General features: G+C 50.5%; 1 protein-coding gene and 2 long non-coding RNA genes across 4 annotated transcripts; 1 reads left to right on the top strand and 2 right to left on the bottom strand.

Moving 5' to 3' along the window:
• The first annotated feature begins 12,911 nt into the window (after nucleotides 1–12,911).
• LOC140844487 (uncharacterized) lies at nucleotides 12,912–40,654 on the top strand. 2 transcript variants are annotated; one of them, XR_012122891.1, is made up of 4 exons: nucleotides 12,912–13,067; nucleotides 13,535–13,854; nucleotides 14,101–34,250; nucleotides 37,339–40,654. It is a non-coding gene; the product is annotated as an uncharacterized lncRNA (long non-coding RNA). The 2 variants fall into 2 exon arrangements; XR_012122890.1 differs by lacking the exon at nucleotides 37,339–40,654 and having other exon boundaries at nucleotides 14,101–14,356; nucleotides 22,234–22,367.
• Nucleotides 34,486–41,142, bottom strand: LOC118971823 (uncharacterized). The gene is made up of 4 exons (XM_073217019.1): nucleotides 40,648–41,142; nucleotides 36,537–36,712; nucleotides 34,702–34,843; nucleotides 34,486–34,613 (listed from the first exon to the last, which is right to left on the bottom strand). Exons 1-4 carry the CDS (start codon nucleotides 41,140–41,142, stop codon nucleotides 34,500–34,502), a joined length of 927 nt encoding a protein of 308 aa, XP_073073120.1. The 3' UTR covers nucleotides 34,486–34,499.
• A 7,137-nt stretch (nucleotides 41,143–48,279) lies between these two features.
• On the bottom strand, nucleotides 48,280–52,662 carry LOC118971843 (uncharacterized). The gene is made up of 2 exons (XR_005060536.2): nucleotides 51,210–52,662; nucleotides 48,280–51,099 (listed from the first exon to the last, which is right to left on the bottom strand). It is a non-coding gene; the product is annotated as an uncharacterized lncRNA (long non-coding RNA).
• Between the last annotated feature and the right edge of the window lie 17,434 nt (nucleotides 52,663–70,096).

The raw sequence follows: 70,096 nt of genomic DNA on the forward strand, positions 1-70,096 counted from the left end.
CCAAGGGGGACTTCTGCTCTAGAGACCCGGCTGCCTGCTTGAGGAGGGGGTGGATTCCACCCTCAGCATTAAGAAAGCAGCCCAACTGCAAAAACGTCTGTAAGTGCAATCCCCGCCCCTCCCCCCCGCCCCAGTTCCCAGACACCCCCCAGACCATAGGAAGTGGGGGAGGGAGGGCTGCCAGACACTCTTGAGTAGCTTCAGGAAACATTCCCAAGTGTGTCAGTGGCAGAAGCAGTTGCGGGCAAACAAAGGACCCCTCCATTCTTATCTGGCCAAAGCCAGACCTTCCTTGTAGCATTCCCCTCGAACCCCATTTCCCCCTTGCTTTTCTCTAACTGCTCTAACCAAAGGTTCTTCCCCAGGACTAGGGAGGTGAAGGGATGAGATCTAGAGCTTTCGCTAGAAACCGATGGCTGATTGGGGGTGGGGGTGGGGGGGCATTTGGAGAAGGGAGGACCATAACCCAGCAAGAGAAGCCAGGTTGGGCCCCCACTAGTCACATGCTGCCATGAGAGTGGCCAAATGAAGATCTAGCTAGTCAGGGGTGGTGGGGAGAAGCAGTGGGTACAGCCTACAGACTCCCAGAAAATGTGAGAGGAGAAAAGGCAACCGGAGCTTTGAAACGCCTCCAGCTGCTCAGAAACCTATAGCCTTTTATGGAGTTTGTCGAAGGGAAAGGGGCACGTGCGTGCGTGCGTGCATATGTGCTGTGTGTGTATCTGGCGGGCTGCGTGGCGACTGGTTCTCTATGACGGCTGGACAGCTTGCCCTGGAGGACTCAATACTTTCTAGAAAAACTTTCCCCGCTTTGGCCTGAGCTCCCTGGTGCAGCAACGGCTCCACCTTCTGGCCATGCTGGGCACCTACCGCTCAGCTTCCGTTCAGTAGTCCTCCATTCGGTTTCTCTCGCCGGCTGCCTCTCCACCTTTACCAGCCTGGTCCCGCTGATCTCACACACGAAACTCATGCCACTATAGAGAGGCACTGCTAGGGAGGACTTTAAGGATACAGCAACTCAACTCCCTGGAGGAGAAATTAAAGACAAACTGAGGCCCAGAGAGGGGATGAGGCTTACCCAAATCACCTGAATGCACGTGACCTGGATGCAAAGCTCTCCCCTTCATCATATCGCCCTATTCGTCGGCTGGGGCCTCAGGGTTCTTGCAGCTGGATGTCATAGGCTGGTGAGCGCAGCGTCAGGACGGGTCTGGGCCCCACCTCTGGAGCTTTTCATCAATGTGTGTACCTCCAGACCTGGCCAGCCCAGCAGGTCCTTGGGCCTTGGGACAAAGGTCCAGGGAGGCTGTAAGGCTCAGTTCTCTCTGCTGTGCCTGCACTCAGCCCCAAAGGAGTAACTCTGGAATATTACAGAGTTCATTATGGGAGGCATACCTGGACATATCTTCTGACAGATTTTCTTCAAAATGGACAAACAGGAGTATCCACAAAGTCTGGATGAGTAGGCTATCTTCCTCCCCTGCCCTCTAGGTAGATCGGTCCCACACTTCCTCTTCGCACAAATCTAGCAATTTTATGTGATGGGGTGCTGCTTGTGCCCCTAACACCCCCACCCGAGGAGTCCACAGCCAGCATTCAGTCACAGAGCAAGTCGCAGGGAACACGCACCATGTACTGGTGGCTGGGGATGGAGCAGAGAACAAATCCTCACACAGCTTACAATTCTAGAGGAAGAGAAAGTCAATAAACACATTTCTCTAAGTAAATATATACATATGTTTCCAGGTTGTATTAAGAGCTACGAAGAATATAAAACAGATTGAGAGTAATGGTTGGTATCGAGGTAAGCACTGAAAGCACAATTCATTCGAAGTGCGGTGGAATCAGGCCTTGCAGAGCAAAGCTCAGCAAGCGCAAAGCTCTGTGATGCAAACCTTGGCAACTGCAAGAAGCTATAGGTCAAAGAGGTCAAGAAGGCTACTGAGGCTGCATTACAATATGTGAGGGGGACAGAGACAGCAGGCTAGATGGTGTTAGGCCTTCAAGGCCTCAGTAAAGGGTCTGGGTTTTATTAGTAGATCTGGAAACCATTGGAGGGCTTTGAGCAGGGAAGTGATGTGATCTGATTTATGTTTTAAAAGGCTCACCCTGGCTGCTGAGTACAGAACAGGTAGAGAGAGGACTGGGGAAGGAAGGACAGCAGGCAGGCTACTGTAATATCACCAGGGCCTGGCTGGGAGCAGGGCCATCACAGCGGAAGCAGGGAGATGAAGTAGAATTCCAGCGATGTTCTAAAGGTAGAGCTAACAGGGCTGCCCTGTCCATTTACTCCTTCAAATCATCATCCTCATCATCGTGATAACAGCTAACATTTACTGAGCCCTTACTGTATCACAGCTGAGATGCTATACTACAATTCAAATAACATACCTTATTTAATATTCACAGAAACCTTCCGATCTCAGGAAAAGAAACTGAAATTCACGGAGTATGAAGGAGAACCATACTAGAGGCTCAGTGTCAGAGGCCATTGAATTTGTTTGAGCCCACAGATTTTTAACCTTGGGGAGAATACTAAAGTGTATTAAGACCAACAAAACAAACGCAAGCCTGGAAATGAGAAATAACACAAGAAAAGACGATGTGAAGTGCTGTGTCCCCAAGAGGGGTGGGGCAGGACTCTTACAGCTGGGGAGCCCAGGGTGGGGTCATGGAGAGGTGGCATCTGAGGGGGGCTGTAAAGGTGGGTAAGACTGGGACAGCAAAAATGGGTGAGTAAGTTTGAGGCTGATAGAAGAGCATATGTAAGTACATGTAGAGATAGGGATATAGGGGAACAAAAGGTCCTTTTAAAGCAATGTGCTTTCCACTGTGGCGGAGCAGTAGAGTGTATGAAGGCAAGCCGGTACCACAAAGGTGTGTGTCACAGTTTGTGCAGAGCATTTAAAGCCAGACCGCAGAGTTTAACTGCATTCAGTAGTAAAGAGCCACTGAAGAGTTTCCATGTAGTCACTCATTTCTTCATTTGTTCAACAGATACTTTTGAGTGCTTATTTATAATAGGGAATCCTTGCTGGAATAGGGAGTGTGTCTGCTCCATCTTATCTGAAACTGGAAGTTCCTGCAAAAAAATCTGAGGGAGAAGAGGGAATTACCAGCCCCTAGGCTTGGAGACTGAGGCAGGCTATAGACCAGCACTTCTCAAAGCCCTAGGACACCACTAAAAGTGATGGAGGACTTCACATAGCTTTTGATTTTGAGAGTTATTATCTATCAATAATTACTGCTTCCGAAATTAAAACAGAGAAAATTTAAACATAGTCATTAATTCACTTGAAAAGAATAATCATGTCATTACATGAGTTGTTAAGTAACACATATTGAAATGAAAAATGCTATTTTCCAAAGCAAAACCAAGGAGATGAGTGGCATTGTTTTACCTTTTGGCAAATCTCGTCACGATCTGACTTCATAGGAGACTGCTGATTCCCTTCTGTTCTGTGTCCAGTCGGTTGTGATATTACATGTCATACAGCTTCTGGAATACTGCAGTGCACACGTGTGAGAGAATGAAAGTGAAAAAAGGCGAATGACATTTTAGTATTATTGTGAGAATATTTTTGCCCTTAGAGATGCCTTGAAAATTTTGGAGGGACCCCCCAGGATACCCGGGATCACACTTTCAGAGCTGCTGCTTTAGAACTGCACTTTTTCAGTAGCTACCATCTGCATGTGGTTACCGAGCACATGAAGTGCTGCATGAATAAGGGACGGAGATCTCTATTGTATTTCATTTTAATTCATTTAAATCTTATAACCAAAACAGTATATAATGTTTCCTGTTGTTATTGTTAAATATAACCTTGTTATTTTGGTACGAATACATTTCATGTTAACTCTTGCAAATATAGCATCTAAATTGAGATGTACCATTCACACTGACTACACACCAGATTTTGAGGACTTCAGAAAAGACCATGAGCCATCTCATTAATAATTTATTTTGGGTTTGTGTTGCTATGATAATATTTTGAATATACTGGGTAAAATAAAACGCACTTTTAAAATTAACCTCACCTGTAGTTTTGTTAACTTTTTAAAATGTAGCTACTATAAATTGAAATCTACATGGATAGCTCCTTTATATTTCTTCCAGGCAGTGCTATTATAGACGATCTAGATGCTGAAGGCTTTGTATGCCTTGTGAACTTTATTCTTTGTTTTGAAGGTACTGTGGAGCCATTAGAAGGTTCAAAGTAGGGATGTGATGTAATCAAATTTGCATTTTTAGGGAAGCTCACTTGGGCAGCAGTGCGGAGCATGGATTGAGCAAGAACCAGTTAGGTGATGATTATGCTATTGAAGATAAGGGAAACGTGTGGCCTGAAGAAAAGTGGCTAAATTGGGGACATAGTGGGAAGATAAAATCAACTGGCTTTGGTTCTTAGGTGTAATGATCGCGTTGTGGTCATATAAGAGCATGTCCTTATTCTTAGCAGATGCACACAGAAATCTTTAAGGATGAAGCGTCACATTCACATAGAAGCTTTATGCACACGCACACACTGTATCAGACAGAAGTAAAGTGAAATAGGAAATAGCATCTTAGTATTACGAAAAAAACATACATGGAGGAAAGAGGAGGGAAAGAAAGCCAATGTGACGTAAAATATTAGTAATCGTGAATCTCACTGAAGTAATCTGGGAGATCGGAGGTCATTTCATTCTTCTTTTGACCTTCCTGTATGCTTGGAATTTTTCAGAATAAAAATGGGGAAAAATGGAAAAACAAAAAGCTGTAACTGATTGATTGGGTATGAGCTAAAGGGCAGTCACGAATGATTTTCTGGTTTTGCTCTTGACAACTCAGAGTCGTCATTCTCGAGATGGAAACGCAGGAGGAGAAACAGGATCACGGGCTGACGATGAGTTTAGTATGGAGAGTGTGCGCTTCCAGGTGCCTCTGGGATCGATGTGAAGGCGGTGTTTCTGAAGTTTCTTAGAAGCAGCTATTGTAGAGATGCAGACTGTAGATGTCAGGTACGACCTAGATTAGAATCCAGGCAGTAGCTGAAGGTATTGGAGAACATAGTAGCATCAAGGGTGTGTGTGGAGAATGAGAAGACAGGAGGCGTGAGGATAGAACCCTGGGGAACGCGGACTTCGAAGGGTCAGCAAAGAAGGATGCCTTGGTAGACAGCCTCCAGGATGGCCCCCAGGACTTCCTGCTCATATTCCTGCCTTTGTGTGGTCCTTTCCCTCACTGACATGTGTTGTTCTATGTGACAAGGGCAGAAGTGATGGTATGCCACTTCTGAGATCAGCTCATAAAAGACACTGAGGTTTTCATCGACACACACTCATTCTCCTTGGGTCACATGCTCGGAGGGAAGTGATCTGTCATGTCATGAGCAGCCCCATGGAAGATCCATGGGGTGAAGAACTGAGACTTCCTGCCAGCAGGCATGTAAGGGAGCTTGGAAGAGCTTGGAAGAGAATCTTCTTCATGAAAGAATGAACAAATGAATGCGACTGCTGGCTCATAAGAGATCCTGGGCCGGAACAACCCAGTTCACCTGTTCCCAAATTTCTGACACTAAGAAACTATGGGGGAAAATTAAGGCTGTTCTAAACTGCTAAACTTGGGAGTCATTTGTTACACAGCAACAAGTAACTGCTACAGATGCCTCAATGGAGACTTAGAAGGGTGATCAAGGAGATAAGAAAACTTTGTGTCATAGGGCAACAGGGAAGAGAATATTTCATGGAGGAAGGTATAAAGTGTGAAATGCTACCAAGTGGTAGAGAAATGGAATTTTCAACAAAGGGGTGTTGGCAACCTTAGCCAAAACAATCAATAGAATATGAGAGAGCAGAAATCAGATTATAGAAGACTGAAACTAAGTAATAATAAAAGCTATAATTTTTCAATTATCACACTTAATTGGGGAAAAAGTATCAATAATCCCCATTTTAGGGATGAGGAAGTCAAGGTCACATTCTATGTGCTATTATCATCTGTGCACCAGCCCCTGCTGCCCCGCTCCAAAAGGCTTATTAAAGAATTCTTTCTAACTATGCTCATTACTCCTTCTGGGAAGAGTTCTGATAAATTCCATTTTGGTAACCTCATTTCATTTCCAATGATGTCTTTTGCATCCCTTATAATTTTGTGCCCTGGGTACCTGCCCAGCTAAGACGGACATTCCTTTGTCTGAATCTGCCAAACTCAGCCTTCTTGCCTTAGGTAAGTCCAGGGGAAGAGACCTGACTAATCAAAGTGACTTAGGAGCCATTCTTTCATTCATTCCATTGCTGTTTTCTGAGCTCTTTACAAGAGGCTCGGCTACCTGACCAGCCTTCTTAGACATGGTTGGGCTACCAATGTACAATATTTTGTACATGAAGTCAGCACTCTACAAGAAAAAGAAAATCTGCCGTATCTTTCTAGGGAGGAGGCCCTAGTTATTCAGACCCAAGGCTGAATAAACCACAGCAAAATTCAGCAATGGCAGCTTCAACAAATGAAGCAATCAGAGTAATCATTTGGTGGTGATTAATGGCAACAACGCCTCTTGGTTTTCATATGTGAAAGCTACAGATACGTAGCTATTTCTAGCTCTAACTGCTTTAATGTCTTTGACCTTCAGTCAGTCAATTCACCTTCCCATGACCCACACTGGCTCCACTAGGTTTTCCCTGTGAAATCTTTGCCCCATGAATAGAACCCACCTCAGACCCGCTTGAGATTTCAGTGACCACATGATGTGGTGGACAATCTCCTTGACTTTGGAATCAGACAGGCCTGTATGGGGAGCCTGGCTCTGGGATTATCTGTATGATTTCGAGTGGGTTACATTTCTAACCTTTTTTCTTTGCAGGCTAGTCATCTGGAAAAAATGGAAATGGTAACATCGACCTCACAGCATACACACAAGTATAACAGGAAGAGAAAAATTGTATACAGCAACATATGGCTGCCATAGTTTCTCATTCTAGTATGGGTTGGAATTTATGTCAGAGGTGCTAAGCTCACTTGTTGAGGAACACACTTGGGCAAACTTTTGTGGCTAAAAAAGCGAGCTGAATATCCTCACACTCATCCATCCCCTTATCTCCTTTTCTGACATCAGCTTGAGAATAGCCCAGAATGGAGACATTTGTTAAAAAAAGATACATGTATTTGTGCAATAAAGTAATAGGAATCTGTTGTTTTCAGGGAGAGGCGGTGTGGGGAAGTTGGGGTTCCCATGGCCAGGATCCTCACTGAACTTAAACCACCTGATGATGTAACTGGCCTGTTGCTAGGCTGCCGCTTCCACACCTTTAGGCAATAAGCTATTATTGCGCTATATAGAGAGCTCGGCCCAGTGCTCGTTCTCTGGGGGGAGGCAGAGACGCTAGTGCTCGACCTACCGCCGAGAGAACGAGCCCGGTAAGAAACCCTTTTACCCCAAAGAACGTTTTGCTGTCAATTTCTTTGGTCACACTGAATCCATAGCGAACTTCTCCAGGGCTGAAACTCATTGGCTGTCAGGTGGGGAGCAGGTGAGAGAGCAAGGGGTAGGATCATGGGAGGGAAAAGCCCATGCAGGCAGGGCCCTGGGGGGCAGGACAGCCAGGAGGGTGGTGTGGTGATTTCCAGCTCTTACTTGCTCAAAGTGGTGCTAAAACTACTATCCTCTCAAGTCTTGCACACAGAATGGCTTTCTGTTCTGGGAACTCTGGGGATAGAAGGAAGGGGGAAAGGGGCTCAGCCTGTAATGAGTGTGCAAGTGAGGGGACAAGGGGATGACATTGCCAGTAGGCAGGAAAAAGAGCTTGAATTCAGCCAGAGCAGGAATCCATAAGGTAAGGAGATCAGCCCATCTCCCAAGAAAACTTGGAAATCTTGGGGAGAACAGTGACAAAATTTGGTATGGGGACTAGGCTATTTAAGGAAAACATGATCCAAGAAGGTTAGTAAAAATCAGGTTACATAAGAATTGAATGAGAGCAGATACGTAAAGCAATTCCTAGCTCGGAGCCCAGCCTGTGAGAAGCACTCAACCAAAGGTAGCCTCTCGTTACGATTTAGTGTGCAATTTCCTCTTTTCTTTACCTTTTGAACTTTAAGAGCTCACAATCTACTTGAAAATTATGATATAGTCATTCATTTCTTCTACAGACATTTATTAAGTTCCTATGTATCAGGTAAATTCAATAATTTCAGGCAGTAGCGACGACCATCGCTAATGTTATTGAGGGCTGGGTATGTACTGGGCTGTGCTAATTTGCTTCATTTCATGTCATCCTCACAGCAGTCGTAGGGAGGAACAATTATATTCCCACTTTACACATGAGGAGGCTGAGGCACAGTCAGAGTAGGTGACTTGCCCAGACCACATAGCCGGCCAGTGGGGTGGCCCGGGCTTGAACCTGGGCATTCAGATTTCAGGGTAGCCTCTTCAGCTCCACACCACACTGCTTTGGAACACAGCAGACATGTGTGTGAGCTATGGCCTGCAGAGGGGAAGGAATCACAAGGGCAGGAAGGGTCACAGGAAGATAAATCTGAAAGTATGGGTGGGATTTTCTTGCCTTCTTTTTCCTGCTCCCTGACATTCCCTTACAAGCTGTGGGCTCTCAAGATGGGGGTGGCATCAGGATCCCGGCACTTATGTCCCTTCAGAGCTGCTCATTAGCTGGTTTGAGTTCTCCCATTCTACCTGCCCACCATTATCAAGGGGAGGAGGGAAAGGAGAGAAGGAAAAGACCAACTGAACCAACCAACAGGCAATTAGATGGTGACGATTTTGCCATAATGCAGTACATCAGCAATCAATCAATCAATCACTTGGGGGGCAGGGAAATGACTTTCCTGTAATCAGCTATTAAGCGCTTGTACCACTAATTAGTCTATTAATTAGAACTGTTCTAGTCCTTCCACATGTTATCAGCCTGCCAAGGCAGAGAAAACTCAGCCCCGGGGGCAGGAGATAAGGGAAGTAAAAAAAGACGGAAGTAGCAGATTCCAGCAGCTGGGCATGTGTGTGTTTTAAAAGCACAGCTCTCAGAGCCTGGGGCAAATCCACCTGCTAGTAGGAAAGGAACGTTTATCAAAAACCAAAGGGCTGTTGTCTTTGTTGAGCAGAAAGGGAAAAAAAAAAGCAATTTAATCTTTAAAGAGAAAAACCACTGTAACCACACACGGTGATCTGTGAAGGGCAGTTCCACTGGGTGTCCCCTGGGGCCATGGACACAGTGAGAAACAAACATGCTTCCTGTAAAGGCAGCGTTATCAGAAGGCTCAGGAGCCCAGGGACTCTCCACCTTGATGCTCAAGCGTGAATATCTTAGGGAATAAACATACACGGAATTCCTACTATGTGCCAGGCGCCCCCTCCATACTTTACATCTTTTTTGATGATTCCATCAATCTTCTCAGAGTGACCTGGAGTTGTTTCTGGGGGTTCCCCAAAAGGCACGCATATGAACCTTCACAGGTGTGGTCAGCAAAAGCGGAAGATGGTGGTTCTGCTCTGGCTCTCAGTAGTCCGTGTCCCCTGTCCACCACAAGCTTGGAAAAGCCTCTCATCACTGCGGCTGACCAGGTCAAACAAATTCAAAAGGCCCCCAAACTCACAAGTCATTCTTGAACAGTTCAAATCGGCCCTGAGCCCCACAGCATTCTTCATGTCCCTGGGAGGAGCACGGTGGCTTTCCTATTCCTTTCCTCTCTTTTTCCTACCCCTCTGTGTCCCTCCTCCTCTCCTAGTTACCAGACATTCCCATTCAAATGACAAATAGCAGGCGAGGGGGATGGGAAGCGGGCGGCAGGAGGGGGTGCTGAGGCCGGTGTCTCCGCCAGCAATAGCCTACCAGCAGTTGTTATGTTACCTTGTTTAATCCTCACAACAGCCACGTGAGCGGCTTTTATCAATCCCATTTTGCAGAATAGGGAAATCATGGCTCAGAGAGTTTAAGTCCTTTGGCAGGCTTCACACAGGCAGTAAACAAAGCATTTAGCAAAAGCTCTGCACATATTTGCTGACAGACAGAATGGGAAATATGGAGGCAACCAAAGATGTCCAGTTTCTGGGAACCTCAAAGCCTGTAGCGGTCCAAGGTGGGCTTAAAAGGTGTTGTCAATCCAGGTAACCCTTCAAGGGTGGAAGAAGGGGCAGAGACGGAGCATATAGGGTCAGCCCGACTGACTCCAAAGTCAATTGCTCCCAACCCCACTTCTTCCTGTCTGATACCTGTTGTTACATGGTTCACTTTCTACCAACAACCCTCTACCACCTCCCCCCACAAAGAAAAAAACCCTTCAGAAATGGTAAGTGGTGACATTTCTGAGCTGCATGATCCTCCGGATGTCAACATGTCTGTGTCCCAGCATTGTTTCCTATTTTGGGGACGAGAGGGAGGAGCAATGGTGCTGTGTGGAGTCAGCCTGGCTCAGAATCCAGTGACAAGCCTCTGTTCCCTGGCAACGAGCTAGTGACCTTAGGCAAATTGCTTGAAATTGTCCACCTTCAGTTTCCTCATATGCAAAATGGGAAATGTCAGCTGCCTACCTCGAAATGTTATTGTGAGGAGCAAGGGAAGAAATCCAATACTACCTGTATATACAGAGAGAGAGAACTTCAAAACTACACAGCGCTCACACGTATACCTCTGGCAACCTTCAGAGCAGCCCTGAGTATTATTATCCCCGTTTTTCAGTCAAGGAAATCAAAGATTGAAATTTTACTTGAGAACGGTGAGTGGTGCCATTATTCAGAAGCGGTGGGCCCGGCCCCACCATGCCTGACTCTCAGCTCAGGCAGCACCATGACATTTGCCTCAGTCTCTCATCAGGGGTGTGTGTTGGGGTCAAAGCCTTCATTCATTCAATAAATATTTGTCTTGTTCCCACCTGTACCAGGTATGGTGCTAGGCACTGAGGATACTGTTTCAGGGTTGCCTGTGTGGCTGGGAGAGCAGACATCACATAAGAGAACGGCAATCCTGAGCAAGGGAACGACAGGACAAGGAGACTTGGGAGGAGACAATGGGGAAACCTAGAGAAAGAGTAGGACATGGCCTTGTGCGAAGTCAGGGAAGGAGGGCATTCTCGCTTCACAGTGGGAAAGAGCGTGATGTTTAGGATGAGTGACGCACAGAGGGTAGGAGGGAAAGTAGCGAGAGAGGAGGGTGGAGGGTTCGCTGAGGGTCAGATCTTGGAGACCTAGTGAGCTGGGTGAAGGCATTTAGGCCTCATCCTTAGTACAATTGGAGCTACGTAAGGGTTTTATGTGGGGACACAATTGATATTCTTGGGAGATCCTTCTGGCTGGGATATGGTGACTGGATCTGAGTCTGGGGAGACAGGAGGTAGGTGAACCAGTTAGGATGGAGAAAGATATCCAGGCAAGAAATAATGGTGGGCTGAGCTCGGGATGGGACATGTAGAGAAAGGCAATCTTTGAAATAGATTTAGGAAGTAACCAGGACATGGTGATTGATGGAGAATATGCATAGAGGGAGGGAAGTGAGAGGCAGGAGTCACAGATGATGTGGGCTCATTTCAGGATTGGGCTACTGGTGGGTGACAGTGTCTCTTACTGGAGAAGGGGACACTGGGAGTACAATATCTGCTACCAGTCAAGTGTTTCCTGCATGAATTTCTATACAACTTTGCCCAGGGACCTCTAGATTATTACTATCTTGGCCAGAGGAGGAGGAATGGATGAAAAATTCTGCCAACTCAAGATCTGTTTGTCAGGCACCCAGGTGTGCACGTGTGTATATATGTTTGTGGTGGAGCATCCGGAAAGACAAGGGGCATCAGGTTCCTCCGGAGCAAAAACATTCATCTCCCTGAGCCTCCCATGGGTCTCTGGAGGGCTTCCTGTTCCCTCGATTTCTCTTTGATTATTTAAGAGCTATTTGTTAAGGGCATACCATGTAAGGCACTTTAGTAGTTGCAGAGGGGGAAACTGATCTTAAAAGAGTTTATAATTTAGGAACAGTAAGACCGCCAACCATAAAAATAGCCATAGGTCCGTGTGTAGGTATCAACAGTCATATATGGCATAAAAAACACTGTCCTAGAAAGCCCAGGTCATAGATACCACTCTGGAATGGGAAATCAGGGAAGAAGAGGCATTCGAGCTGGTCTAAAAGAAGAGGTGTAATTTCTGTAGAAAGAAATGGGGACTGAAGTGAAGAGAAGATATTCCTGAAGGATTAAACAGCATGAGCAAAGATGGCAGTGGGTGCGGTGATCGGTCTCCTGCTGTCTTAGGGTGTCTGCAGAGAGGGAGTTCTCATGCTGAGGTCCACGGGGCTTTGCCAAGTCTGAGAACGGCCTAACTACGCAAAGCTGTATTGTATGCACGTATCACTGGAGAGAAGGCCCACAGCTCTCCTCCAATTCTCAAAAGGGTCTAGACCTAAGAAAAGGCTAAAAACAGAACTCCAAATCTCCCAAATTAGAATTTACAGGTGGGCTGGAGGATCTGCGCTTTCTTTTTAAACAAGCTCAGTCGGAAATGGACCTGTGCACACCTCGGATCTCCAAACAGGCCCCAGGAGGTCTTGGAATGCTCACCTCATGAGCTTCTGCCCTTGCCCACCCCTGACCCCCCACCCCCCTTTAACAAGAGTAGTCACCACCCTCACCACGGTCTCCATTGCCTTGAGAGAAATTAGGGAGGCAAGGTCAGAGGAGCAGGGGGAGTCGGGAATCATGCAAAGAGTCTAGAATAGCCGTCAGAGACAGGATGGGTGGGAGCCGTTCTGCCCTAAGGTTGGAGACGGTCCGAAAGGCCTGTCAGGTCCCTCGCCCCACAACAAACCCCTGGTCAAATTCTGGGAATTTCCAAATCTGTCGGCAGGCCTGCGGCAGATTTTCCCGGACGCGAGCGTGCCGTGCCCACCGCGGCCGCTGGGTGGCGCGGCGCCGGGCGGCGAGCGTGGGAAGCGCGGGCGCGCGGGCCCGGCTGAGCTCACGCGCCCGGGAAGCGGCCGCGGCGGAGCAACACTCCGCAGCTGCTGCGCATCTTCTGCCTCCCGCGGGGCGCTCGGGGGGCGGCGAGGCCGGTGGCTCAGTCCCCCCGGAAGGAGACGGCCGCGGGAAGGTAAGAGCAGGGCCCAGCCGGGTGGGAGGGGGCGCCGCGGGCCAGGCCTACTGGCGGGCCCCGAGAGCCCCAGGGCTGGGGGTGGCCCCCACCTCCCCGGGGGCGATGCCGGGGGCGCCCCACCCTCGCTGCGGCGTGGCCTCCCGGCGCAGCTGCCCGCGCCGCGTGGGTGGGAGCGGATCACGGCCGGAGCAGCCCCGGGCTGTCCCCGTGCGCCGGGGCCAGGGCCAGCGGGGAGGGGCAGGCGGGAGCGCCGCCCTGGGTCCGGCCCGGAGCCCCTGCCCGCCCCCCACCACGCTTTTCTGCGCTCCGCAGTGGGCGTGGTGCCCCTTTGCTGCAGAGGGGGCGCCCGGAGTTGAGGCAGGCTGTGGGGGAGGGAGAGCGCAGAGACAGGTGGTTGAGGGGGCGAGGGATGGTGCGCGAGGCTCGTGATTTTAATGCGTATTTCTTTCTCCCCCCTTCCTCAGGGGGCGCGGAGGTGCGTGTGGAGGAGGAGGCGGGCAGGCCAGAGGCTTATAGCTCGGGAGAGGCCAGGAGCCACTGGAGATGCCCCTGAGATCTCTAGGCAGCCCCCCCACCCCCCAAAATTAACAAAGTGGATGTGGTGGTGAGCGTGGAGGAGTTTGATGAAGACCTGGCCCAGAACAGCCCTGAAATGCCCCGAGGCCGCCTGGCTCCCACGTGCATACCCAGGAGCCGCATACCCTGAGCCCTCTGCGGAGGCTGGGGTTGTGGGGTGGGAATGCCCGCGGTTGAAGAAGCTCCAGCAACAGAGGCAGCTCCACAGGTAGGGGTTGGGGGTAGCAAGGTGGAGCTGGAGGTGAGGGGGTGTCTCCAGGCCTACAGGCCAAATTCATAGGTGGTGGGTTGGCGGGGAAATGGTGGGAGGTGAGGGCTGTAGGGAAATAGGGTCATGTCCCTAGGACGCCCTCCTTCCAGCTCTTTGCAGCCACAAACCAAAATTTGAGATTCGGCGGTGGTCAAATGTGCTTAATTGTTTTTTCTTTCCCTTTCGGTTTGGTTTGTTTTTTAGAGGACCGGCAAATGACAACAGAGCAGAGGGAAGGCCGGCCCCGCCAATCCCGGAGCGGCTGCAGCACTTGTTCCCCAAACAGACACATTCTGGTGCAAGAACAGAGAGGAGGGGGCCGCTGGCTCACACCCACTCCCCTGCCCGCAGCCCTGGCTGCCCTGTGCAAGGGCCTAGACAGAGGCTGCTGTGGGCCAGGGTGGTGATGGCGCTGCAGCCCCTCCCTGTGCCCAGCGTGGGAAGAAGAATGCAGAGCCAGGCAAGTCTCTCTCTGTGTCCTCTGGGGTGGAAGAAGCAGGTATAGACAGGGCTGGGGCAGCCAGGGCCTGGTGTTGCTTTGGCATGGGTGGTGAGAGGGCTGTACCTCCAGCCCCCAGGGTCTGGTTCCACCCCTGGCCTGTCCCTGGCACTCAACAGCTGCGTCTATGTGCTTATTGGTGCCACCATGTTATATAACGCTTATATAATCTCCAAGGCGAGCACTGTGTCTCCGCTCTCAGGTCACGCAAACACTGTGTCCGTGTAGGAGGCAGGATCTGTGGAAGCCTGTGGGTGGACCTGCTCCCCCGTCCTCAGCCCAGCTCCGTCTCCTGATCCCAGGCATAGGAGGGGGACTGGAGAACAGCGGCCCACTCCACGCCAGCTGTCCGGGGCTGAGAAAGAGGGGTTGGCAGGCAGCCCTCGTCACCTTCTTGTCCCTGTGGTCCCTCTGGCCCAATGGGCTGTCTGGTGGAGTGAAGGCCCTTCTTGCACTTTGAGGCCAGTTTTTTTGTGCTTGGGGCCCCTGGCATGGCAGGTGGGTGTGGTGAGATGACCCCCAGCATGGTGCAGTGGAAGAATACGTGGCACATAGGGTTGGATCAAGAGAGGGAGAGGTTAACACCGCCTTTGAGGTTTTGTGCAAGAGTAACTAGAAGGGTGGTAGTGGCATTATAAATTTGGAGCAGGCTTGGGGACTAGAGGATGGTCAGGGAAGGGTGTACCGGGAAGTGGATCAGACAGCAAAGATAAACATGGTGTTCTTTTACTGTACTCTCCACTGGGCTGTCCCTGGTTACCAGGGCAACAGAGGCAGTGATGAAAATCATGCCTTTCCTTCAGTGGAAAAATCTGGCTCCTCCTCCCGCCTCTTCCTTCTCTCATCGCTTGTGACCCATTGGGAGGGTGATGGCTCCAGGGATCAGAGACCCCAACGTATCCCTGTCAGGTCCCCTTTCTCCAATTTTTTTTTTTTTTTTATCATCTCACCTTCCTGCGTCACCTGTCTCCCCCAGAGCTCGGCAATTGCGTAGGATTTGCAATGGATGAAGGGGGAAGGGTGTGGACGTCACTGCAGGGCAAGATGAGCAGCGCGTGGGCAGAGATGTGCGTGCAGGAATGACTGGCACACAGGGAGGGTCATGCATTGATCAGCTCGATGGAGCTTGCTGCTTGGGATTGTAGTCGCCGGGGGTGGCTAGGGCAGGTGAAATGGTGGAGGGCCTGCAGGGCCTGGCAGAATGGGCTTGTGGTGGTAGGATATACGGAGGCCCGGAGGTTTCTTGAGTTGCCCCTGATGAAAGCTGGGACTCATTTATTTGTTCATTCAGCATTTTTCGGATGCCTACCATATTAGTAAGGTTTTGGTGGCTGGGAAGACAGAGGTAGGTGGGACTGGGCCTTGACCTTGAAGAGATGGTAGTGGATGGGAGCAGGATGATTATATTGAGGAACATCAGCCTGGCATTGTTACAAGCCTAGATGCTGGAGCCCCTGGCAGAAGGCTGGCAGTATTCCAGAAGGGAAGGTGCTGACATTCTGAGCCTTGGTGATGGACAGAAATAGAAAAATCAGTATTCAAGCTTGTTTGGAGGTATCATGTCTGATTGGCTTTTAAACATAATGCTTCAAGATATGGCAGGGTGAGTGGATGGAAAGATTATGGTCAGGCAAACAAAGTTTGCAATGGAAGTCAGTTCTGGGAAGAGATTTAGTGGAATGGTATTGTGAAGCCTTGAAGGTACGAGGTTGCTGAGAAGGTATGTAGAGCAAACCCAGGGCCTGGGGCATTGGCCTAGAATTAGGTAAGACTGTATGTCTTGCCCTTGTTTATTATCCCAGGGTCTGCCCAGACTGCTGGACCAGTTTCTGCTAATGAATACCCATGTCTTCTACCAAACCACACCCCTTTTTGAAGTTCATGTTTCTGTTTAACTTTCTTCTCCCTGGTAACTATGTCCAGGAGTTATGTTCTGGAAAGACAGATATATACACTTACCTCTCCAAGCTCCTTTCCTGACCTTTGCTATACTATTCACTTATAAATGACTGAGAGGCCCTAAGATGTGCTGTAAAGACAGGCCATGGGTTCTTAGCCTCCCCCAGCAAGGCTGTTTGTTCTGGTTCCTTCGTAGTCATCACTCCAGAAGAATAAGAGCACCGGACAGAGAGCCAGGAGGCCTTTGCTAGCTACATGGTCATAGGCAAGTCACCTCCTTTTCCAGGCCTTAGAGCCTAGTTGAATAGGTCTAATTTCTTCTAGCTCAAAGGCCTTTGAATTTGATGTCCAAAGCTTTTCACACCTTTGCCTAGGTTTCTGACGCTGGCCAGGCTTTTTGCACAAGCAGCCCAGATTTCTTTGGTGTCTTGTGGGAGGGATTAGCAGGAATGGAGGTCTGGTCCCCAGAGTAGGGTCCTGTCTCCAGAGCTCTCTGGGTGGAAGGTGGCCTCTGCTCCTCTTGGGAGCATGGAAGTGCCAGGAGAGGAGGTTTTCCCAGTGCTCAGAAGTTGGCAAACTAAAGCCCATGGGCCAGATGCCTGCTATTGTAAATAAAGTTTTATTGGAACACAGATATGCCCATTGTTTATGTATTGTATATGGCTGCTATCAGGCTACACTGATGTAGTTGAGTAGTTGCAGCAGACCATATGACCTGCAAGCCTAAAATATATACTGTCTTGCCCTTTAAGAAATTTGCCAACCCATCATAAAAGTGCTTGAATCTCTATTGGAGATGCTTCCTGTGGCCATTTGAGATGCGTAGGGTTCTTGAAGATTCTGTATTGGGATGCCACGAAAGGACGTTGAAACAGTTGAGGTAGTAGATTATTAGAGTCAGCTCAAGGACAGTAGTCCTTACCTGGGATACCCCTTTCATTTTCAGCCTTTTCCCTAGAGCCTGGAGGGTGACTTTGAACTGGGAAGCCTGGATTCCTTAATAGGAATGGGTGTGGCCTTGGTGGGACAAGCTACCCTTGTCTCCTTCTGATTTTCCAGGCCTGTAGAGAGGAGAATGGACCAACCCAAAGTCGGTCTCTGGTGAGCAGTAAAGGCTCACTGGTTCTGCCAAGGCCTGTGGCCTGTTTCTCGTATATCTTTGCTTTATCACCTCCGGCCTCACTGACCCCTTCAGCACCAAGGCCCTTGGACATGTATCTGCAGAGAGAGCCTGCAGCCCAGCCTACTTTGTCAGCCTGAACCTGGCCTGTAGCTGCTGTGTCAGAACAAGACCCTGTGCCCTGGAGTCTCAGGGTGTGTGTTGTGTATGGGCGTGGGACCGGAATGAGTACTCAGTGTTCTTGCAGCCAACCTTTACGGGGGTCCTCTCCTGTCCAGGTTTCCACCTTTGTGACCTGGCTCTGAAACTGGATGCTGGTGAATCTCCTGGGCAGGAACAGGACAGGCCACCCTCCCTCCTTGCTACGGAACAGCAGCAGTGCAGCCGTTGGGTCACTTCTGCTCAGAGCTGAGATAGGAAGTGAGACACTTCAGTCGCAGGAGGAAACTGCGTGTTGGGAGCAGTGGGGTCGGGGGAGGGGGTGTGACTGAGGTTCATTCCCATTGCAGCTGGAAGGGAGGAGGCAGGCAGTGGGAGGGGGGAGCAGACAACCCAGAATAGCAAAGAAGACAGAGCTAAGCATACTCAGGGCTGCTTTTAGCTGATAATGGTAAGCTTGGCTCTGGGATCTGACTTCACACCTCCCCTACACACATTTTCCCCAGAGGCCGGGTCTGACTATTCCCATCAAAAAAAAAAAGAAAGAAAGAAAAAAGGTTCTCATCATAATTCTTCTGTGAATACCTTACATTTGTAGAGCTTAAGTGACCCATACTACCTGGGCTTAAAGTGACGGTGAGACAAGTGCACTGACTTGGAGAAACATCCGTTTCCCAGATATTTATTAAGGATCTATTATGTGTCGGGCACTGTGTGAAGTTCGGAAGATGCAGAGGAAAATAAAAGGTTGGTAGTCTGGTCTGGAAGGTGTATGGATAGTTCAACTAATTTTAAGACAATCTGCACTGGATCCTGAGCTTCAGGAGAGCATGTCTGTGTCTGTCTTGGTCATTGCTGCCACCCTGGCATGGGTATTGTGCTTGGCACACGGTCAGCATGCACATGTTTACTTGTAGAGCCCGTCCTTATTTGGTCTGTCCTGGAAATGTGCAGGAGCTGTGTGAGTAGGTAAGTAGAGGAGAAGAGAGTCATGGCAGCAAGTGTGGCAAACTGGGAGGAAGGTGGGCACACCAGTGGTGTGTCTGCTATTACAGAAGGAGGATATTACATTGGGAATGAGCGAGTCCTTGGCATTAAGACCGTGAGAAAGGAGGGGAAGGGCCAGGTATGAAGAAGCAAGCGGTGACAGCCCCACACCACCCTACTGGGTGAAACAGCAGGCTAAAAAATGAAAAGAAAGAACCAGCCAGGGGCAGGGAGGGTGACACTGGGGAGGGAGAGTAGAAACCCATGTGACAGGAAATGGGAGGTGTCTGTAGGCCCACAGAGAAAGGAGAGCCAAAGCAGGTGAGTCCTGATGAAGAGGGTGGTGGTAATGATGACGGGAGGGCGCTCAGCTCTGTTCTGCAGGTGTCCTCAGAAGTGACCGTGTCCAGGTATCACCCAAAGACCACATCCCTGCAGTGGGGCAGATGCAAGGAGACTGACTGCATTTGAGATCACAGTCACTCCTTTTTAAAATCCTTGCCATGGAAGTGGTCCCATACATGTGAACGTAGAAAGTTGGTCTGCACAAACTCGGCGTTGCCATCATCCAGCTTCAGCGTCGTGAGCACGTGGCCCCTTACATTTCCCTTGGATCCCCACCCACCTTATTCCTTATTCCTTTCTTGTATTATTTTACAGCAAATCCCAGACATCGTTATTTCATCCTTAAATACCCTATTATGTGTCCCTAAAAGATAATACCTTTGAAAAACCTAACTGCTTGCAGGATCGCCCCTTGCAGAGGCAGTCATTCCTAAATGTCTCCAGTCTTCCAGTGTTTAAAGTGCCTGCTTGTCTCAGTTTTTTTTTTAATGGTTTTGTTTGAATCAGGTTCCAAACAAGGTCTACATGTTTCATTTTATTGATGACTAATCTCAAGTTCTCTTGTTAAAATAAAGATTATGATCATTCTTTAAGGAATTTATGTTTCAGAGTTCTACCATTTAGATTTCCTTAGCTGCTCCCCACCCCCGAACCCCCAACTCCAGTCGTCATCGGCCATCAATAGCTTTTGTGAGTTTTGTTGAGAGCCCTTTTGTGATTCTTGAGCTTTCCTCCTCGGCCCTTTATCTTTGTGGTTTAATGTGACTCGTCATTTATTCCTTCCTTCACTGAATATTTCTTGAGAGCCTGCTCTGGGCCAGACATTGTACTGGGCACTGGGCATACAGCTGTGAAAAGACAGCCCTGCTCATGTGGAGCTTACAGTCTAATCACCTGAGCACTGTTGTGGGTCTGCTTGTTGTCTTCCCCACCGTGTTCACCCTGCTGACCTTGGACAATGACTGCCCCTTCTGTGCTGAGAGATCTGCCATGTTCTTGGACTGGTTATTCATGGGCTTGTGCTGTTGTTTTATGTGGCTGATAAGAGGGGTCCCTTACGCAGAGATTTGCACTTCTCTATAAATAAATAATCAGACTTAGCTTTGGTCCCCTAACCTTGATTTTGAGAATGGTCTATGATTTTTGTAATTTTTCCATCTGCGGGGCAAATGCAGCTATATTGCGGTTCCTAGATTATAGTGTCTGAGCCTTTAAAAAAATCTTAGTTAATAATATTAAACGTATTCTCGAACTGTTCAAGAAGCCAGGTGTAGCTTCTGTGGCAGGCCTCTGTGTCCATCAGTGTCACCAACTGACTTTGCAAATATCCATTGAGGACGTTTGGGCTTGAGTCTATAGCTAAAAGCAGGTTAAAATGGAGGGCGAGCTTCCTTGGTTGATTGTAGAAAGACTGCATGCAAACACCTGAAAGATGCTGTGAACTGTGAAAGGGCTCAGCAAACACCCAGTGGTGCTGGTATGTTCTTTGAGCAGCTTGGAGGTTTTTATGAGTTTGTGGACTTCAGGTTGGTTTGGGGCTTTCGCCTGTTTGGACTAGGCCACCTGCCTAATTAGACCCCTTTTCTCAATTTGCTGTGGTTCTTTGCCAAACAGTCTGGTGATAGGTAGCCATGCTGCCTCAGTACCAGAATCTGGTGGTCCAATTTTGGTCTGTCTTGCTAATAAAACTACTGATTTGCATTTCTTTATGTAAATAATCAGACTCAGGTTTGGTCCCTGTGACACTCTGATTTCGAGAATGGTCTATGAGTCTCATATTTTTTCCATTTGCTGTGTGAACCCTCTATTGCAATTCCTGGATGTCTGGGCCTTTTAAAAAATCTTCATTAATAAAAATAAATGACAAGTATTTAAACCAAAGATGAGTATTCTTCCAACCTTCCTAGGTCTTTTATTATATGCTTAAGATAACAAAAAATATATTAGATACACCATGACATAGATCTCCTGTCTCTGAAGGCTACATGGTTAGAGTTTGATGATATGTTTTCTATTCTTTCACTTACATGGTCTTTAATTATTCTGTGCATGTATCCAGGTTGGCTAAAATTTTTGAGCAAATCCCTGTATATTTATAATTTATATACAGCATTGCTGTACTAATACATTATATATAAAATGCAAAATAAATTAAAAGTGGGTGCTATATAATGTATTTTCTACTTCCTTCTAGCATGAATTGTTTTCCGTCCTGAGGGCAGCGCCTTTGTGCGCTGAAGTCCTCCTCCCCTGCATATTAAGGATGTTGCTCCAGCCATTTCCTCTCTTGCCCCACCAGCTTTCCCCTCTCTGCTCGACTGGACCATTTTCATATGCTGCTGCTTTTCTCATCCTCTCCTTTGACCCCACCTCTTCCCACTACTGCCCATTTCTCTGCCCCCAGGTTTCAGGCCTTGCTGTCTTCACTTCCTGTCTTGAATCCCTCCAGTCAGCCTTGTCCCCAGCACTCTAGGCAAAATGCTTTTGGAAAGGCCACCAGTGGTCTCCAGGTTACTAAAGGTAGCGGCCTCTTCTCGGTCTTCATCTTAGTAGCGTCAGCACGATTCGGCGCTGCTCGTCATACCCTTTTCCTTGAAGCTGTCTTCGCTTGGCTTCCAAGCCATGCATTTCTGGTTTTCCGCCTGTCTCGTTGGCTGTCGCTTCTCAGCATCTCATCTCCCTAACCTCAAACATTGAAGGCCCTTCTCTCCATCATCTCTTTTTACTTTTGTGATCCTCTCCTGGCTCATGGCTTTAAATACCATCTACATGAATGAGGTCTAGAATTTACTTCCAAGTGATCCTGAAGGATGAGCAAGACTGGCGATGAGTTGATAATGGTTGAAGCTGGGTGATGGGTGTCTAGGGGGTTATTAGACTCTTCTCCCTAGCTTTATTTATGTTTGACGTTCTCCATAATGAAAAGCTTTTAAAAAACTATATGTTGGTGACCCCCAAGTATTTGTCTCAAACCCAATCTCTCTCTCGAAGTACAGACCCGTGTATCCATCTGCCTACTTAACGTTTCAACTTGGATGTTCGTAGACCTTTCACCCTTGATGTGCCCAAAACTGACCTCCTGGTTTTCCAGGTATTCTTCCTTCTTGATTGTGGGAACGCCATCCTTCCAGTGGCTCATCCAGATACCTATAGTCATGCTTGACTTCTCTCGTGCTCTTATATTCTTCACCCAATTCATCAGCGAATCTTGTTGACTCTGCCTGCAAAAAAAACATCTAGAGAGCAACCAGTCAGAATTATTCCCACTACCACCACCTTGGTCCAAGCCACCGTCATCTCGCAGCTGCTTCTCCTTTGCCCCTTCCAGGCTGGAGTCCTCACAGCAGCCAGAAGGATCCCATGAGACGTTGGTTGCATCATGCCCCACCGTGCCCCGAACCTTGCAGTGGCTTCTCTCCTTGCTCTGGGAAAGCCGTGGTCCTGAGAGCAGTCCACAAACACTGCCAGCAGAAATCTAACATGAGCTCCACAGAGAGCCACATCTGTCGTTTAAGAATTTAAAAGAAGGAAAGGATACAGGTGAAATTTGTTTTAGTGACTTATTTTATCTGGTATGTCAAGCATATTTTCATTTCTGATATATATTAAATTGTTTTTTCCATACTGAGTCACACTCATAGCACATCTCAGTTTGGACTAGTTACAGTTCAGGTGTTCAGTAGTGTCCTGTGCCTAGTGGCTACCATATTGCAAATGTGGACCCAACTGATCTGGCCCTGCTTTACTTCTGTGTCCTTTATCTCCTCCTGTTTTCCTTCTGTCACTTTGCTTCAGCCACGCTGGCCTCCTTGTGGCTCCTTAAATAAACCAGGCATTTCCTGTTTTGAGGTCTTTACCTCTAAATGGTTTTCTCCAGAGAGCCCCATAGCTGACTCTTAACTTCCTTTGGGTCTGACTGTGTTCAGCTACTACCTTTCCAGTGCCCACCCCACACCGCACGTTTGCTAGCATTTCCTGCATCCCTTCCCTATGATATTTTTTTCCATAGCGCCATCAACATTTAACATACTATATGTTTCTGTGACTTTGTATGTTTTCCTCTCTCCCCCCTGGAATGTGAGCTCCATGAGAGCAGGAATTTTGTCACTTTGGTTCCCTGCTGTATTTCTAGAGTATGGAGCAGTGCGTGGCACCTATGAGATTGGTGTGTGTGCGGTTGAAGAGTTAAATGGAATAAGTTATTAAGAATGATTTTTTTTCCTTTTAGTAAGAACCATGCAGTTAAATGTACTTTCTTGTTTCAGTAGAGGTTGGTGTCATATTTTGCCATATAGCATTTTGGAGGTCTGGTTCAAGTCAGGGTATTTTGAAAGAGACCTCTTTATAAAGAGGTTACTATTGGTTCAGTGTGTAATGTAAATGTATTCAGGGCCTCTGAAACACTGCATTTCACTCATTGAGAGATTTTTAGACAAATTTAGATATTCTGTTTTAAGTGGGTGCATAGATACGAGATTTTGGAGATGACACCCTTAAATCAGATTTGGTAACATCATCACATACCAGTGGACATGATTTCCACCTGCCCATTTTTAAAATGCTCTTTCTGTGACGTAATTCTCTCTCAAAGAGTAAAGCCTTGTGCATTTTTAAAATGTCACCTTTACCTTAAAGGGACAGGTTACATATTTCTTTGTTTAAAAATATTCATTAAGAAGCCTTCTACTGACAGGCACTCATTACAGAAGAGATCAGCAAATTCGGGGACCTTGTTTCTGGTCAGAAAAACAGTATAATTTCTTTTTAAGCTGAGCAGCTCTCTCAGGTACTCTGCCAGGAGATAATCAGGGACGGTGTGGTCAAACGATCGGCAGGTCTTGCCGCCCCGTAATGACGGACTGTCACTTACTATATGGAAGATGACATCCTTAAAGTTGCTTAACTTAAAGGCACATGGAAACTACTAAGACGTTTTTCATCCTGATGGATCTTGTAGGTGTCACATTAAGGGTGATTGCTCTAAATGGTTCTGTACTACCCTTGCCTCCCGTCCAATCTTTAGTCCACTTGAGAGTTGGGTCTCTCCTTTCTGTTGCTCATAGTACCTAACAGTGCTAGGTTACACAAGTATTTGTTGACTGCATAGTGTTGGGGAATAGATCCATTCTCTGACCTCAGTACCATTTGATTATATTTGTTGGACAACAAAAGTTTCTTTGGTGGCTGCTAGAGCCATTTCTTTTTAACATTATTGAAAGCTTTGGGGCCATTGGGGAAAATAGCATTGTAGCCTTGATGTCTGACGAGTCTGGATGCCTCATTCTGGATCCGACAGGCAGCAAAGTAGGCAGTGACTTGCGGCACAGCCATGTTGGGACGGCGGAGGTAAATGTGCTCAGACCTGCTCTAGAAGTTAGCTGGCAGCAACTGCTGGCAGAAATGGCCGAGGTAGCTAGAAGAGCCAGCTCTCTTCTTAAAGAGAGAGGAGATACATCTTTGAAGCATTGTTGTCCGTCAGCTCACCTATATGCTGAAAATGTTGTGCAAGTATGCTCTGCATGCATCTGACAGTTTAGGAGGTATGTCGGGTGGATATGTACACTTGGAGTTATTTTTCCAACTGCTGTGACCAGAACACAATTTAAAAGATGAGTGGTCAGAAGGAGCATTACATGCTGTGACTGGGAACAGAGGCCTGTGTAGTTCCTGCTGCAGTAGAGACCGTCTCCCACGTACCCTCGACCCTGCATTGATGAGCATGGCTTGTGCCTGGTGGGCCACCAGTCTTGGGTGCTTAGACCACTAGCTAGCCTGGCAGCGTCCCTCATTGCTGCACAGTTGTACAGGGCCTTCTGTGTGAAAGGTGCTGTCTTTCTGGATGGGGATGGAAGGGATAGGAAAGGAAAGAACATGCCAGCATGAATGAGACATGGTCTCTGTCCTTAGAGAGCTAATGGTTACAAGACAAAGCATTAAAGGGATGTGAATGGAGTGTAAGAAAGTGTTATATTAGCCAGAAGCGGGACAGTCGGGAATTGGAGGATGTCTCTTGGAACAGGAGGAAAAAGATCTTGCCTGTCTCTCTCAGGGCTGAATCCTCAGAGGCTAGCCCAGTGCTTGGTCCTTGTCAATGCTGAGTTGGAAACCATGTCACAGAGAAAAGTTAGCAGAAGCATTCCATATTCTGAATTAGTATTAAAGGTTTGTTTTTTGTGGGGTTTTTTTTCCTATTTTTTTCTGTCAAAGCTGGTGTTGGAGGAGTGGGCCTTCACCCAAAGGTACAACACAAAGGCCCAGAGTGAAGGAGGAAATGGCTTGTTGGAAGAAGCATGGTCTGCCTGCTCTGGGGGGTGTATGGGGCAGACGGGGCTACGTATTGCAGTTACTGGCAGTCTTAGGAGGCCCTGACTGCTATGAGTATGACTTTGGTTGCACCAGTTCTCACTAAGAATTGCATGGAAACTTATAGTCTCTTTTTCCAGGAAGAAAAAAAAAAAATCACAACAGCACGTGATCTGGGAGAGGACTCACAGATCCCAAGTTATAAAACCTGCTCTTGACTGGTGGGGAGGAGGGACACTGCCAGTGCGTATGAGCTCTTAAAACAGGGAGAAGACACCTTTTTCCCTGGAGTCTTTGGGAATTGACTCAGATGAGTGTGTGCTCTGCAGGCATTTGGGGTGTTAATGGCCCTGGTAAGTGGCAGGCACAGTAGTGGCCCCAGTGAGGTTGGGGGAGCAGTGGAGTTGGGGGGGGTCCCTGTGCACTGACATGAAAGATCCAGTGTGTGCTCCTTTTAGTTTGGGACAAAACAGCAAAGTTTACCTGGGAAAAAAAACCAAAATGAACCTTTAATACTAATTCAGAATATGGAATGCTTCTGCTAACTTTTCTCTGTGACATGGTTTCCAACTCAGATACCCAGACAAGCAGTAATTACAGACGCAGAAAAGCAGTGTTTGCATTTCTGGGAACAGAGATTGTGGAAAGGAGTCATTGGAGGTTCACATCACTGTGGTATAGGCTTTGGAGAACTCCATCAGGAAGGGCTACTAGAGGGAGGGGCAGCAAGATTTCATGGGCTGCTTGAAAAAGGAGAAAGACGGGTCCTCGGGTAGTTTAAAATGGATTGTTTTCTTCTTAGTGTCATAAAAATTAATATAAAGCGTATTTGTGTACCTTGAGTTAACAATACATTTAAAAACCAATTTGCAGCGTATCTGATATGCGTATACATACCTGATATGTGTATCTGTAGATTTTGTGGGGTATCTGATATGCAAATAGGATGTTTGGAGATTTAAAAAACCCGCTGTTTTGGCATTTCTGCCTTTGTCATAGAAGTTCACCCAGAGGCAGGATGAGGTTGAGGGGTGGTGAGACGATATTCCATCCCAGTGAGCAACACTCCCTGAGAATCAGTCCTGCCCCCCGCTGAAGCTAGGTGGTTCCCAGCCCTAGAAGCCACTGCCAGAGGTGGAAGCAGGGAGTGGCTGGGCTCCTGCCCGCAGAGCAAAGCTGAGGGCCGACTTGTGGACTCCTGGGAGCAGCCTTGATTGACAGAGTGATGCAGGGCCTCCCTCGCCTCTGCAGAGGTCCCCCTTCGTGTGCTTGGTGGGATTTTTGCTTTGTGGGGAGGTGTGTCTGTGAGTGATTTTTCAAAGTTCTTTCGAGCCCCTCCTATTTTTCCCCTAGTGGTTTTTGGACTGCAAGTCCAGGCACCTTAATTGGTGGGGAGGGGTTGTGAAGTCAACTTAGTGTTGAGACCAATGCTTTTTTATAAAAGAACATAATAGAAAATACTAGATCACATACTATGTAGTAAAGATGAGTATGATTCCCTGAAACTGTGTTACGGTTTTATATAGGTATATATCTGCCTGTACACAAGTACACACGGATCTTGTACAGGATCATTCAGTAAACTTTACTTCTCGCTGTGGATCAAGGTCCAAAATGTCTGAGAAACTGTCCTGGAACCATCTCTTGGCTCTTGGCGTACACAGTGGGTTCCAGCCACTTCCCCAGAGGCCATCTCTATGGAGACAGAGGTGGTGAGAGGACTTCTTTTTGAAGAGCAGCAGAGTCAGGCTCTCACACCCCATCCACCCACTCCGTCTTGCCTGTGTCCGGTGTTTCCTGCCGCATAGCTGCAAGGCAGGGCCAGGAAAACCTCCCCAGGGATGGGAGGAAGTCACCCTTCTCCCAGGCCTCCCCTCAATCCAGGTGTGATTCCCTGGAGGGCACTGCATCTGGCCCCTTGCCTTTTCTTCCCTTTCCTGTGCTTATTAGCTAGTTAGTTCTACCCCTCAGTGAGTTTGGGGCCTGCCCGAATTATCACTTTGCCCTGTTCTCTGTTCCTCAGGTCACTGGCTGGGGATGTTAGAGTTCACACGATCTGGGGAGATTCCTGGTAGACTGGAAGGAAGAAGCCCGCTCCCCTCAGTGATTCCACTGAGCTCCATGATTCTCTGGCTCTGTCTTGTCCTCAGAGGAGAGGAGTCTTTCTCAGATCCTAACTGCTTCTCCTCCACCAACCGCCCCAACCAGCCTGCAGAGTGCTGACCCACTTGCCGTACCTCAAATAGAGGTTTAAATTAGGACCTTTAATCTGTAAGAGGCTTACAGCCTGTGGGTGGCCAGCTGCTCTTGGACACCCATGTGGGCCGAGCAGGGCTTTACCTGGCTGTTGTGTTTAGGGAATAACACAGGGTTGGTGACTTTGTGGCAGGAATAGCCAGACATGTGGAATCACCCCATGAGGCCTGGGAATAGCAGGGATCCCAGGGAAGCAGATTATTTGCCCAAACTTCCTTTTACTGTCGGCACTTACCCAGGCCTTGGGAGTGGGCAGGTGGAGGCTCATGGGAAGAGCCCAGAATTCCATGACTCTTGAGCGCTGGCCCCGCTCTCCTGGGCACCGAGCCGGGATCCTTGCTGGTGCGCAGTTAGCTCTGCTGGCTCAACATGTGTTTTCATTCCGTACATGCTAATCCAGAGCTGGGTGATCGGCATGGTGCTGACCCACAGAAGCATGAGAACTGGGGCCTTCCCCAAGCCGCTCATTGTCTTGTTGAGGAGACTGGACTAGTCAATATCAAAGCATTCATTCATCCCATAGAGGCATGGGGCGGTAGTATGAGAGACCTGAGGAGAGAGCCCTGGGGCAGTCAAAGCTGGGCCCTGAGTGGTGGGAGTCAGAAGGGTGGGGTGCGGGGAGGACCGTGACGGCAGGGGAGGGGGACAAGCATGAAGAGGCAGGGACAGTGGGCGGTCCTCCTCCTCCTAAGGACAGGTGGCTGTGGAGGCTTCCCTCCTGCCCACTTATTGAAATTGTCCCAATTTGCATCCTATAGAAACGCTTACTTCTTGGGCCTCATAGAGACAGCTCTTAGGTTCCCTTTTGTTTCCCTTCCTCTTACCATAATAGCAATGATTCCTAACTTTTGTTGAGCACTTACTACATACCACTGTTCTGTCTGTTTTCCATGGATTGTCTCATAAGTCTTCCCAGCAACACTCTGAGAGATGTGATACACGTTGTTATGTGCATTTTACAGGCTGCTGAAACTGGGGCATAGACAGGTTGAACGGCTTGCCTGCGGTCCCATCGCACATAGGCTGGGTCAGGAGTCCACCTGGGGCAGCCGGCAGGCAGAAGCCCAGGTTCTTAATCTGTTGGTTCTTTAACTTGTCTGAACATTGGAACCACCAGGGAATCTTTTAAAATTTCCAAAGCCCAGGCCAGTGACATCACAGCCCAGATCAATTATATCACAGTCCAGACCAATTACATCACAGTCCAGATTAATTATATTATATCACAGTCTCAGGTGGTCACACTCAGGCATCAGTAGTTTTTGAAGCTTCCCAGGTAATTTCAATGAGCAACAAGGTTTAGAAACCACTATCTTAACCTCTGCATTGAGGGCCTGTGACTATCTGATTAAATACATTATTATCTCCAAGGTGGCAGGGCCCTCCCCCAGGACCGTCCAGGGGGTGTGTCTCTCCATTGCCCACCAGCCTCTTGTCAGAGGGAGAAGGACCCCTCTCAGGCCACAGCATCTGTGATTCCCCAGGAGTGAAGCCTGGGTGGGTGGGCATAGGCAGAGAGGGAGGGGTGTTCTAGACTCAGGAACCCCTTTGCCCTCCACGTGCCATCTTGGGGCAGAGACTGCTTTTGGAGCCCTGGAGACCTCTGACTGTGGTGTCTTGCATGGTCTGCTCCCCTGGGCCCTGACTTCAGTGGGGAAGGGAGAGGGTCACACGAGGGCAGATCTCTTCTTGACGAGTCTCCGCCTGTCCCCGGGTGAACCTGAAATGGACACGAAGAGCAGAGTCGTTTGGGTGGCTGGCAACGGCACTAAATTTAGCAAAACTGTAGCTGGTGGGGGACGGGTCTCCAGTGAGCCAAACCCAGCCCCAAGCAGACAAGATTTATAGTCAGCAGCGTGGCCAGCATCATCTCTGCTTGGGCAAAGCTGTGGTTACACAGGATCTTTGCTTTTCTACAGCCCGGAAGCTTGTCAGCCTGTCCTGCGGGATCTCCCTGGCTCCGCCCACACCACCCTTTCTGGCTTGGGCCTTCCACCCGTCTGTCCCTTGGCCCGTAAATGCCTCCATGCTACTTGGCCGGTGTTGCCACTCTTGATTCCCCAAGGTCCTGGAGAGCAAGACGTTGGTAGATGTTTCTTAGGCCATCTGGCACCTTAGGGTACCTTTTGGTCAGGGTTGTTGAATAGAGGAAAGGGTAGAGCTGGAATGGGTAGTTGAACAAGGTTTCGAGGGCCCGAGAAGTATGTGCCTTCCTTCCAGATAACTTCGCCAAGTACGTGGTATTTGTATACCCAATACCTGAAGTGAATTGTCATGTGGAGTGATGGTGGGTGGGCCCTGAGACTCTCCGGTAGTGGGGATGTCTTTGGTAGGCTCAGTCCTCCCACCTGATGTGGACCGGACCTGTGAAGAGGTGGGTTTTGTGGCAGTGGAGAGAAGAGGTCTGCTGGCGCTGGAGCACCTTCTCCTCCTGGTCCACCTTCTCCTCCTCAAGGCTGGTGGTGCGGCTTGCCTGGGGCAGTCTCTGTTGCCCTAATGCCCTAGGAGATAGCAACCAGACTACATTTTCTCAGCCCTTTTCAAGGTGGACAATTGGGTGCTCCCAGGGGACACTGGACAATGTCTGGACGTATTTTTGCTTGTCACAGTGGAGGAGCAGGAAGGGTACTAGTTGGTTGGTCTTCAGTGGAGGGAGGCCAGGGATACTTCCAGATGTCATACAGTGCACAGGGCAGCCCTCCCCACAACGAAGGATTTCCCAGTTCAAAATACCATAGTGCTGAGGTTGAGAAACCCTGGCATGGGGGACGGTCATGTAGAATGGCCCTGAGGTGATTTCTTCCAGATCTCTGCTTCTGTTGGGAAGGACTTGATATCGAGAGCTGCTAGCCATTGCCTTCTCCCTTTGTCCCCTATCCCATGCTCTCCTCAACATGTACAGTGTCCCATAATCACTGTGTTTAGGATGTTTCTGGGGAGCTGCTGGAACCTCACAGGGAACAGTTTCCCACAGGATCCCACTGTTTAAGCACCCGTGTATCCCAGACTGGTCAGGCAGGGGGTTTGTGCAGCTATGTTCCTGGTGCTCCTAAATAAGTCACGATGTTGGCATTTTTAGATGCTGATAACTTTGAGATGAACTTGAAGGGCACCAGAGAAGCCATTCCGAGCAGACATCACGTGGGAAGGACAGAAGGCTAGCCTGGAGCTGGTTCTCCCGGTCGCTGAGGCATTGCGTCTGCCTTGCAGAACTGAGCTCCGCCTGCTAAATTCTCTTAAATGCAGGAAAAATACTCATTGCCCTGGAGAACGTGATGTCGCTTCCCACATAAAATGTCCAACTTGTTGCTAGGCGCCTCGGCAGCCCAGTGTGTCTCTCATCTGCCAACATGCCAACAGCATTCCCCTGCAGTTGGCAAGGATGTTCTCAGGCCAGAACAGGGAAATGAGACGTCTCCTGAAGTGGGGACCTTGGGCTACTCTCGATGGTGGAGGGAGGATATCCGTATGTGGATTCTAAATATACTGGCTTTCTATATTTCAGGACAGGCTTCAAGGTTCTTCCCATAGGACCTCACTGCCTGGACTCTTTAGGGTGAAGGTGTGAATGGGACTTTATGATATGGGGAAAGAAATGGTGAGATGGTGGTGGAGGACATTGGCAGGGCAGAAACCAAGGTAAAGCCTGGCAAGACCTGGGAGATGTACAGATACTCTCCTGGGGCATTTGACCTCCTCTCCCCCAGTGCACGTCTCAGTGCTGTTCCCCTGTCCCAACACAGTCATGTGTTCGAGGCAGACCAGTACATTTTTGGATTAGCCCAAGCTAAACGGTTAGGAATATAATTCTACTTAGGGGAGTAAATACACATGATGATGGGTTATTATTATTTTTTTTAATTTTGAGTTCTTCATCTCCCTTTGCTTGTGGAAATCCCTGAGGGATGGATGAAACGGGCAGATCCGATGTTCTTGGAGATCGGGTTCACTGCTTCCCTCATTCTCATGTAAAGGACTAGGATGATGATTGTGCACCCCAGAACCAGGTTCCAGAATACTGCTGGCTCAGCTGGCTGCCAGGACAGTCAAAGCCAAAAGCCTCCCAAGTCCTACTCCGTGATGGTAAACATCCGAATGGATTGAGCAGATGAACGTGTGTATATTTAGAAGGTCCTACTCAGTAGAGAAAGAACCTCTGGGTAAACCCAGCTTACTCATCCTCGCCACAGGTCTGAGCACACCCAGGGTCACATCCTCTTATTCCATGATTGGCTGAAGTCACTTCCTTATGTGCCCAGGGCTGCCCACACCCAGCCACTGTTTCCTGCACTGGGTCAGGAAGTTCTGGTCACTGCTCTCATGACCTCTGGGTAGCTTGTAGTCATCTGTGTACCAGCATTCTGCATTCCTTCTCCAGCGTCCATGAGCCTTCTTCCAACCTAGCTACCATCTTGCTTCTAGATCCTGAGTATTGCTTGGACTGCCTGGCTTCTAGGTCCAGAATTACTTCACTCCCCTGGCAAGCATTGGGAATGTAAGCCCTGGATTGCTGATTTGGAGCTGTGTTGTCGCCTCAGGGTTCTCGGTTTTCATTCCCTTTACCCTGGCCCTCAACACTTCTATCTCACTGAAACATCTTGTGTCTCATAAAAATGATGCCATTTGAACATGTGTCTATAAAACCCAAATACATTTTCACAGTCACATACAGCATACAGCTTGATAAATCAGCCTGGAGTTTTGAAAAAGTGCTAACTTTATATGGCTTTGGGGTTTTGTGGAATAATGTCTGTGCCATTTATTACAAGCGATAGGAAAGTGATTAGAAATGTATATGTGTCATTTACACAAGCAGAGATTGTAGGCACTAAAATCTATTGGTGTTGGGATAACAACCCATGTGGATGAAAGTCGATTTTTCTTAGGGTTTAAAAAAAATCTTTCTTGTTAGCGATTTTGCTGTAGTGTATTTTTACTTGACATATAATGCATACAGACAGTAAACAGATCCTGAGAGTTCAGCACAAAGTGTACACAGCCCATAACCAGCACCCAGGTCAACCAAAGAAGTAGGGCATTACCAAACCTCCCAGAAACGCCTCGTGCTTCTTTCCAGTCACTAACACTCCTTCCAAGGGTAACTGCTATTTTGCCTGCTAAAATTATGTATCAGGTTTGCTGTGTTTTCAACTTTACATAAATGGAGACACACAATATTTTCTCTTTTCGTATCTGGCTTCTTTCAGTCATTTTGTCTGTGACCTTCATCCATGCCATGTGCTTTTGTAGTTTTCTGTTCTTGTGGCTGCATAGTATTCCATTTTATTAATAGACCACAGTTTATTACCTCTTATATGATTGACGGATGTTTGAACTGTGTGCAGATTTTGGCTGTTACAGCCATTGCGACTATGACTGTGTTTGAATCTATACGTATACATTATATACACTTAATATTTCTGTTGGGTATATGTCTGGGAGGGGAACTGCTGGATCATAAGTTTTGGTAGATAATGCCAAAGTGATTGTGTTAACTATACTCCTACTAGCAGACTAGGGAAGTTCTGGTTGCTCCCTGTCAGTATTTGGTAATATCTTCCATTTTCACTGTGCTCATTCTGGTGGGCATGAAGCTGTATTTATTGCCCTGTGGTCTGAATTTACATTTTCATGATGTTAGTCATTTGCATACCCTTTTTCGTGAAGTGCCCGTTTAGGTCTTTTGCTCAGTTTTCTATCAGGTTGCCTGTCTTTTTCTCATTGGTTTGTAGGAAGCTCTTTGCATGACGTTGAATGTACATATTGCAAATGTTTTCTCCCTTCAGTAGCTTATGGTGTCCATGTCTTTAGTGATATCCCCAAGGTTTGCCCGTGTGAAAGCACTGAGGTGATACATAGTCCTTGGCACAGGGGTCTGTTATTCTTTGCTAGTGATGTTGAAGTTGGGGCTTCATTTTGTCAATATTCACATACAAGGGCGCCATTGGGATGTTGGTTGTATAAGGTGGAACGGGGACTCTCAAAGTTCTTGGCACATTTATTTAGATGTTGGCACCTTTAGGAGTCACATAAAAATAAAAGTTATTAATATCCAAGTGTGTGCTGTGTGCCATATACTATTCAAAGCATTTTACATGGACTGTCTCATTTATTCCTCTGACACATTTGGCAGTTAGTTAATACTATTACCCCTACTTTCAATTGAGAAAACTAAGGCTCAGAGAGGTTTTGTAACTACTGAAGGTCCCATAACTGAGGTTCTGGCTGCAGAGCTCAGGCTGTGTAATAAATAACCAGTGTACTACATGGAAGTTGCACTTCCTAGAATTGATATTTTACTAGAGTGCCTGGCACATAATAAATGCCCAATAAATGAGTGAAAGAATTTGACAGTGGTGAGCTGGATGACGTCTTGGTTGAGTAGGGAAGTTTGTCCTGGCAAATGGGATGTGTTGATGAGAAGTGTTTCTATTCCATCCTGAAATATCCCTTGCCTCAGAGCTGCGCGTGTCATGGAGTAGACATCATAGTGGACGTTTGTGGAGTGAACGACTCAATCACAAACAGACTAAATCCTGCTTAGCAGCAGGGGTGAACTCAGAGGACACTTCAGGGACCAGGGACCAGGCAGGCGCACCCATAGGGGTCATGGTGACGGCCCAGGAGGGATCCGGAGCCCAGCTAGCAGCATCCCGGTTGTACAACCACAGGGCAGCCTGGTCGGTGGAAAGAGAACGGGGTCCAGCGTCAGCAGGCGAGCTGCCCCAGTTACAGGCGGCAGGTCAGAAGAGGTCCCTGTGCAGTGCAGGGCTGGCAGGATCCAAGGTCAGGTAATCCAGAGTCACAAGGTTGCAGGCAGTAAAAGTTCAGGCTGGCAGGGAAGGGAGCCAGGGAGCGCGTGGAGGGAGCCATCTCCCAGCCGGCCGGGTTCCCCTCCTGAATGAGGCCTTTCTTCTCAGGCTGCTGAGTGCCTGTGAGGAATACAGCAGACCTCAGGCCGGGCTGGATGGGGTGAACCAGAGACTCGTACCCTGTACATGAGCCAGAGGACCCTTCGCGAATGTCTTGTCAAACTCATCCTTTAAGGGACAGGGAAATGAAAGCCGAAGCATTGATTTTCTTCAGAGCCAGGGTAGAGCCTGCACAGGAACCAGGCCCTGCAGAGCTGCTTCTACCGCCTCCTGTTTTCTGTCAAACGTAAGAGGTGGTGGCAATTGTGATATGGGGAGGAAGGAAGAACTAGGGTGAAGGCTTAAGGAACAGTGACGGAGAGTACCTGGGCGTGGGCGAGGAGGAGGAGCCAGGTGACCAGGGCGCCTCGTGGGGACCGGCAGCACAGAGGCGGGACGTCGGGAGGGACGCTGCATGGATGAACGTGCAGTCTTGACTCTAGAACGTTAGGTCCAGGCGGACAGTGTCTTTTTCATTTTTATTGAAGCATGATAGGCAGAAAACCACAAAGAGAGCGAGGACATTCTTAATTGTGGCAAATACGCATAACAGGGAATTTATCATCTTGACCATGTTTAACTGTACACACAGCTCAGAGGCTTTTAGCTTTCACTAACTCCCATTGTTGTGCAGCCATCACCACCATCCACCTTCAGAATGCGTTTCATCTTGCAAACTTGAATCTCTGTGCCCATTGAATAACTCCCCATTCGCCTTCCTCTAGCCCCTGGCCACCACGACTCTACTTCCTGACCCTGAATTTGACTACTGTAGGACCCTCATCGAAGTGGAATCACACAGTATTTGCTTTTTCTGTGACTGTCTTGTTTTACTTAACATAATGTCTCCAGGGCCATCCATGTAGTTGCAGGGGCCAAAATTTCCTTCCTTTTAAAGGCTGAATGATGTCCCATGACATGGAAAACCCCGTTTTCTTTATCCATGCATCCATTAGTGGACACTTGAGGCAAGACCTTTTATGTGGTCTGCTGACCAATGACTAGGACAGATCCTGGCTTTTTAGGTGCTCAACAAATAATCGTTGAATGCATTTTAGTTATGTTGAACATGAGGTGTCGGGGATACCCAAGTAGAATGTCCAGTGGGTGTTCTGACGTGTCTCAGAACTACCGGAGAGGGGAGGGATGCAGCCAGTGGTGTGAAGGCCCTCCAGGGCACGGGCCAAGTGATACGAGCAGAGGCCTGGGCTCCACACAGGTGGGAGCAGAGTCATGACGGATGCAGGGAAGGTGGTCTGGGGGTAGTGCCATGTACTTAAAAATGAGACAGAGGTTTTAAGAAGGGGGTGCTGAGCAACATCTGAGTCCAGAAGGATGAGGTCTGAGGAAGGAGCACTGGAACTGGCAAATAGTAATGGATCCAAAACCTCAGAAAGGAATTTCTATAGAGGGGTGGTGGAGATACAGGCCATACAGGAGATGAGGGGAAACAGTCCTGAAACAGCCTGAACTGTGGAATGCTGGGTACCAGGTGAGGTGAAGGTGAAACACCAGCAGAGACAGATCCAGGCAGCACAAATCACTCTAAGGCTTCGTGGAAGTCTTGAACGTGAGTGAGACCTTGCAATATGGCTGGGCTCTGAGCTGTAAAGAGGAGAGAGAGGGGTACCTCAAGTAGAGGAAGCAATGAGAAGAAGAGCTTGGTGGAAAGAGTGGGAATGCATGCATAGGGACAACAGGGGGACCAGATCAGTGAGGCAGAGGATATGCGGGGGAAGGTGGGAAATGTGCTTGGCACTTCTGCTCTTTCCTCCCTTTTAAAATGAATTCAGAGATGGTACATGGGAAGCTTGAGTAATCTGTTATCTAAATGCTACATCTAACTTAATTCAGCAGTCATAATGACTGACACCAGAAAATCCCCAGGACAACCCCGTCACCCTGTAAGTGCAGTAGAATATTCTATCGAGGACACTGGTAGTTGTAGAGACTTGGCTGCATGTGAAAGACACACCTGGCTCAAATAGAAGGGTAGTTATTTCTGAGTCATTGTGGTAGAGAATCAGAGTCCCCATTCAATGCAAAGGGTATTCACTGAGCTCCAGTGCAGAACCATGCCTGGCCCTAGATGCTGGAATATAAAGACAAGAGGCTGCAATCTAAAAGCTAAGAGTTGAGCCTGGGCTGTTCCTAAACTTACCGGAGTCCTGAAGACTTCCCTTTCTGCAGAACCCGGAGCTCCACTGGGCTGAGGACAGAAAGCGGATGCCATGTCTGCCACCATCTTACTCTTGGTAGCTTCTGTACGAATGCCCAGCTGCTGACGTTCTGCCCTGAGGCAGGCAAAACTCCGTATGCTCTCATACGTGCACCCTTCTGAGAAAAGCAACTTGGTAAATCTTGGGTACACCCACAAGTCGGCTCCAGATCTCAAGATAATATGCAGAAATGGCTTTTAAAGATAATATCCAGATAACACCCCCAAATCCAGGCTGCCTGGAAGCGTTTTATCTCGAGGAGTATGCCTAGAGCATTCCTACAGGGTGTAAATGGAGGATCCAAGCATGTGGAACATGGCTCCCCAGTCCTGGGAACCAGATGATGCCTCCCCGGGCAGGATCCAGGCAGAGTGCAGGAGGCAGGAGAGGCCTGCGTGCTTGCCTGCCGAGTGAGTAGCAGGGTTTTCCTCACAGAGCTGGGAAGCCTGGAGTATCACCCTTCCCACCTCCAGCTCTCTCTCAGATGCTGAAAGGGAAGCCAGGACCCCAAAGGAGGCTTTGGGTCTGTACAAGCTTGTGCCTGTGTCATCCCTGGCATCACTGTTTATGCCAGCCCACAGCACGAGAGCTGAGCATCCGGCCTAGTGTGGCCTGGCACCTAAGAGATCACATTTCAGGGAACCTTATGTACAAACTCTAAAATAGTAACTGTTTACTGTATTGTTTTCTATGTATTAACTCATTTAAGTCTTACAGTAATGCTGTGGGATAATTGTTTGACAGATGAGGAAACTGAGTCACAGAGCCATATAGATGCTTCTTGAGATCATTCAGCTAAGTAACAGGTGGAGGTGGAAATGGGACCTGTCCGCCTCCAGAGCCAGTGCTGTTCGGGGAAGGCAGCTCCAGTGGGGTGTGTAGGAGCCGCCAGAGACCAGAAGAGAGAGGTCAGCTGCTCACCAGTCAGACTCCTAGATCCTGTTCCTCCCTTTCTGGAGTCGGCTGCCCCCCTGCTTGAGGAAGGGGACTGCTGCCCTGTGCGTTAGGCAGCTCTGCCACGATTAGCCTCTTCCTCGTGCCAAAACAAGCCAAGCAGGAAAAAGACCAACAAGTATGATTTCCAGTAGAAAAAGCTCTAGCTTCTCCAGCAGGAGAGGAGGCCTCTGCTGCTGAGACCCGAATATCCCAGATAATGTCCCAGTCTAGGCCCACATTGCCGACAGGGACCTGGCACCCCTTGCTTTACAGATCAGAGTGCCGAGGCCCAGCCCACTTGATGCTCAGTCTCTAGTCATCCACCTTCCCTGCTCCCCTCATTCCACCACATGAGACCTGACAGTGTCCTGGACACCTGCCTCATGGGCAGCCCAGAAACCTGGGGCCCATCCCCAGTCCTGCCACAGTCTAGCTCTGGGGCCATAGGCAAGTCCAGCTTCCCACCTGTAGGATAACATGGAATTGGAGCAGTGGTTTTCCAAATAAATTTTTTTTTACCACACTATAGAAATTTATTTCAAATAAAACATTATTGATAAGTGCAGAATATAAAACAGTTAAAAGCAGAGGTGTTGTTTAAAAAAAATAAATAAGGGAATAAAAAACCTTAGGTCAGTCAGACCTCTCTGCAAATTGTTCCCTGAGCCTGCACGGTTCGACTTCCATGCTTTTCTGCACATCATTCCTACCCCTCGGGCCATCTTTGCTCCTTCCATTTTTTATTGGAAATTTTGGATTCTTCTGAGCCTCCCTCAGCTTCTGCTTCCTTCATGAAGACTTCGTGTACAGTGAATCCTGACCCCTCCATGTTCCTAGTGCATTTCTTAGCTATTTTAATCATTGGGCTCCCCCTTACTGCCTAGTGATGGCTTAAAAGAATTATGCATTTAATTTTGTACGCACATGGTATTTACAAATTTATGTATACAGGGAGCATGTGTTTGCATAAGCATTTACATTTGTGTGTGTGTGTATGCTTGTACATACATATGCGTATGTATGCATATGTGTTTACACACACAGTCTTTAAAGAAAGGCCATGTCTTTTTGCTCCTCAGCACCTGGCACATAATTGGCCTCCAATCAAGCTTAGATTTGGGGGACCATCCTGTGTATCCTGTGGAGCATCTTGCCTGTGTCAGGTGCTCAGAAAATGCTAGTGATTACATGATATGGTGTGTTTTGTGCCTGGGAAGTCCTAGATGGGAATCATTGCTCTGTTACACACTAGCTGTATAACCTTGGGAAATGTATTTTTCTTACCTGTAAGGTGGACGTGATAATGCGGGTTTTCTCCAAGTGTGTATTGAGTGCCTGCTGTATTCCAAGAACTATCGTAGGCCTTGGGGATTCAGCAATTTACAAAGCTGTCCCCATGGAGCTCTCATTCCTTCCAGGGTCAGGAAGAGCCCCCGAGAGTTGCTGGGAGAAGGGGAGGAAGAAAGAGTCCCTTCTGTTTGGCCAGAGCTAGAACTGCAACCTGCGTGGGGCTGCAGTAGAACACAGGCTGCCCGGGCCTGTGTGGGGCACAGGGACTCCCTGGCTGGGATTTCTACTGAGAGAGAACAGGAGGAGGAGGAAAGGACACTTGGGTTGGTCTCTTTCCCCACCCCCCACCATATTGCTATGCCTGACCCTCTTCCACCCCATACACAGCCCCAGCAGGCAGGAGGGTTGGTACCAGGTGGCCATGCCCCAGGCTGAGGGCTGCAGCCCCAGAGCTCCACGCCTGCCTGTGCCTCATACCAGCTTCCCCCTGCTGCCCTCCCCTGTGGAGGGAGGGCTTCCCTGTCACAGGCACAGAGGCAGCAGGGGCACACGGAATCTTCTGGCCACGCAGAGGCTCCCGGCCATGCAGACACAGAAAGAAGATGCCATTTGCCACACTCCAGAACCCCCCTCCCTGGCTGTTGCCAGAGGCCAGACACTGAAGTCACTGAGCCCCCAACAGATCTGGGGTTAAGCTGTCCCACTGAGGGGCCTGGGGTAAATGTAGGTGCTGAGTGAATTTGGATTCCCCGTCCTGACCTCACACTATGGCAGCGGCTACTACTCATACCCCTTCCTGCTTCCTGCTTTCTTAGAATGAGGCAGGACGGCCCTGGGTGGTGGTTACCTTCCCCTCCAATCATCTCTTTTCTGTATGGGAAGTACTCACTTCTGGGGTATCTGTTGAGAGAAGTGAGGGTGCTCTGACCGGGGCCATCCTTGCCTTCGGCTCTATCATGACTGGTCACCTCCAGCTGCCCTGCTGTGCCCCAGAGCCCACAGCAACCCCCCTACTGAGGAAGCCCAGTGTCCAGGGAAGTTTGTCTCATGGTGTCTGAGTAAGTTTTACTTATTTTTGCTGTGCTTCATTTCCCTCATCTATAAAATGGGACTGGTAGTAACTGCGCTTACCTCATAGGGTTACTGGAAGGATTAAATGAGCCTGTATTTAAAATACTGTCTGGCTCATGTAAATGCTCTGTGTCAATCAATCTTAGGTTACTTGCTACATGTGTGCAGTGTTGGTGGGATTGTTTGACCCCCTGACCATGCTGCCTCACCCTGTGCCTGGTACATGGTGGACATTCAGCAAGTATGTGTTCAGAGAACAGTGAGTGGCCTTCAGATTTGGGCTGAGATGAGGAGAAAACGCAGTATATGTGGAGATGTGTAGGAGGGAGGTTTACTGAAGGAGCAGTTTGGCAGGATCAGAGGGTGCAGTGTGGGAAAATGGGAAAACGGGTTGGAGGGGTGGGTTGAGACCAGATGCTAGGGGCCCTTGAAGGCTAGGAGAATGCCTAGGCTGGGCACTGGGGAGCCATGAAAGGCTTCAGAGCAGGAGAGGGATGTGATGGTACAGGACTTCGGGGAAGATACTGGTAGTGGAATCCAGACTGGGCTGGAAAAGGGAGAGCCTGGAGCTAGCAGGGCAAGCGGTTGGGAGGCAGTGGGGCTGCCCTGCGGGAGTCACAAGCAGTGTGGGCAGTAGGCAGGGAGCCCTCCGCCTCTCCCCCTCCCTTCTCAGCTCTGGGGGAGCCGGACTGGCCCTTGGGACCCCCAGCCCAGCCCTGACCGTCCCCAGCTGCTTGTCCATGGGGTCCTGCTCACCCTGACACGCCTCCTGCAGGCAGCCCCTTGCTGCATGGGGTCTTGGGCCGCAGCTCCGATGCCACCGAATTCCCCCCGCGCTCGCCAGCCTCCGTGTGCCTGTGTATTTATTATTTTAATCTCCAAGTGAGAAACAATGAGGTTGCTGGAAGTAGGCCATGCGCTTTTATTTGCTCTTCTCACCAAGGACGGGCCTGTTCCCAAGCCCCGGGAGCAGAGCCCCGACGGCCCAGGGGAGGGAGGGGTGAGGTCATCCGTGGAGGCCATTTTGTGGGTGGCCAGTGCCTGTGCGCGGCTGCTCGGCTCCTTGGCCCCCGCCGGTGGGGACCGAGGTCCTGGGGGCGCCCGGCCCCGGCTTTCCCGGCGGTGAGCGCGGGTCATGGCCTGTGTGAACCTGCGTGGCCGTCCAGCCCTGCCTGTGGCCCTGGACCTCCAGGGCTCCGCTCCTGGGGCTTGGGGACAGGCCCGTCCTTGGTGAGAAGAGCAAATAGGCATGCACGGCCTACTTCCAGGGGTCCTGGGAGGCTTGGCCGCAGTTCCTCGAGGGGCTGGGTCCGGGGACAGTGCGCTCGGCCCACCTGTGAAGCCCCAGCTGCGTGTGGAGCTTTGCCTGTGGTGACCGCTGGTCGGGGCACAGGGAGTTCAGGAGACACTAGCCCCCCTGCCCGGGCAGGAGTGTAATGAGAGCACCTGTCATTCAACGAGCATGTACTCGGTGCTGGCCAGTGCGCGAAGTGCTTTGCCTACGGTATCTCATTTAATCCTCACGGTAACGGTGCGTCACAGTTGTTATTAGCACTGTTTTATGGATGAAGAAACTGAGATGAGATTCATTAACTTGCCCTGGGTTACATAGCCAGTAAATATGTGTCTTCCTGCCTCCCGAGCCCCCGCTGTGGCTCCTGACGCTCCACCTCTCAAGCCCCTGAGCACGGGGATTTGGCGCCCGGGTCCGTGAATCGCTCCGCCACCGGCTGGCTGGGCCGTCTTGGCCGACTCCCCTCGCCTTGCTGCTCACCTGGCTCGTCTGCAGATGGGGGTCATTGTGTATATACTTCACAGGGCTTCGAGGGGGGTGAAATGGGATGGTTTGTCATAAAACTACTTTGTGAACTGAAAGGAGTGTTGCATGCATTACGCCTCATTTAAGTGAGTTAATGTACTACTCATTTTTAAAATATTTATTTACCAAAAAGATATGTTGAGCACCTTTTTTTTTTTTTTTTTTTAAATAAGGAAGCATGGTTAGCCCCGCCTTGCTACCAGGGGTCGTCAAGTGTGAAAATAGGAAGTAGCTCATCAACAAAGGACAGGAATTCGGAGGAAGTCCCCTAAAGAGAAAGGGATGTCGCTAGCATGTCCAGCACAGTGATTGAGACTGGGCTTGTGAGTCGAGTTACTGGCTGTTCACCGTTGAACAAGCTCCTTAGTTCCTAACCTGTAAAATGGAGGGAATACCAGTCCTGGCTTCCTAGAGCCATTGTGAAGACTTGAGTGGGGTTGTGATGCATACCGAGGGCTGCACACCAGACATGACATCTGACAAGTGCTTAATGGATGTTGTGGTCCATGTTCCTGATCAGAAGGATGCTGTTTGGACACGTAAAAGACAGGGGCTTGGCCTTATTTGAAGGCACTCTCAGAAGGGGAACATAGGGAGCATTCATGTTTGGTGGGACGGAGGACAACCTTGGTAGGAAGCCAGGCCTCTGTTAAGGGCTCTAAGCCAAACGGAGGCCCTACTGCTGTTCCTCATCTGGCAGTCAGTGGGGGTCAGGGCTGTGGGAGAGGGAGGTCGCCTCTGCCTGCTACCCTCCTAAAGGCCCCAGGGAGGTGGCCATGTCTGGGAGGTCAACTGGCTGGATTCTAGCTTGGGTCTGAGCAGGTTACAAATGAACAAGATGAGGGGTGCATTCCACGGCATAACTTGGCTTTATCATCTTGGCCAAGGAGCAAAGTTTACTGACAAAGAGTTCCTGCCATGTTTTAACATTGCAACTTGTTCTGTGCATGAGAGAGAAAAAGAGAGAGACGGGAGCCCAGGGTGGGAAACAGGTTAAATGTTGGAAGCGACTTGCTGGGGCACATTATTTCTACTACAAAGATGATAGTAATTCTGAGTATAGCCTCATGGTAAAAAGTGGTCAGTTGAGTAGTATCTGGGCATTTTATGGTTCTGAAAATGAAAGGTAAACATTGATAGTTCGGATATTTAGAAATAAGCCCCAAAGATGTTTCGTACTGCGTTTCCATTCCCGCGTTTGTTTGCCCGCTCAGCTGGCAGATGATGACTAGACGTGTACATGCCACCTGTGGGGGCATAAAGGGCTGTGAGACGCAGTCCCGGTCCACGAGAAGCTTCCTTGCAGTCAGGCTGTTTTATAACTGTTCCCAAATCATGTTAGCTCTGTAAGCTATTTTAGGAAGTCCTTTGCTTATGAACCATATCTTATATTTAATTTTGATTCTCTTTCTCCTCCTGTCCTGGATTTAGTAGCAGCGTGAACACACACTGTGCGCCTGATGTTGTCTTAGGTGTTGAAAGTATTTAGAAGAATCAGAGGTACTTGATAAGAGCTCAGTAATTAACTAGAGCCGGTGGCTCGGCCAGCCTCCCAAGGACTGTAAGTGTGCTGTGTGTAGTCACTACTTTTCCTGTCTCCGGGGACCCAGCAGCGTCTGTGACATGCCTAGAACCGGAAACACAAGGTAGAGGCCTTTGCCCCCGTTTTTCCTTGGTTGCTGCATGTTCACGATAACAGCAAGAATTTCAGTCCATCCCAGGTGGCACCTGAAGGCGGGGGAGGCTCCATCTTTCCACCTACCTCCTGTTGGCACTCGTTTCTCTTCATAGGCTACTGTATCAGGTGAGGATGGCGGTCTCCCCTTTCCTTAGCTAAAACCTAGCTAGTAGCCGTGGGGAGCTGTTAGAGTGTCTGGTCTTGGATTCTCTGGATGAGGGTGGGTTTGACGGTGGTCTTTCCACCTCTGAGATGAAGACAGCTGATTTCTCCTCCATTCTCAGCCTTACATGGTGTCACGGAGAAAAGAGAACCACATGACAGATCCCCAAGGCGGAGCTGAGGCTGCACCATGGTCAGTCCAGTGTCCTGCAGCCAGGGGATGAGGCCATCGCTGGTGTTTGTGAGAGCACAGGTCGGGTGTCCCTTTAATATTTGCTTGGGAGCTCTTTCCAGAAACTGGTGTAAAATGAGTGAATTCATGTTCGACAAGTCTAGATCAAAGGAAGGAGGGAGTAGTAGAAACCTCAGAGAACTGTGCACACAGGCCTTGGACCAACCGAGCCCGTTTCTGGTGTTGATCGGGGACTTGGGGTGCTCCTGTTGACAGGGAGGCCTAATCTAGCCTGAGTAGCCAAAGCACAGTATTGATTGACGGCTGCTGGGGGTTCAGCTTTGGGAAGAATGAGAGAGAATTCTAAAGCTTGCTTGCCTGGCCTTTTCTTTGAAAAGTTCAGACCCCAGTTGGAGGCACCAGATGCACACACATGATGAGACGTGGCAGCATATTATGAGCCTCTGAATTATGACACAGGGTTACATGTGTTTTTGGTAACAGTCTTGTGGCAACACGTGGCCTGTAGGGTTGCCATCTGTCCTGCCTGGGACAGGTTGGAGAATAAAGGTAGATAAATTGCCTCATTTAGTAGAGACCAAAGCCTCAGATTCTAGTGCAGCATTGACACTGTCAGAGCATCTTGCCCTTGAGGAGCTTGGCTAAGCAGATGGGATCCACCCAGAAAGCACTCAGGAAAGGAGTAGATAGGCTCGGGGACTAGAGAACAGGGTCAGGCCTCAGGTAAGGGAAATGGAGCCACTTAGTGGATGTAGTTTATGTGAAAGCATCTGGTTGAATGTTTTACATGTAGAAATAGTTCAGCAGAGGTATATTGATATATTCTTTTTTTATATATATGTTGTTAAAATCACAACTGAAAGAGTCCAGAATAAGATATACCAAAGTTTTAAACCAGGTGTATGGGATTAGGGTGGGAATGAGAAGTGGGGCAGCAGCACCCACAGACGAAGAAGGTTCTGCTGGAAGTCAGTGTCTGCTGTCCCTTGGCCATTTGGGGAGGGTGGTTCCAGTTTTTGATCCCAGTTAGGAGGGAAAGTGTTAAATTAGAACAAGAACAAAGGAGGGCTGTTGGCATGTGCAGAATGGTTAAAAACAGGAATATTTTCCTCAGAGAGTGAAAGGTTTTGTGGAGGGGGTTTGCTGGGTGCAGTTTGGTATATTTAAAGGACTGTCACAGAGGTGGGTGTCAGGCGTACTCTGTGGCACTCCAGAGAGCAGCCTTGGGGCGAGTGGGTAGCAGACAGGGAGGTCACTATTGATGTGTGGAGCTGAATTACTTTCCCACCGCTGGAGCTGTGAAGGACGTGAGGCGGGGGAAGATGAGTGACCCTGTGAGGTAGTGAGTCCCTTCACTGGGACCATAGTGCTTTACCCTCTGTAAATCAATCACAGGACTGCCTCTCACCCCCAAGTATTGTGGTCAACCCACCCTCCTGACTCGAACTCTCTGTATGAAGATGATACATTCAATTACTTTCGGTAAGGTTTCGTACCATGAAAACAATAAGAACATGCATCCCAAGTACTGCCCCAAAAATATGACATTACATATTATGTTTTACACTGCTCCCTGCCCTTTGCACACCCATCAGATGAGGGCATTGGACTTGGACGTTGTGTCCCTGGTCTAGCTCCTGACGATGCTGGCATTTTTGCAGAAAGCCCAGACTTGTGCCCTGGCATGCTGGACGGCCCGCTGGCTTTCCTCTTCCTTCTTGGGCTGTGGGTATGCGCCTGGGCGTGCCCCTGTGACGACGGAGAGAGGCAGTATGTAAATTAAAGCTCAAGCCTAAATTGGGGAACCCCCTGTCCTACTCCTCCTGTTTGTGACTCCTGCTGTCTAGATCTGACTCAGCTACGCAGTAGTTTGTTCCGGGCAGGAAAGAAACTCCATTTTTGAGTGACATGGCGCTAAGCTCCTGTAGTCACGCAGAGGTCAGTACAGCCCCATGAGTCATCGGTTGCCCAAGTTGTGTATACCCCAGAGACACCTCTGCCTGTCCAGAGCCTCCCTCCATGATGAAGACAAAGAACCTCAAGAGCCGAGTGACATCTGAGGGCCCCAGCTTATGCCAGGAGGGCATCTGGCCAGGACCCCTCATTCACCCCCTGCCACGTCTGGCCTATGGAGGGCCATGCAGGAATGGGGTAGAACTCTCAGTGCGACTCACATGGCTCCGCCGCACTCCAGCTCTCTGGAAATTATTTCCATCCTCTGGCTTTGGCTGGTGGAGTGACAGTGTTTGACCGTGTTCACTTAGCCCGACCCATCGTCAGCACAGCACGTGCCAGTCCAGTTGCCAGCCTGGGTTTTGTATGAGGCTGAGCCTTCTGGGGCAAAAGCTTAGATTTAATGACCAGCAGCCTAGGACAAGATAGATGTTTTGGCCTTTTTCACTGTCCCAGGAGATGTTGGGAGCCAGCTCGTCAGGGCACACCAGAGCCTGGATTTTTGGCCTGTGAGGCAGACGGAGTCAGTGACTGGGCACACTAGTCACAGGATCTGTGACCCTTCCCAGACAGACACAACGGCGTCACTCTACTGCCCTTGTTGTGCCCCACGTGGGAGTCTCCTTGGTGCTGGGGTTCACGCCCATGGGTGCTGCGAGCTTGGCTCTCCTCCTCCACCCTGCCGTCCTGGGAGTCCCGTGCTCTCAGGGCCAGTGTCTGCCAGGCCACTGAGCGGCTCCCTGCCTGCGCCTGCATCTGTGTCTCACCTCTGCCAGCACCTCCCCTCCAGCACAGGCTGTCCCCAGCCCTTGTCTCGGATTTTCACTTGGCACATGGCTCCGCATTGTGTCCTTGGAGTCCTTACTGTCACTGCTGGGACTTGTTTCGCTTCAGCTCAGCAGCCTGGGCGGAAGCGCCGTGGTCCCTTGAGGTGGGAATTCAGTGGGAGAAACTCCTCAGTGGCTCTGGGGTGGTTGTTCCAGGAGACTGAGAAGATGTGGTCTTGAAGGCTTGTAAGGCTGCCCACGTCATTTTTGTTGATTGAAGCTACTGATGGCGCTGTTCCTTCAGGACTTCTATGAGTACCATTTCTGACACACATGCCCCTGACCCAGCACATTTTCAGACTTTCTCTGATTTATGTATCTTTGTAGATTCTGTGTTTTTGTTTCTTCTTAAAGCTTCCTAAGATTAGAAGTGTCTTTAAAAAGTATTTAACTGTACCAGCCATTTGGGCTTTACTTGGCCCCCCGTAACCTTTTTTCTCCAAGCCTGTCGTGGGCCTACTACCCGAATACACTCGATCTTGTCTACTTAGTCTTGTTAATATGAAGCTAGGCCAGTTCTGCCTGGTTGGTACTTGGATGGAAGATGGTGAATGCCAGGTACCATAGATCTTTTGAGGTATTAGTAGACCTTTTCTTCCAGTACCTGGTATGGTGCCAAGCATAGAAGCATCATGCCCGTCATCATGGTCCTCATCATAGTGATACCTGGCATCAGTTGAACATTTAATTTGTGCCGGGCATTGTGCTAAGCGGACGGGATCCACCCAGAAAGCACTCAGGAAAGGAGTAGATAGGCTCGGGGACTAGAGAACAGGGTCGAGCCTCAGGTAAGGGAAATGGAGCCACTTAGTGGATGTAGTTTATGTGAAAGCATCTGGTTGAATGTTTTACATGTAGAAATAGTTCAGCAGAGGTATATTTATATATTCTTTTTTTTTTTTTGATATATTCTTGCCAGAATTACATTACATCCTCACCAAGAAAGCCCCTAGGAAGTAGGGATGAAGCTGAAAGTAGAAACTTAGACGCATTAAACTTAAGTTGTTTCAAGTCTGTATAACTACTAGAGGCTATACTAGAATTTAGATTCAGGCCTGTCTCATTTTAGAGTCTGAGTTTTTAACCACAATATATATTATCTTTGTTTAGCAGTATATGCTCATTAAATGTTGGTTGAATGCATGATTATTCCAACAGTCTGGCTGGTCTCTATTCTATCCCTAACCATGATGAGGCTCTGTACTAAGTGGTGTACATCAGTTAACCCACTTAATTTGCACAGCTCAGTGGGGAAGGTTTTCCTCACGTTGCAGATTAGGAAAGTGAGGCTCAGAACAGCTGACTTAACTTGCTCAAGGTCACACAGCTAACTAGTATACAGTCAGGATCTGGGTGCATGTTCACTCTTACACAGCATGAGTCTGCTTTCTTGATCACTGTGTTCTGTCTACACAGAAACAAGATTTGTTTTTACCTCTTATTTCTTGCTACACCATTCCTTAGCTTGGGGGGCTTTTTCTCTGTCTATTCCTGTACATCCTATTCTTTCTGAGAGGCCCTGGCTGGGGCTGTCTTCTGAACTATGCCTGTCCACATTGAACTCACTTGGCAAAATTGGCTCTTTGATTTATAGTTTCTTAAACTTTACTAATAGACACATCTTCATGTTAAAATCACCTGATTTAAGATTAGTGCCCCCCTAGTACAATCATAGACCCAAGGAATGGAACAGAGAGCCCAGAAACAGACTCATACATATCTGGCCACCTGATTGATGATGGAGGGGACACTGCTCAGCAGTAGAGAACGGACAGTCATTTTAATAAACAGTGCTGGGATACTTGGATATCCACAAGGAAAGAAATGACCTCTTGACCACTACCTCATGTCATATACAGAAATTCCAGAGAGATCATCAATCTAAATGTGCGAGTTAAGACAAAATTTAAAACTCCATCCATGAGATAACATAGAATATCTTCATAACCTTGGGGTAGCCGTACATTTCCTAAAGATGATCCCAACAGCCATGACTATGAAAGGAAAGAATGAGAACGTGGATGTCATTAAAACGAGGAACTTCTGATCATTGAAAAGCATCAATAAAAGAGAAAAAGAGTGGAGAAGATACACACAGTACCTACAACTGGCAAGTGGATTTGTATCCAGAATATACAAAGAATCCAGCAAATCCCAAAGAAAAGAACCCCTTCGCCCAAAATGAGCAAAAGAAAATCCCGTACATAAACATTGTAGGTTGTATAGTTTTTTTTCTCCCAGTTGCAGGTTTTAACCAGTTTGTCCTAGATCATTGGCACAGCCTGGTGGCTGGCCTTGGGAACTGTCTGATCCCGTGGCCCTTGTCAACATTTTCTTTTGTGGGGGGACTGTGGGCCTTCCTTTAGCATGTCCTGCGTGTCCTACTTCACTCAGCTGTTTATTCTGCCACAAGGGCCTCCTTTCTCGTGAATATATAATACATATGTCTCTTCCTCTTTTCCTTTGGCTTGTTAAACTTTTGATCAGCTATTTTAAGACTCTTTCTCTCTGGTCTCCGCCCCCATTTTCTCCCCCACCTCCTTTCTCATTTCTCTTTTTGTACCTCCTCGTTTAGCCTAAAATCTTGTGGTTGTAAAAGTTACCCTAAAATATCCGAAAGTCTTGGGGAAGTAGGCTTGTTCTTTGGGTGTCTGAGGCAGAGTGAAGACCTGAAGGCTAGTAGATCATTGCTTCACGAGAGAGAGTTCATCTCAATCACGTTCCTGCTGTCTGAGTCCTCCAAAGGTGGGGTGGAAGTAGTGACTCAGGTAGAGGCTAGAGATTGCCTTGGTTCTGGTGGTGTTTAAGGAAGCCCTTACACCCGGAATGGGCAGATGGATTATCATAATCCCTTCCAATTTTAACAAAGCCCTGAGCAGACCCTCTGAGGATGTTCAGAGCAGCAACTAAGCTGGGAGAAAAGGCCAGTATATCGGAAGGACTCTTGCCCTTCTGGTAGGTTCCGGGTAGGGCACAAATACTAGCACTTTAATGGTATCACATATATTTAAAAAATAATTCTGATGAACCCCTCCACCCGAAACCCTCAACCTAAGGCCGGTTGACAACCCTTGACCTGCAGGTTGAGATTTCCTTGAATTTTCCTCTAGGCTGTTCTTTTCCTCCAAAAGCCGCATCTGTGACGTAAAGCTCTCTTTTCTGCTCCTCTTTGTTTCTTTAGTTTATTTAAACCCTCATTCTTGCCGTGCTTGCTTTCATTTTGTCCTTGCAAACGTAGCGGTATTTGGGATACATTACCGCAGAGAAAACAAACTGGAAGCTCTGCAGGTATGTTTCAACTTAAAATTTTTTTTGACAATGTTTAAAAATGGAGAGTTTAATATCATAAATCTGGATGTCAGCCTTCTCCTGAGAAGCTGAACAATCTGGGCTCTTGAGGTGTCCATTTGCAGATGTCCCTGAGCAGTGGGGCTGCCGGGCTGGGCTGCTGTGGGGTTGCTGTGCTCCATCCACTTGGCACCTGCCCTCTGCAGCCCATTCCTTCCTTTAGCCACCTGCGTTGCCCCAAAGGCATGTGAGTTTGTCACTTCCTGAAGCAGGTAAAATAGGCTTTTGTGGGCTAGCCTGGGAACCCAAGCAGCATATGTTTAATAATATTTCAATGGGAAAATGAATTTCCAACTTTTAAGAGCAGATTTTTGAAATATCAAAAAATGCTAATTCGGGAATGCTTAAAGGGTCCTCAGCTAGAAGGTGTATGTCTTGAGGTGATGGCCTGTATCTTGTGCTTCCCCTCTGCTGAATGTGGGCTTAGCACCTTGTAGGTACTTAATAAATCATTTGCTTATGGCATCACTGAGTCGGCCCCCTCCTTGGGGGTAGACAGTTCTGCCTGAGACCAGATCACCGCCTAATTAATGTAGAGCACCCACTCTCATCCTGGGCACTTGTGTGGAGTTTGGGGTCAGTCTCCTGCACGGCTCTCCTGTCTCAAGAGAAACGGTTTCTTTCCTGATTACAGAGCCAGTCTCTGTAGAGTGGGGCCTTGATGACGAAATGAGGAACTGTGCTGAACCTGCTCTCCTGGACTGCAGTTTGTGGCAATTACAGAGTGCTTGCGTTTCAAACCCAGGACAGGGGCTGGGTAAAAGTTCAGCTCATTCCCTTTAAAGAAAAAATTCTTCATCTTCGGCATTTCAACATTTTGACCCAGATCAGTCAGAGGCCACGGAGAGCTTGCGATGTCTAGAGAGTGCATTTCATTCCCGAGGCCTGTAGCTGCAGAGAAGCCGAAGAGAAGCCAGTGACCTGCTGGGCTTGAGTGGAAGCCGTGCCTTTTCAAGTTTGCCCCGGCCCAGCCTCCACCCTCCACAGGTCACACAGGGCAGGGAGAAGGAGCCAGCACCCTCTCCTCACCCAGAAGTTATCTTTACCCCCTGAAATCAAACACCGCATACAGCATCCCGTAAAACTGCTTCCTTGTAGGCTTGAGCATGCTTGCTAAGTAAACATCCTCCCATGTTTTTGGAACTGAATTCATTTCTGCTTCCTGGTCATCCCGTTCAGGTTTTTCTGTTCTACGTGCCACGCAGAATCAGGTTAATAGAAGGAAGACCTAGAATTGGGCAGAAGCACAATGACTATTTCAATCCTAATAAAATTGTAAGAAAAGTAATGGGGTCGTAGGAAGAAAAAGACTTCAATGAAAAGTGAAACGAAACAAACCTGAAATGAAATGTAGCGCTGTCGTAGCTTTGCAGCTCAGGGTTGGTCCCTGCGGAGCCCCTGAGATAGCGACCTTACTTTGCATAGGGCTCAGTTGTGTGCGGTTGTAGACCATGGTGGCCTCTGTCTGTAAACACTGTGGCTGTATATGGCCCTCCTCTAACCCTAGTTCGCTCTTGCTCCGTATCTCATGACTTATTTGCCTCTCCTCTCTCACTTCCACCCACCCGTGACATCTCCATCACCATGGCAGTGAGCAGCCACGTCATTTACCAAGTTCACTGGGTAATGGGCCAACTCTGTGCTGAGCCCTACTTCCCTCTAGTTCTCGCTCCTGAAGCAGGAGGCTCCCTGGCAGAGCTCAAAGCCTTTGTTTATTTGATCCTGGGCCCTTGGATAAATCAGGAATGTCCTGACATGAACTTCGGCATGTTTTTCTTCCATGGAAAAGGAAACTGTGGCAAATGGGATTTACGTAGACAGAGGACCATTCCGGGGGACTTGCTTTAGTGCCATCAAGGCCACATTCCTTTGGTCATCAGACCAGGAGGTGACTTCTTTATTGGCATGCTCTACCCTGGAGCCCACAAGGTGTGAATTTGAAGCACTTTACCCCCCGCTGGGAGCTTGGCACAGATGCGCTGGGCTTCTTTTAAAGCCGTGGAGTGCTGTGGTTGTCTTCCAAGTGGTCTTTCTGCTGGGTGAAACCGTGGCCCTGAGCTGCTTAAAGAAGGCTGCTTGGAAAGCAGGGTACATGGTACTGTGGCGACCTAGCCTCTCATTCTCAGGCCATCTTCCTGAAAGTTGCGATGTTCTTGATGTGATGCACTTAATGAGTCAGCTGCTCCAGGACCTGAATGCATCTCTCACTTCCAGTCAGCTCTAGGCCCGTATGGTACAATTTTTTTTTTTATCAGAAACCTTTGCCGGTCTACATTCCTTAGATTGGAGCGGTGTGGGAACCCGAGACTCCTTGGGTCTCTCTGGGTATACAGGGCCTAGTGACTTAGTATCTGAGCTGTTCTGGAAATATTTTGGGTCTGGGGGCAGGCCAGTGTTGGGAGCTACGTGCTTTGCTGCAGTAGAGATCTGTCAGTATCAAAAACAACCCCAGCCAGTCTTCAGAGCATTGCTGGGGAACCCCCCCCTCCCTGCGAGAGTTTCCAGGTGTGTGAATGCCTGTGCGTTACCCGTGCATTACCATCGCAGGGGCACAGGGCTAGGCAGTGGGCTGGCAGGTGTTCATCTCACTTGGCTGCCCACCCCGGAGAAGAACCTAGTCTTTAGCCATTCCGTGTCCAGGCTTGGCTGCCGCTCTGTTTTGCTGTTTTCCATGTTGTCAGAGGATCTTCTTGGGAACAAATGACTCAGCAACCTGAATCTCTGGGGGTGAGTGGCCTGAGAGTGTCTTTTGAGAAGTGGTTGGATGTATCCACCTGAGCCCTAAAAGTCTCTGAACCTGGGAAGAACGGAGATCCATGCTGCTTTTACTCCAGATTCTCCTGGCTGCACTTCAGTTTGGTTTCTCCAATTCCTGATAGAAGGATCTCACTCACGGGGTAAGCAGACAATGTTTTAATTACGCTTCTTGTACTTAGGAAATTCCAGGGAGAAAAAAGGTCTTGGTTTGTATCCAAAAAAGCAGAAAACAATGAAAATCAGCTATGGCTATAATTCTGAACTTGTGTGTGGCAGAAAGAGTTAATAGTGTGGTGGTCTCAGGGTGAGGACCATTTTGTCCTCATGTCTGGGAGACACTCATATGGCTCAAGAAAAGATGACGCAATATTTAGTGTGGGAGAGCCCTGTCTGGGTTCTGGGCCCTGTCGCTCAAAGAGTTAAGCCAGTCTTGTGGCTGGGAAGCCCTCTGGGAAGGCGTGAGTCTGCAGGGACCAGGCCCTCTATGCTCCAGAGCAGTGAGGTGTGGGGTAAAAAAATGGGTTGAAAAGTGTGGCCGGGGAAGAGGAGTGTAGGCCCAACTTTTTTTTGCCTTGTTTGACCAGCCTTGGCACTGCCCTCCGGCTCTCCAGGGGAAAAGCTGCAGTTCTGCTCTTGCAACACAAGGAGCAGACTGGAGAATTTAGATCTGCGTCACAGAGCTCAGAGAGAGAGGGGAGAGAGAGAGAGAGAGAGGAGAGAGAGCGCACTCCGTCGATAGGTCTGCTAGCAACAGCCGTGCTGCAGCAGAGAGAGAGAGAGAAATCAAGAAACAAGTCATAGCAACACCGGGCACCAGGTTCTGCCAGCTCACTTGCCAGGCGTCCACAAATCTGTCGGGGGCTGGAGGCCTCTGGGTAGCTTAGGCTGAGATGACATGCAAGGTGGCACGGGCGGTTCCCGCGGGGAGGAGTTGGGCTGGTGGTGGGGGGCAGGGGTGGGAGCAAGAGGTTGCGGGGCAATGTGGAAGGTTTAATGGGACCGATTTCTGGAACATTCGGGACTGCGGCACCTTACCGCCGGACCGAGATTTGGGTCTGCACAGGCGACGATGGGTGGTCCGATGGGCTTCAGGACTTGATGGCGTAACCCCTTTCTTCCCCCACGTACGTATTTGCTGGGATCGGGGGCGATGTCTCTGCGTATGTGGGTGCTCTGTCTTTCTCACCTTCTCTCTTGCTTCTTGCTATTTTTTTCTCTGAGGGAGGGTTTTTTTTTTTTTTCCACTTTAAATTTCTTTTCCCTTAGTGTCAGCTGCTCAAGCCTGACCGGGGTAGAGGAGAGAGGAGCAAGCTGTCCCTGGCGTCCCACCTGACCTCCCAGCTTTTACTCCCATTTCCTCTATGGGATACACAGACAGACTGGTTTTCCAGGTTGTTTGGGTGTCAGCGTCTGTCTGTCCATCCGTGCAGTGCTTAGGTGGAAGAAGAGAAGTGTTGAGAGGAAAGCGAGAGGGACACTTTCACAGGGGTTGCATTATTGAGATGTTCAGCTCTGGGAGCCCAGGGCTGGTGGGGAGCAGGTGGGCAAGGTGGGGCGTGGGTTTGGAGAACTGGGGTAAAGCTGGGAGGTTTGTCACTGCGTAGTTGGGAAAAGTGGGGAATGGTGACGCAGTCACTGTTGCATCTTGTTACGAGCTCTAGGGGGACAGGTAGTGAGGCTCCCGGTGTCTGTAGGGTCAGCTGAGAGGGGTTAAGGATGAGCTGAGAAAGGGAGCTAGCATTTAGAGATTAAATGTCATCCTTTTGGCGTTGGAAAGTTGTTTACCTTGCGCTCTCTGTGTCTCCATGTTGGCACCCTTCCAGTTCACATGTGATGGCCTTCCTTGTACTGCTGCATCATTAACTAAGTGACTGAGCTGGCCTTCCATTGGCCAGGGGAGGGCTTTCACTCCAGACACTTCCTCTGATTGGTGGGCAGGCCAATGGCAGGTGAAAACCTATTTTTGATTGGCTGAGGGCAGGGTATCAAATCCAAATTTGCATTTCACTTGCTTAAAGAGGAGGGGGGAGAAGCCCAGCAGCTTTCTAAAATCTTGAGGGGTGTGCGTATGCTCTGGTATCCGCCTGCTTTTGACTGACCAGTCGAAGCCTCTTCTTTGCCTTTTTTATTTCATGCACTCTTAGGGAAGGAGGAGCCCAGGGTTCATCAAAACTTTTTTTTGGAGGGGGAGGGTCGGGGAGATGGATGCACAGAGGGTTGACCAAACTGGAAGAAAATATTTGTCCTTTAGTTTGGTGTCAGAAAAGGGAATTTTCCAATCAGCCACACCTCGGTGTTGCGGCAAAATAATTCTTGGCTCCCCTGGAAATGCACGGGCAAGGTAGGGCAGAGCTGCAGCTGCCGTTGCCACCCCCTTACCCTGGGCTTCCTGCTGGCTCTGGGCTGCTCCCCGGGGACAAGATATTTGCATTGACGGTGTCCAGAGCTGAGCCCAATGTGGGAAGGACCTGCCTTCTGGAAGCTGCTGCTCCCTGGTGCTTGGAAAGGTGAGGATGGGGACTGACCCCAGGACGTTGCTCAGAAACTGCGTATTTGGTGGGATTTCCGGGAAAGCTACTGGGGTTTGGAGGTCCCAGGTTAGAAAGGGTTGTCATTCTGGGCAGTGAGAAGAGAGAGAGCAGAACTAGGGCAGCAGGCTGTTTGCCTCTGGTTGGGGGAGGGGGTCTTGGAAAAATCAGGGTCCCAGCCCCCCATCCTGTCCCTGTTGCAGGAATCGGGTTTGTGGGGAGGGGGGTTTAGAGTGCTGCGACGTGCGCAGTAGCCCCCGCCCTTGACTGCGCATCTGGGAGCGCATGCGCCCTGGGTCTTCAGCCTGGGTCAGCACCGCCCTTCTTATTACATAACGGAGGGCATGGCTGTGCCTTCTAGGCCCTTCCTTGCAACCCTACCTCCTGGCTCCCCAGGGCCCGCAGAGCTGGGGAGGGTCTAATGGGGGAACGGCTAGCTTTTCTCGAGTTGGTGATAGGAGCTATGTTGGACGACAGAAATGGACTGCTGTCCCCCGTCTTGGGGTATGGAATGCCGTTCTTCTGATGCCCTGCGTCACCAAGGCCCTGATGCCCTTCTTTCCCTCTTAGGCTTTCTGGTTTTTGAGAGGAAGTTTCCAAAGGGAAAGACGTGACAATTGTGAGAGTACGGAAGGGTGTGGGGAGCCCAATTGGGAGGTGGTTGTCCACTCCCCTTGTTACTGGCTTCTTTCTCTGGGTGTGTTGGTATTTTTGGACTCTTTGTATCAGGAGGCTGCCATTTTGGAGGGCTCTGCTGGTCTCTGACATGGTGGCGTTGGTTTTTCTGGTCCGGCTGTGCCAGTTCCGCAGAGTGGGCGGGGGGCGGGGGCTCTGAGGGAGGAGGGAGGGTGGCAAGAGCGTGGCAGAGGCGGGCACAGTGGTGGCTGGCGCAGTGGTGGCTGCCGCAGTGAAGGTGGCCCCTGGGCAGGACCGCCCAGTCCCACCCTCGGACGCAGCCCCCGGTGGGGGTTCTGCCACCTGGGGCCCCACCTTGGCCAGAGCATGGGCATTGCTAACCAAAGGCCGGGGGCTCCCGTGCCATCAGCCCGAGGCTTGAAGCAGTTCAGGGGAAAGCTGACTCTTTGAGGGGAGAGTGAAGGCAGAGACCCGACAGATCATCTCAGACGTGTTGGACCTGTGGTTTGTGTTCCCCAAATAGTCTCTGTCTCTGGCAGTCCCCCCAGGGGATGCACGAGTAGAGTGTGGGGGTGGGGGGCCGTGGCAGCTTGGGGGATTCGTTGGGATGGCCCTGTTCTTCTTCCCTGTGTCTCCTCATGCCCCCTGCCAGGGCCATGGTTCCAGCTGCGGTCCTCTCTGAGGCTCCCCACTGCCCACCCTTGTTTTCTCCAGGCCCTTCTGCGTGCAGCAGCCATCTTGTCTTTTCTTGCTGAAAAATGTAAAATGGTTTCTCGTCGTTTCCAGAATAAAATCCCTTCCCTTTAGCCTGGTGCCGAAGGCTCTCTGAAACGAGCCTTAGCTTTCCTGTACAATCTTAGCTCTCTGGGTTTCCCTATGTGGACCACATGTTCCGATAAACCCGGGCAACTTACTTTTTCTCTCTCTCTGTTCCCTCTAGTGATGTTTTCCATGCCTCCCGGACTCTGCCCACCTGCGGCAGCCCCACCGTCCTCTGTTGTCATCCTCATTAGCTTTGTCACCCTGTCCCTTCGGCCAAGCTCCCATGTACTTTGCCCCCCTTTGACGCTGCTCTCGTTGTGTTATGGTTCTTTGTGTATCAGTCTTATGTCACCTATTAGACTGTGAGCTCCAAGAGGCCCAGGAAAGAAGGAGAACGTACGCATTTAGCACCTTCTGCTTACCAGGTACTGCGTCAAGCCGGTTCGTGGAGGTTCTCACCACGACTCTGCAAGTGGTGGTAAGTGTTCTGATCAGGGTGAGAACCCTTGTTTATCAGAACCTTCACATTTTTCCTTTCTCAATCCTCAGTATCTGCAAAATGACTCTTAAAAGGTAGATCCTCACAATGTGTCTATTTAAGGAATCGTGTAAGTCCCCAGTGCTGTGTAGGAGTCTGGGTAGCTGATCGTCTTGTATCCAGGGTCTGGGTCGCTTAGCTGTCGCATGCCACCCTCCCTGCTACCTTTCTAAACTTGCTCCTTTGCAGCCAGGTTCACTCACAGTGATGGCTTCTGTCTGTAGCTGAGATTGATGGAGTAACAGATTTCGGTTATCCTGGCTGCCTTCCTCTTAGAAAAGGAGGCAGACGTGGGGTGGGTTGTAGCATCTCCAGAGCAGAAGAAGCTCCAGAAGTCAGTGGAGACCGTAGAAGGCAGGGAGCAGAGACACTGCACTTGGACAGACCTAGATTTGCATCTTGACCCTGCCTTGTCTTAGCTGGGTGGTTTTGGACAAGTCATCTGATTTTTCTAAGTCCTCATACCCTCAGTCAGTGAGGTAGAGCTGTTAGAACCTACTACACAGAAATGCCCAATACGTTGCCACACAAATGGGTTCCCAAATGAAAGTGATGTCACTCTCTTAAAGGACTTAAGGGAGGAACGTAGCAGGTGGTTCAAGAAGAAATGGGGAGAAGGGAGCTTGCCTTTGGTGATATTGTAAGTGGGGGCAGGGGAGGTGGTAACTGAGCAGTGGGCACCCGAAGCCTCCAAGGTAGTGCCTTGCCCCCACCTGGGGTAAATACCCCATTCACTTCTGCACCAGGAAAACCCCATGGGAGTGGAGCCCTGAGGACTCGTGGTGGCAGAGTGAGGGTTAACCAGCGAGCCTTCCTTGGGAGCCTTTGATGCCAGGTTAGTTTCTCTTCTTTCCAAATCCCAGCTCTGGCTCCCTGCTTCCTGACGCTGTTGCATCCCCTGGGAGGGGAGTCAGGCACCCTGAAGCCCCTCGTCACCAATTCCAGGGCTGCAGAGCAAAGAGTGACGACAGCTCGTGAGTCGTCAGCCGACGGCAGTGGGGACCCTGGTGACGGCTGCTTTGTTGTTTTTTTCCTCTTGGATGATGACTCAGTGTGTCGGGAGCTGGGAGATGGAGCGCTCAGCTGAGTGGCCAGGACGTTCTGTCAACACAAAAGCAGCAAAAACAGCTTGTCGGGTTTGGAGCTGACCCTTAGGCTGCAGTCATTTTCAGCAGGGTCTTGGCAGAGGAGAGGGCCGTTTTCGGTGGAGGCGACACCAGGTAACTCAGCAGGGCTCTGCTGACCCTGGGATTTTGGAATCTGAGGAGAAAAGGCAGCTGTTCATGTTAGTAGAGGAGCTTGGCAAACAGATTCACTTCTCGAGCTTCTCTCACTGGTCCCAAAGCAGAGGCGTCTTCTCAGGGTCAGAAAACCCTCTGGAATTTCACACCACGGCCTGTTGCCTTGGCCAGAAGGTGAGTCCCTCCTGGGAGCAGGGGTGGGCCTGGCAGTCCTTCGTGCACACTGGTGCTCCAGGAGCTCAGGAGCGGGTGCCGATCGTGGGGAGGTGCATCCTAGTTTTCCTCTGTTGGCCTCACATGAAATGGTGGGTCCCCACCACCCACCGTAAACTGAGGGCCAGCTCTTGGGCCGCCTGCTGCAGCCTCCCCTTCCTTATTGTTCCAAATCAAAGCTTATTTTCTCCCCTTCATCTTCCTCACTTCCTTCTTGAAGGTGAAATAGTGGGCCTTGAGTTCTTGACCTTTGCATGTATGTGTGTCATCATGGCGGCTCCAGGGTTCTAGACTTTTCTTGAATCTGCAGCATTGCGCTCTGTGCGCGTGACATCCGCCCCGCCCCGCCCACCTGCCCCGCCTGCCCCGCCTGCCCCGCCGCCCCGCCGCCCCGCCCCACCCCGCCCCACCCCGCCATGCCTTCAGAGAAGATGGGCCTCCACTGCCCCTGAACTGCGGCCAAACCATCATCCCCAGCATCTGGCTTCCCTTGCTTGCCTCTCTCTCCCTTGACCTGTGTCCGGGGGCAGAGGAGCAAACAGCTCGTGGGTGGGGACTGAGGCACAGCCTGGCCTGGGAGCTCCCTGCCTACTCTCAGGAGCAAGTGCCGGTTGTGGGGAGGTGCCATTTTTCAGTCTCACGCTTTCCCATAGATGATGCAAGCACTGACATTTGTCACTGAGCACCTCCTTCTCTCCCCAAGGGGCTCCCGGTGTGACTCACTGGGCATCTCTGGAAGAGGTGGCTTTGGGGCTTGGAGGCCAGGAGAGCAGGGAGACCTGGCCGAGGTCACAGTGGAGAGTTAGAAAGGGCAAGGGGCAGGAGCCAGCCGTCCCCACCCAGAGTGCAAAGGCAGCCCCAGGCCCTTTGTGTTGTGTCTTTTTGAGCCTGAGTGGAGAGCAACTTGACCTAAAAAAAACTGTATATATGTGGGTGTTGGATCCTTTGTGTCTCGTTTTTCTATGTCCAGAAGCCGTGCATATGAAGAGAGCCCAGGTTCTGCATTTCAGAGGGGTCTCATCTCTTGGGTTTGTTTTCTGAAAGAGGTGACAGACAGGCCCTCCTTGATGAGACCTCCATGCCCACCAGGACTGGCCTTCCTCTAGGATGATGGGCCCAGCATGGCTTGTATGGTGAGCAGCAGCAGAGGACCATGGTCCCAGGGCCACATGTTAACCCCAGACAGGACCTTGATTGGGGCCTGCACAGTTCATTGTTGTTGAGCCCACTTGTCCTCCTTTCACTGCTTCCCCACAGAGAACTCAGAGAAGTTTTGCTCTGTGAGTAGGTGACAACCTCTTGGAGGCTTGGCTCCATTGAGGACAGAGCTGGTGTGCAGAAGACAGCCTTCATACTATTGGATGTAATGGCCCATTTGCATTCATTTGGAACAAAAAAAGGGATGCCTGGCAGCCTGGTTCCCTGCAGGAAGGATATGTCTGCATTCTTTTATTCCTTAAACATCGGAAGTGGATAAATGTTTATTGAACCCAGCCAGCTGCTGTGCCCTCTCTGTTCTTTTCCCACACACCCCTGCCCCTGGTCCTCCAAAAGAGATGCATTTTTCTAGTGCTGTTGGGGAGCTGCAGAGAGGCTAGAACTCGGCGTCCAGCCTCCACATGTCCCCCTCACATTCAGGAGAAGCCTATTTTCCCTAAAATGGAGCCAAAATCCCATGTCCCTCAGTGCAGTGTTAGTGGATTGAGTGCGAGGGCCCTGCTTGCCCTCGCTGCCCCAGCAGAGAGATGAGGCTCTCCGTGGGCTGGCTGACTGGAGAGGATGGTCCTTGCCAGCATCTAGCATGGTTCTCTGCCAAGTTCTAGCTCCAAATCTTCAGGCTGGTAGGAACCTAGACTATATATAGCATTGTGCTAAGTAATTCTTATCGGACGTGTCTGCCCTCCCCTGCAGGAGAGGGGCACTTCTATCAGAGAATCTGAACCTGGGGAGAGTGAGCCATCTCCAAGGGGCCCTGCATTCTGGGAAGGGGGTGTGTGGGTCTGTGCTTGCATGTGTGTGCGCATCCGTGTGCATTTGTGTCTGCTTCATTGCTGCCAAGTCTTCTTTCCTTTCCCCTATAGATGCTGATAGATTCAAAGGTCATGTGGATAAGGGTGCTGTGGGGCGATGAGAGCCAGGAGGGGCCAGTGGTTCTCGGTGGATTTGGGGTTTGGAGGAGGACGGGCTGGGCCACATGATGTGGCTAAAAACAATGTGGGTGTGGGCACAGTATGGCCTTAAAGTAGACAAACCTCCGTATGTCTTCCTCATTTCCTGTTTGCCTTGCTTTGCCCAAGGATGTCTTTTGACCTCTCTTCCTTCTGTGGGACCTCTTGCCTTCCCTGTGTTCCTCCACCACTTCCTCCTCCTTCCTTGGATTTTCTTGAGGATATATGAGGGCCAAGTCAGCTGCGGGCATCCAGGATTGTGTCTGCTCTCTGCCCTCCACGCTCCCCCATGGTCGGAGCTCCTGGCCATCTGTGTTTACTCAGCCATCCTTGGGAGGATTGGGTGGTGACCAGGTGAGTGATGCAGGGTGGTGCAGAGGGCTTGATACTTGGGGCCGCCTCCTCATCGGTGCTGTCAAGCCACCAGCGTCTGCGAGTCCATGACCCCAAGTGCTGATTGACAAGACCCCAGGGACACGATCCTGGTCTTGTCAGTGAACCATCACCAGGCTACTTAGAAACCAGATGCAGCGAGAAAGATAGAACTTCACCCCTTCCCCACTCCGAGGTAAGTCGGGTGTGGCCTGCCTCCTCTGGGCTCCCCCTGCCCCCTTCCCTTCTGGAGACCTCTGTCCGTGTTCAGTGGGGAATCCTCAGCCTTCGCCATTCAGATTCTCCCAAACAATCGCTCCCTTATTTCCATTTTCCTGCTTCTGGCTTTTCTGTGAATGGGGTTAGTAACCAGCAAAGCTTGGGGGAAGGGCAGCCAGCCGAGGCCATCGGGGTGCTGGGATGTGTGGAGATGCTGGGGAGTGTCGCTGGGAGTGGCGGCCGGGCCTCCCGCACTAATGACCCGGAACTCTCATAGCCCCTCACGTCCAGCGGGAGACCCTGGGTTGAAGCCCTCCGAGGTGCCAGGAGCCTGCCTCGGGCTCTGCATTCTTTTCCCTGTGTGGCCCCAGTGCATGTTCTCTCTCCTTCTAGACACCTCTAGCCTTGCGGGGCTTTAGTTTAGGGCTGTGGGCTGGGCACTGGACTTTAGGGCTTCTTCCTACTTGTGGGGGTTTCTGAGTGAATCACTTGGCCCCTCTGGGCCCTCATTGCCTTAGCCTTAAAAAGAAAAACAGAAAAACCCCTGGCCCAGGAAGCCATTGGAAAGCATTGCTGGGCAATTGATGCAGAAATGTTTTTCCCCTGCCTCACTTCATGCTGGTCACAAGTAATAGCAATGCAATGGTGATTAAAATGATGACAGCCTGCAGAGCTCGGGGGTCTGTCACATCATGGAGAGAATTCGGAAAGTGGACTGCCGGTGCTCGCCACGTCACCAGGACCCCTCTCTCCTGTCAGGTAGGTTTCCTGCAATGTTCTGGGCCAGGAGGTCTGGTTGGCATTAGCCAACACCAGACTTGTGTGGGGTTGAAAGATGATACCAGGAGGCCCTGCGGGATCCCACCTGTGTGCCCGTGTCCCGTGGTGGTTGCTGGTGTTTCCTCTCCCCCACCTGCTCCCACCACTGCCCAGAAGGATTCGTGAGCTCTGCCTGCTAGTGTTTCCTCTGCTCTCCTTCCCATGTGAGACGAGTCCGTGCACGGGCTGTGAGCAGCTTGCGGTCTTGCCATGTGAGGAATCCAGTCCGGCGTCTCTTCCTTCAAGGCATCTGACAAGTCTCAGCCCCTGCAGCAGTGATGTAGGAAGGGCTGGCCGGGATGTTGGACCTGCGACACAGAGGGGACACAGCAGCATCGGTGCAGCTGGGGGAGGTGAAGAGGAGCAGGCCAGGTCCCTCCAGGTGCGTTGGCTAGAGTCTGGCCAGCGCCGCCTCTAGGGCTGGAGCCAGATGGGGCTGCTGGCTGTGCTCGGGAGCTGCTGCTCCCAGGTGCGGCCCCAGGCCTGGCTCTGGGTGACCAGCTCCCATCCATAGCCCTGCCCGTGGCCAGACTGGGATACCCAGGGTGGGAAGCAAAGGAGAAGCTGGTTTTGCTTCTTGCGATGCAGTTGTCGGTGGCCTCTGGTGCTTCCAGAATTGGGTGGATGCTTCCCTGTTGATTTTCCTATTTTTGTCCTTCATCTAGTTCTTTCCTCCCTGCTTCAGTATATCAGAAGCCAGGCTGGCAGAGCAGTTGGCAGCCCCTGATGGGGGGGGCCAGACGTATCTGGCACTCCCTTCTTGACCTTTGAATCCTTGCAGTCTGGGCGCCAGGAGGCAGCATGCGGCCTTCCATCTGGGGTCCAGTGGAGGTTAACAGAGCCGGTGGCACTGGAGCCCTGGTGGTGTGGCTTGGCCAGGAGGCATGGGGGAGGGGCCCTGCCGGCGTCCCTGATTGGTCAGCACCTTCTCTCTCCCATTGAATCCTGGTCTGGTCAGGGCTGTGAATTGTTTAATGCATATCTTGGCTCAGTCCCCTGGCATGAGTGCCCCAGAGGCTGTGGCCACAGCCTTAGAGAGGATCTGTACCTCGTGCCAGTCACTTTTTCGGGCACGTTGCCTCCTCCGGAGTATGTAAGGGATGCTGCCCTTGTCCCCAAGCTGGCTGTCTGGGGGAGGCCCTCATTGTGCTTTGCTTTTCTGAGGCTTAAGTGTCTTTGAGGAAAGCAGAGAGGGTTTGGTTTCTTGCGGGCTCCTTCCACAGCAGCTGCCCACCAGCTGATAAAGCTAGAGAGCATCTCCCGGCCCTGATGCAGAGCCTGATGCAATAGTGCTGAGCCTCGGAGGGGAGGAGGGTGGAGGGAGCCTCGTGGGGAGATGGCTGTGCCCTGTCTGACCTGAGGATCGATCCAGGCCAGAGGTGTGGAACCAGCGCTGCCTACCGTGGTCTAGAATGGATGTAGAGCCCAGACCAGGGTCTGTAAGGGGGCATGAGATGGGCAGTGGGGTTCTTGGTCTCAGCACAGAGTCCAGGGAAAGGGAAGCTGACCTTTGTGAAGGGTCCCACTTTCCTTATCTGACTTCATCCTTGTAGGTGTTACTTCCCTTATTAAGTGATTCAACCAAGGTGACACACTTGGTGAGTGGGATTTAAACCTAGGCACTTCTGATCCCAAAGCCTGTACTTTTTCTTCACCCACCCTTGGGCTGCAGTCAGACATTTTGGGGAGCTAAGACTCTCAGGACAGGCAACCAGGGGAACTGATGTGAACCAGAGTGAAAGGCCAGATTCCCAGGAGAACTTTGCAGTCACTGGGGACGGCTGTGCCCCCTCCCTCTTTGGTGTCCATGTACAGGCATGGCAGATACAGTCCCTGTACAAATACATATTCAGCCTCTGCTCTATGCCAGGGCCTGTACCAGGTGCTGGGGACACAGAACTCAGCAGAACCAGGTCTCTGCTCTTGTGGGGTGTACTTCTCATGTGGGGAGAAGTCATCATGATAAAAAATAGAACTTAAAAACATATAAAGTAGCCATATATGGAAGAGGAGAGGAGGGCACCCGTACGTTAAGAAGAGGGTTTCCAGATTTGGCCAAGGAGGGAACAGTAGAGACTGAAGGCCTTCAGCCCCCTGGGGAAGCCATATTGATCAGCTTCCACGGATTAGAATTGGTACGGGTGCTAACCCCTCTCTTTTCCTGGCACCGGAAGAATCATCCAGGGTCTCTGTAGCTTACAGGGCCTTGCAGTGAGTCAGCGACCCAGGCAGCGCTGGCAGTGCCAAGCCTTTGGTCACCAGCAGACTAGGGATTTTTCCACAAGCCGTGGCCGCTCTTGGCCTTCCGTCTCCCCCTCACCAGGTGCCAGCTATGTCTCCACCTCGGCCCGGTCACCGTGCCCCTGTCTTGCCCATGCCACACGGGAGAGCACTTTCTTTGCTGAGTCACTGGTAAAGAGTGTGCCTACTGGAGGCAGAACCCAGCTCCGCCTCTCCTGCCAGCGCGCGGTGTTCCAAGATGGTGGCGATAGGGAGGGAACCGGCTGAGGAGGGGAGGAGACGGGGGCCCCTTGTGTCGGGTGCCTGGACAGCTCTGGGTCTTCGGAGGTTGCAGCTGGAGATGGGGGCGGGGATGTTTCCAGCGTTTGTGCGGCTCCGGGGCTCGGCACCTGTTTGTGGCGTGGAGGCAGCAGAGGCGCGTCCCACTACGCGGTTTGTCCCGTGATGGCCCCGTGGTGGACACCTGGCCCACCCGGACCCCGGGGACCGCCCCCTGCCGCTAGGGGGCTGCTGCTGCCTGGGGATGCGGGACAGGTCTCGGTGGTGTAGTGCCCTGGGGGCCGGGGAACGTAGGGCTTACGCTGGCAGGCCTGGGTTCTGGCCCTGGCCCCCGTGGTGAAAACTCAGTCACTACCTCCCTGGGACTCAGCTCCATTATTTATAGAATGAGGGGGTTGAATCAGAATCTCTTTGGAGGTTCTGCCCACTTGGACATGGGGGCCCCCTGGATGTTTGTGGAGGTTATTTCTCAGCAAGAAACTGGGGACGAGGAAACCAGACCTGAGACGAGAGGGAGGGGTCCCGCAGGCCAGAGAGCCGCTGCAGGTGTGCTTTCTGGGGAGACTGTTGCCGTTGGTCCGGATCCGCGGGCAGAGACAGTTCTGAAAGATGCCCCCCGCCCTTCCTGCCCAAAAAATAAGTGGGAAGGTGCTGGTGAAGGCTGAAGGTGCCTGGGGAGCGTCCTGGTGGTAGGGCGGCGCACCCTCGGCCCCACCACGAGGCCTGCCTGCAGATGGGCGTGCGGGCCCATGGGCCAGCATGAGATGTGCTGCCCGGTGGAACAGTCCCACCTTCTGGCCCCGAGTGCCAGGGGGTGTGCGGGACTGCGGGTCCCCAAGGTCCGTCCTGTGCCTTCCCCGGGACACCTGTTCAGGATCTGTGCCCCTTGCTGTCAAGAAGTTTTCATTTATATTTAGCCAACTTTTCTCACGTGGTCGTTTAAGCCCTTCTATTTAAAAAAAGATGAGAGAAAAGGGAAAAAACAAAAATATCTCAGAGCTACCAGTTCCATTTGGTTTTTCAGTCCTGATTCCCTCTTTAAAAGAGCAAAACGGAAGCACATGCAGGGAAGCCCAGGGTCCCAGCCCCTCCCAGGCCGCTGTGAAAGGCCGGCCTGGGGCCAGGAGTAGCTGGGCGGTGGCCGGCTCCTCTGTGGAACCTCACTCCCCATTTCCCAGGCTGCGTTTCTCCAGGGCTCCCTGCTCACTGCTTTACTGCACGCTCACCTGGGATTCACAGCTAAGGGCTCCCCACCCCATCCCACCCCAGTGCGGTGTAGCCGACTGGGATGTGGGCCAGGCCGGAGAAAACTGGTCAGCGACCATCTCTCACTCCCGTCGGTGACACTTCACAGCTCTTTGCAGATTAGCGGACTCCCTTGATCTCACGCAGCCTGTGGTGGGTAGGTGGGATTATTCCTGTGCTGATGAAACCGAGCCAGAATATGGAATATGCGGTGCTTCAAACCATTCTGACACAGCTGTCTGGCTGTTCATGCATGGGCATATTGTCATATTTCTGGTAAGTGGCTCTCTTAGAAACGAGCTTCATTGTGGGAGCTGGCAGTTTTCCCAGCAGATTTATAAGGTATGCCCGGAGCTTTGCCCAGCATGTGTGTATATGTTACCTGTTTGCGGGCTAATTAATGTACAGCACCTGCTGGAAGAACTGGCTGATGTGCGATGTAAAGTAAGAAAGTAGAAACGTCAGCTTCAGCTCTGAATGTCTGCTTCGTGTTTGACTTGGAAAAGTAGGCCTTCCCTATGGCGAAGAAGGTGGATCAGAGAATTCTTGGGCTTCTGTGTTCCGACTGTTGAGCCTAACCGTCTCTCTCTAAGGGCGCTGGGGCAGAACGTGTCCTCCGCATCTTCCTCTGAGCGACCTTCACTCACGCAGACCCAGAACTCACATGAAGGGGAAGAGAGGTGTTTATTGTGAGCACATGTAGCCCCAGCTGTTTAGGCCTCATCTGGGGTGTTCCTTGAGGGGGCAGCACGTGCATGTCTGTGAATTTCCGTCCATTCGTATCCCATGAATGTGGCCTTGACTTGTAGGGAAACCCTGCCATGGGGACCCCACAGGAGAACCGTTTGCTGGACGAAACCTTTGATGACTTTATGTGTGAGGATTTGTCATGTGGGATCCAGCTCTTTCTGCTTGTCTGGAGGATGGCTGAACCTGCCCCAGGGAGGGGACCCAGTCCGTACTTCAGGGACAGCTGTGACGTGCCCTTGGCTAGGGGGCTCCCAAGAAAAGATGAAGCCTCCGTATCTGAAAGCAGGGACCAAAGTCCTTGACGGGACCCCGTATAGGCACTCTCCATCTTTTCTTTCTGCCTTTGAGGCAGACCTAAGCTGGGTGTGGCCAGGCTGGGGGGAGAGGTGCTTGAGCCTGTGCCTGGAGCTCTAACCTGGGGTCCCCTTGCAGAGGGAACTTCTGGAACTGACCCTATAGGATTCATATTATTTGCAGATAAAAAAAAGAGAGAGGTATTTTGTCCCTCATCCCTGCCAGGAAAGAACCTGAGCGGCTCTGAGCCTGTATTCGTGCCACCACCTACCCCTGCTGATTCCCTTCAGCCCCAGGGACCTTTGGTAGCCACTGGACAAGTGTAGCGCGTGGGGCTGCAGGGGGCAGAGCCCGTCATGGTTCGCTGGAAAGACGGTGGGAGATGGAAGAGGGACATTGTGGGGCAGGTCCGCAGCGCCGGGGCCCCAGGCCTTGCTTACTGCGCTAAAGGCATGAGAGTGTCTACGTGGGCTCAGAGGTGGCCCCAAAGTCTGGAATAAGCCAGCTAATGGCCAGATAAGGGTTGTTTGATATACGGAGACTCCTATATCTTTTAGTGTTATTACTGCCTGCAGATTTAGCATTGAAAGGTCAGGGACCTTTCAGTGGGCACCCTGTCTGTAAGAACATGCTTATTTTATTTTGTATTGAATTTTTGTCTTCCTTCTTTCTGGTTTCCCACTCTTATTTATTCCTTAGGTGTACACAAGTGTTGTTCCTGCCTCTGTGCTGGTATCTCCCCAGAGTACAGCCCTTCCAGTCTCCCTGTATCAGTAAGTGTATTCCTTTTTCAAATGTGAACAAGCCACAAGCTCAGTGCGGAGATGAACCATCTCCGAGAGGGGTGGCTGCCTGCAGAACCCCATCCCCACCTGGTCCTGGAACAGGGCCATCGAGACCCTGGAGGAGATGGGAATCAAGGGTGTCCCTAGCTAGGACCAGCCGGGCCCCACAACCTATTTGGTGTAGGGGTTACTCAGTCATGGAGTATCCCCAATACTACCAGCTGTTTCTTCTTTTCAGCTTGAGCCATGAGTGGTAGCCTTGAAATCTGAGACCATGTGTCACCGTGGAGGGTGACAGGGAGGGGGAGAGGGGAACAGGGGCATTGAGGAAGGGAACACGGTCTCCTGGCCGCTGGCCTCTCTCCAAGACAGGTGAACTCTGTGTTCAAAAAGGAGCTCATTTACTCTTTTGGCCCTAAGGGAAGTTATTTGTATTTTCTCTCCTGCTCTCTTTTCCCCATCTCCCTCCCTCAGCCCCCCTCCTCCGGGCTCCGAAAGAATTTAATCTGCTGGACAACAAACAATACTGTTATAAAACTTTGAAAACAAGAGGGTGAGGCCTCCCTGACAAGGAGAAGGGCATGCCGGGTAACGGGGGCCTGCTGGCCTGAGATGGAGCTTGGCAAGAGCCCAGCTGGCCGGGTACCTGGGCTCCTGCCCCTGCCTGGCCCACCAGCCATGCCATCCCCAGTCCAGAGGGGAAGGAACCGAGATCAAAACGGGGGCAGAGAAGGCTTGAAAAAGGGAAGTTGTACGTGTTCCCCTCTCTCTGATCTGATGGGAATGTACCAGACTTTGAAACTTCCTCCTCCCCTCTGCCCTCTCCCCCTCCTCCTCCCGCCTCCTCCCACCACTCATGTTCCAGGTCCAGAGACTGGCAGGCACAGAGGTCCTGATAAGAGAATGAGGCTGGCATAGCAGTGTAGGTGCAGCTCCCTGGCCAGCTGCAGGGGAAGCAGGAGAGAGGGCGCTCCAGCTTGGCTTTGGACTCTGGACCTACCCTCTGTCTGCGCAGCCTCCCTCCCCCGACTGGGGAAGTGGAACCAGCCACGTCACGGCGTGTGCCCCAGTCCATGTGCTCTCCCAGGTGTGTGCCCGCTGCTGGCAGAGCCACCACTTGGAGGTCAGTGGCCGCGCCCGACGCCCGCCTCCTGGTGCCCACTGGGGCCATGCCCCAGGGAGGCTGTCTGACTTAGAGGGATGCTCTTCACTCCAGGAGGAGTGGGGGCTGAGCAGCAGAGGCTGGGATGAGCCTCTGGAGGAGGCCCGGGGATAGGAGGGTGCCTTGTGCTTCTACCAGCCAGCAGGCGTGCAGCCCTCTGGGGGGGCACCCGTGGCAGACAGTCTGCCGGTGACTCCTGGCAGCTGAAGTTGCAGGGACCCCCTCCACCTGGCGAGGGGAGGAAGCCAGGCTTTGGGGCAGCTCTCCCCAACCCCCGGGGTTAGACCTCACTTGTAAGGCCCTCTTTACCATTGGGCAGGTGATTTGGGAGTGACGCCAGAGAAGCAGTGGTGGTTTCCTTTGGTTTGGACACTGCTTGTCCCTTTGAGACACGTGGCGGGCATCGTGTCTGTGTGACGTGACAGACTGCAGGCCCGCTGCCTCTTCCCCCGGTGGAAAAGTAGGTCGGGGCTGTGCCAGTGTGCCAGCCCTCCCGGGCCAGCCCTCCCGGGCCTGGGCTGAGCCGCTCTCTGGGGGAACAGAGAGACATCATGCCTCCCCCGCCTTCCTTTTGCTCCCCACTGCCTCCTGCTGCCCTGGACTCCCCAGGGCAGCCACGGCCACCCTCCCGGCCAGCCAGCCCGGCCCTGGGCCTGCAGGCCCTGTACTGGGCCTGGGAGACTTCCAGACCCAGGTTTTGGCTTGCGGTGTTGAGGAAGGGACGGAAACCGTAACTATGGAGAGCAGCTGCCCAGGGACGCAGGCTTCTGCACCCCGATGGCCCCCCAGGGAAAGTGGAGCTACTGCTGCTGCTAGGCCCACGCCAGCCGGGAGGGCCGTGCCCTCCTGACCTGTCACCTCAGCGGGCATTCTGGGGGTCTCCCTGGGTCTGGAGCGTGTTACTCCCATTTGGAGATCCAGGGCCTAGGAACTGGTGGTCCCAGGATGCTGAGACCTTTTGGTGGCTAAGCTGCCAGAAAGAGAGCCAACTCCACGCTGCCCTCCACCCTGGCCCCCCGCACCCTTCATTTTAATCACCCTTTCTTGCGATTCAACTAGTTGGCAGCAGGCCTCACCCTCACAGCTCAAGACAAAACGTCCAGGACATGGGGCCTGAGCCAGAGCAGAGAGTGACCGGAAGCTGGGCTGGGCATCTCTGTTCATACACGAAAGGGTCCGGGACTGTCTGGAGGGCAGAACGATCCCCTTTTTCAAA

Source organism: Manis javanica, chromosome 11 (assembly GCF_040802235.1).
Source record: "Manis javanica isolate MJ-LG chromosome 11, MJ_LKY, whole genome shotgun sequence".
Classification (NCBI taxonomy): domain Eukaryota; kingdom Metazoa; phylum Chordata; class Mammalia; order Pholidota; family Manidae; genus Manis; species Manis javanica.

What these genes read in the sequence shown, in the direction of transcription:
- LOC118971823 (XM_073217019.1), bottom strand. Translation starts at nt 41,142, where the DNA reads ATGCCTATTTGCTCTTCTCACCAAGGACGGGCCTGTCCCCAAGCCCCA. An exon ending in CCTGCAGGAGGCGTGTCAGG is followed by an intron (nt 36,713 to 40,647) that starts GTGAGCAGGACC and finishes TGCTTTTCTCAG; the next exon opens with AAGGGTGCACGTATGAGAGC. An exon ending in TCCTCCTCGCCCACGCCCAG is followed by an intron (nt 34,614 to 34,701) that starts GTACTCTCCGTC and finishes TACGTTTGACAG; the next exon opens with AAAACAGGAGGCGGTAGAAG.